Genomic DNA, 72,089 nt, shown 5'->3' with positions numbered 1-72,089 from the left:
CCCACCACTGACGTCAAACTAATAGGTCTATAATTGCTAGGTTTACTCTTAGACCCCTTCTTAAACAATGGAACAACATGCGCAGTACGCCAATCCTCCGGCACTATTCCCGTTTCTAATGACATTTGAAATATTTCTGCCATAGCCCCTGCTATTTCTACACTAACTTCCCTCAATGTCCTAGGGAATATCCTGTCCGGACCTGGAGACTTATCCACTTTTATATTTCTCAAAAGTGTCAGTACTTCCTCTTCTTTGATCCTCATAGTTTCCATAGCTACTCTACTTGTTTCCCTTACCTCACATAATTCAATATCCTTCTCCTTGGTGAATACCGAAGAAAAGAAACTGTTCAATATCTCCCCCATCTCTTTTGGCTCTGCAGATAGTTGGCCACTCTGACTCTCTAATGGACCAATTTTATCCCTCGTTATCCTTTTGCTATTAATATAGCGGTAGAAACCCTTCGGATTTACTTTTACCTTACTTGCCAAAGCAACCTCATATCTTCTTTTAGCTTTTCTAATTTCTTTCTTAAGATTCTTTTTACATTCTTGATACTCCTCAAGCACCCCATTTACTCCATGCTGCCTATAACTATTGTAGATATCCCTCTTTTTCCGAACCAAGTGTCCAATTTCCCTTGAAAACCATGGCTCTTTACAATTTTTACGATTTCCTTTCAAGATTTCCTTCAACATTCAACATTATCCAACATTTTTGTGTACCTTCGATTTTCCAGCATCTGCAGTTCCTTCTTGAACACAATGAAATTCTTAATTGCTGTAGTACATCACAATATGTGAACACAAAACAGAACAGGAGATAAAAGTTCATACCATAGACCATACGTATACACAATAAATAAACAGATAACATGTGATAGGCTGTTATTGTTCAGCCCTCCACCACCTCCAGTTCAAATTCCATTTAGAATATTTATGGAGGACCAGGAAACCAGAAGCAAGAGTTACTCCAAGGAGTCACTCCAGCTCCAGGGTCAAGGAGTGATTCTGCGTTGGTTTTCAGCGGTCGCGGCGAAGAGGCGACAGGACAGCAATGGCGGCCAGATCTCACTCAATTCAAAGCGAGGGAGAAAGTTCCCAGCGCCGACCAGTTGCCGTGACAGTGCGCATATGCAGGGCGGCGATAATGTGCTGGCCGTGGTTGTGCGCATGTGCAAGGGGGCGGATGTGCCGGCCTCAGCAGTGTGCACGTGCAAGGCGGCCTGCCGTGCCGGCGCATGAGGAGCGAGCGGAGAGCGGAGAACCGGCGGCCTGGACAAAGGTAGGGATGGCGGGCGGAGACGGAGATTGAAACAGAGGGAGAGAGAGGGGGAGGGAGGAGGTTGACAAGCTGACATTCTGGCAGGCAGGTTTGTTAGGGCTACCCGTGTGGGTTTAAACTAAATGGGGGGGGGGGGGGGGGTTGACAAGTTGAAGGTGAAAAATTACAAAAGATTCTCGAATCAATGGGAAGGAAAGTTTGAGAATGGACAACAGAGTAAGGTCAGGGCCAATTGCGAGCGGTACGAGGGGGAAGTGAATACGGAGGTCGAAGTACTGTATATGAATGCGCAAAGTATAAGGAATAAAATGGACGAGCTCGACGCTCAGTTACAAACTGGAAAATATGATGTTGTGTGAATTACTGAGACATGGCTGCATAAGGAAATATCGAAAAGACAGACAGGTGGGCAGAGGGGGTGTGATTGCCCTGTTGATGAGGAATGAAATTCAGTCCCTTGCAAGTGGTGACATTGAAAGGAGATGTGGAGTCAATATGGATAGAACTAAGGAATTGTAAGGGTTAAAATACCCTAATGGGACTAATCTACAGCCCCCCAAACAGTAGCATGGACATAGGTCGCAGGTTGAATCAGGAGTTTAAATTGGCATTTAGAAATGTTATGGGAGGTTTAAACATGCAGGTAGACTTGGAAAATCAGGTTGGTACTGGACCCCCAAGAAAGGGACTTTGTAGAGTGCCTACGTGATGGATTATTTGAACAGCTTGTATTGGAGCCTATCATGGAGAAGGCAATTCTAGATTTAGTGTTAAATAATGAACCGGATTTGATAAAGGACCTCGAGGTTATGAGTCATTAGGAGGCAGTGACCATAACATGGTCAGGTTTAATCTACAATTGGAGAGGGAGAAGAGTAGATCGGAAGTGTCAGTGTTGCAGTTGAATAAAGGGGACTATGGGGCCATGAGGGTGGAGCTGGCCAAAGTTGAATGGAAAGATACACTAGCAGGGATGACAGTTGAACAAAAATGGCAGGTGTTTCTAGGAATAACACAGAATGTGCATGATCGGTTCATTCCTAGGCAGAAGAAAGATTCCAAGTGGAGAAAGGGATGACCATGGCTGACAAGGGACGTCAGGGACAGTATAAAAATTAAAGCGAAGAAGTACAACGTAGCAAAGATGAGCGGGAAGCAGGAGGATTGTGTAATGTTTCAAGAACAACAGAAGATAACCAAAAAGAAAATACGGGGAGAAAATATGAGGTATGAAGGGAAGCTGACCAAGAATATAAAGCAGGGTAGTAAATGCTTATTTAGGTATGTGAAGAGGAAGAAAAACAGTTAAGACCAAAGTTGGACGCTTGAAGACCGAAAAATGTGATTTTATTATGGGGAACAAGTAAACGGCAGATGGGTTGAACAGGCACTTTGGGTCTGTCTACACTAAGGAGCACACAAACAATCTTCGCGATATAGTAGTGGCCAGAGGATCTGGGGTGACAGAGGAACTGAACGAAATCCACATTAGGCAGGAAATGGTGTTGGATAGACTGATGGGACTGAAGACTGATGAATCCACAGGGCCTGCTGGTTTGCATCCCAGGGTACATAAGGAAGTGGCTGCAGAAGTCGTGGATGCATTGGTGATAAATTTCCAATGGTCTATTGTCTCAGGATCAATTCATGTGGATTGGAGGGTAGCTAATGTTATCCCACTTTTTAAGAAAGGCGGGAGAGAGAAAACAGAGAATGATTGACCAGTTAGCCTGACATCGGTGGTGGGGAAGATGCAGGAGTCAATTATAAAAGATAAAATAGCCGCACATTTGGATAGCAGTAAAAGGATGGGTCCGAGTCAGCATGGATTTACGAAGGGGAAGTCATGCTTGACTAATCACACCAAAGGTAGATACAAAATGCTGGAATAGCACAGCTGAAGAGGCAGCATCTCTGGAGAGAAGGAATGGGTGGCGTTTCGGGTCGAGACGCTTCAGACGTACTCTGAAGAATGGACTCGGCACGAAACGCCACCCATTCCTTCTCTCCAGAGATGCTGCCTGTTTTGTGCGTGGGAGCTTGGGTACCTTCCGCAAAAACCGAGCCGGTAATAAATAAACCGCCTGGCCCCGCTGCCGGGGTAGATCACCCTGGTGGGGGTGTCAAAGTCCGGGGGTCGGAGGGGTGGTGGTGGTAAATCACCCTGGTGTGGGTGTTGGGGTCCGATGGCGGTGCATCGCTGTCAGTGACTGTGGGACGCTCCCGCGGGTGCAAACGTAGGAGAGAAAGAAGGGGGAGAGAAGGGGAGAGAGAGAAGGGAGAGAGAGCGAGGGGGAGTGAGAGAAGGGGTAGAGAGCAGGAGGGAGAGAGAGGAGGGAGAGAGAGAGAGAGGGGGAGAGAGAAGGGGGAGATGGGAGAGTGGGGTTCATTTTCCCACACAAGCCATAGGTGACTGGGCAGTGTAGATCAGTGCATGCTCCTTTAACATAGTGACCTCACCACCACTAACCACTCCCCATTATCTTCTGTATAACTGTAGCCTCCCCACCTCTCTCTCGCTCTCTAGCTCCAGTGACAGACCACGGGCAGCTAGGGCACAGTGTGTGTTTTATACCAGTGTCTATAATAAAAGATGTAGTGAAGACATCACGTGTCTGCAACTCATTACATGTTTTTTTTTACTCTCCCTCAGTTCCAATATCCCTTTTATTTGCCATGGCTAACTCGTGTCGTAAACCTGACACGTTGGTGTTTGACTCCGACATCGCGCACCGTTGGGCGGTCTTCAAACGCGATTTCGAGCATTACATCGCGATCGCCCATGCCAATGCCACCCCGGAGGTGCGGGCACATCTGCTACTTAACCTGGCTGGCCCGGAGGCCATGGGACGTTCGGAATCGTTCGAGTACGGCGCAGGTGAAGATGCTGAGGACCCGGTATGTCTTTTGGCTAAATTCACCGCGCTCTGTGACAGTCCTACTAATTGCATCATTGAGCGGTTTAAATTCTTCACCAGACGCCAAAACCCCGGGGAGCACATCGACTCTTTCATTGCCTCGTTGCGTCACCTGGCTCGGCGTTGCCGCCTTGACACGGTGACCCCCGACCAAATGATCAGGGATGTCCTGGTTCACGGTCTACAGGACGAGAAGCTACGGGCTGAGCTCTTAAGGAAGCCCGACCTGACTTTAAATGAGGCTTTGCATTCCTCTCGCATGGCTGCTGCTGTTGCATCTGTATCTACTCCTGCTGCTCAGGACATTCACTATGCCAGTACTGCTGGGCGCAGGCGGTACGATGGCCCGCCACGCCAGCGTAACGCTCCCGCACCCGCGAGGGACGGCCCGCGTCGTTGCCCCAACTGCAACTTCGCTAGTCATCAGTTTAATGTTTGCCCCGCGCTGGGGAAAACTTGCAATTTCTGCCGAAAGCTCAATCACTTTTCTGCAGCCTGTCGTTCCATTGGCAGGCCGGTCCCTGCTCCACAGAGGAGCCTAAACAACCTTGCTGAGACTGATAGCGCTCTTGGTTCCCAGCACCATTCCGACGAACTCCCTGATTCAGATAACGTCTCCTCCCATGATGAATCGTCTATTTTCTCGCTCTTGGGTGCACCTGCTTTGATAAGGGATCCCTCTGTACGTGTTACCGTGAATGGGTCGACCTTTACTGCGAAGGTCGACACGGGAGCGTTCACAAATGTTATGTCAAGGAGCCTCTTCGAGCAGATAAGATCTGGTGAGAAGGTTACTCCCGACGACTCCCGCCTTCATGCCTATGGGGGAGGAGTGCTCACACCAGTCGGAAACACAACCCTTATCTGCACAGTTCTGGAGACCTCCCGGCCCCTCAGTTTCCTCATGCTAGACTCTGAGAATGTTACTCTGTTGGGCGCTCGTGCGTGCCAGGACCTCGGTTTGGTTTCCTTCCACCGCGGTATCCACCTGGTGCAGGCCCCCATGGACCCCATGATCGAGTACCACGATCGTTTTGATGATGTGTTGGGGAAGTTACCCGGCAACTACAAGATCGCTGTGGACCCGGAGATCGATCCGGAGGTCCGCCCGGCTCACCGCGTATCCTTTGCCATGAAGGACAGGGTGGAGTCGACTCTGCGCCATATGGTGGCCACGGGTGGGTCTCAACCATGGTTGTTGCAGCAAAGAAGGACAAGAGCGAGATTCGAATCGGCATCAACCCCAAGGACCTAAACCTTACCATCAAGCGCCCGCACTACCCCATGCGAACGGTGGAGGACGTCGCTGCAAAGGTTGGCCCCGCCACTGTATTCTCTGTCCTAGATGCCAAAAGTTCCTTCTGGCAGATTCCGCTGGATGAACGTTCCTCCTTCCTGACCACCTTCAGCACACCTTTCGGCAGGTTCCGTTTCCTCCGCATGCCTTTCGGGATCAATTCTGCCAGCGAGGTTTTCCAGCGCACCATGGAGCAGCTGTTTGCCGGTCTGCCGTGTGCTATCATTGTCGACGACATCCTGGTGTACGGGAGGGACGTCGCTCAGCACGACCTCCACCTCCGTCGAATCCTGGATAGGGCTCGTGAGGTCAACCTCAAACTGAACCCCAAGAAGTGCCGTTTCCGCGTCCCGGAGGTCACGTACCTGGGACACGTTTTCACGGCTGAGGGTCTGAAGCCAGACCCACAGAAGACATCTGCGGTCTCTGAGATGTCCGCACCCGCCGACGTGCCCAGCCTGCAGCGCTTTCTGGGCATGGTGAACTACCTGGGAAAATTCATTCCCGACCTCAGCGAGCTGAGTGCGCCCTTGAGGGAACTGACCAAGAAGGACACCGCCTGGGTTTGGTTCCCGCACCATCAGTTGGCTTTCGAAGCCCTGAAGTCCCAGTGGGTTCGCGCCCCCACTCTCAAATGTTTCGACCTCAAGCGCCCCATCGTCCTCACCTGCGATGCCTCGAAGTTCGGCCTCGGTGCCGCCTGCCTGCAGCTCTACGACAAGCTGCAGCTGCCTGTCTCCTACGCTTCCCGCACCATGACCCCTGCTGAGCAGCGTTACGCTCAGATCTAGAAGGAGCTCCTTGCCGTGGTGTTTGCCTGCTCGAAGTTCAAGGACCACATCCTGGGCAACACCTTCACTATTGAGACTGACCACCAGCCGCTGGTGACGATCCTGAATAAGCCGATACACGTTGCCTCATCTCGCCTGCAGCGTATGATGCTGCAGCTCCAGCGCTTCACCTTTCGAATTGTGTACCGCAAGGGCAAGGACATGTTCGTGGCCGACACGTTGTCCCGCGCACCGCTGGCGTCCACTGCCCAACACCCGTACGAGTCGTCTGACCTGATGATATTGAACGTTAACATTGTGCCTTCCCAGCTGATGCAGTCCCTGATTCAGCACACTGCCAAGGATCCTGCCCTGCAACAGCTTGCGGACGTCATCCGCCGTGCCTGGCCCGACCGCCGCTCATCCCTGCCTGATGGTGCTGCGCCATACTTCCTCGTCCGGGATGAACTTGTACTACACGACGGCGTGGTGGTGAAGGGCCACAAGGTCGTGGTGCTTGCTGCGCTGCGGGACCACTATTTCCAGTCTGCCCACAGTGGCCATCCAGGGGCCGAAGCCACTCTGTCCCAGGCCCAAAGTCAGTTTTATTTGCCCGGCATGGCGCAGGACATCCGGATGCAACTGCCTCGCTCCCCACCAGCAACGCCAGCCGCTCCTGCAGCAGCCTGCCCCCGCCCTGCCGTGGATGTCGGTTGCCACTGACATTTTTGAGTGGCGTGGCAAATATTTCCTGGTCCTTAGGTACACAAAATTGCTGGGGAAACTCAGCGCGTGCAGCAGCATCTATGGAGCGAAGGAAATAGGCGACGTTTCGGGCCTAAACCCTTCTTCGGCCCGAAACGTCGCCTATTTCTTTCGCTCCATAGATGCTGCTGCACCCGCTGAGTTTCCCCAGCAATTTTGTGTACCTTCGATATTCCAGCATCTGCAGTTCCCTTATGAACACATTTCCTGGTCCTTGTGGACTCCTACTCCAGCTGGTTCGAGGTGGATCAGCTGCCCACCCTCACGTCTGCTGCTGTCATCGGGAAGTTGCGCCGTCACTTTGCGTCCTTTGGCTCCCCAGTTACTTTGCAGTCTGACAACGGCGGCCAGTTCTCCAGTGCGGAGTTCAGCGCCTTCGCTGCATCCTGGAACTTTCGCCACATCACCAGCAGCCCCGAGTACCCGCAGAGCAACGGCCTCGCTGAGCGCGCCGTCCGCAGTGCAAAGTAGTTGCTGGAGCATTGCAGACTTTCGCGGTCGGACTTTTACCTGGCCCTCCTCAACCTCCGCAATATTTCCCGTGACCCTGCCCTGGGCTCGCCTGCTCAGCGGCTCATGTCCCGCACCACGCGCCCTCCGATCCCTGTCTCCCAGCGATCTCTGCAGCCCGCGGTCCTCTGCCCTGCCACCGTCCAGGAGCGATTTGCCCAGAAACAGGCCATTCAAAAGCGCTCCCACGACAAGTCCTGTCGTCCCCTTCCGCGTCTCTTCCAGGATCAGGTGGTCCGGATGAGGACCCCCTCCGGCCACTACCGGCTAGCCGTGGTCGTCGGCTGTGCGCACTCTCCTCGGTCCTACCTCATTGACTACGAGGGCACCATCTACCGCCGGTCCCGCCAACATTTGCTCCAGGTCAACGAGCCCGCTCCACCCCCTGCTGCCCCTTTTGCCCCTCCGGTTCCTTCCTCTCTGCCCTCCACTCCTCGCATGCCCTGGACCCTGCCGTCTCAGCTCTGTGTGCCCCGTTCTCCCCCCGGCTCCTCCCAGTCCGCCTCCGCCTTCCTCGCCCGCGCCCGTGCCCGTTTCTCCCGCTTCACCTCCCCGCTCTCCTCGTCCTCCCTCTCCCGCAAATTCCCCCGCCTGTTCCCCTGTCGCCGCCCCGGCTCTCGTCCCTGCTCTTCCTGCTGAGGGGGGGGTGGGTGGGCTGCGCACCCGCTCCGGGCGGTTGGTCAAGCCCCCTGTACGTTACGGGGAGTTTGCGTGAATGTGTTAACCGTTTCCTGCCGGTGTACGCGCGGAGGGTGTTTCTAGCGTATGAGTCGTGGTCCCACTGTCACTGCCATAATACTTTGTTTTCCGAGGGGAAAGATGTAGATCAGTGCATGCCCCTTTAACATAGTGACCTCACCACCACTAACCACTCCCCATTATCTTCTGTATAACTGTAGCCTCCCCACCTCTCTCTCGCTCTCTAGCTCCAGTGACAGACCACGGACAGCTAGGGCACAGTGTGTGTTTTATACCAGTGTCTATAATAAAACATGTAGTGAAGACATCACGTGTCTGGAACTCATTACAGGCAGTGTGAACCCAAGCACCGTTGAAAGCGGCCGAAGGTGTCCATTCCTCGGGACAGCCCCCATTCTCACACGGCCACCCTCCGCGGGCTGCGGGTCAGGTGGCGGGACAATGTTCATGCCTTCACAGTGATGTGATGGACGCGGGGGTCTGGACCAATCGCTGACAAGTCCCGCCGCCCAGCAATGTCATGTCCGTAGGTACACAAAAATGCTGGGGTAACTCAGCGGGTGCAGTAGCATCAATGGCGCGAAAGAAATAGGCAAATTTCGTGCCGAAACCCTTGTTCAGACTGATGGGGGGCGGGGGGGCTGGGAGAAGAAAGGAAAAAGGAGGAGGAGGAGCCCAAAGGGATGGGAGGAGACAGCCCGAGGGCTGAGGAAGGGGTGGAGGCAGCAAGAGCTAACAAAATTGGGTGAATTCGATGTTCATGCCCCCAGAATGCAGACTCCCCAAGCGGAATATGCGGTGCTGTCCATCCAATTTCCGGTGTTGCTCGCTCTGGCCATGGAGGAGACCCAGGACAGATAGGTCGGATACGGAATGGGAGGGGGAGTTGAAGTGCTGAGCCACCGGGAGGTCAGGTTGGTTATTGCGGACCGAGCGGAGGTGTTGGCGAAACGATCACCAAGCCACCGCTTGGTTTCACCGATGTAGATCAGCTGACATCTAGAGCAGCGGATGCAATAGATGCGGTTGGACGAGATGCAGGTAAACCTCCGTCGCACCTGGAACGACTGCTTGGGTCCTTGAATTGAGTCGAGTGGGGAGGTAAACGGAGAAGTGTTGCATCTCTTACTTTTCTGTTGAGCGGCAGTCGGTCCTTTGGCATGTAGGCGCCGCCGCCTTTCGGGTAGGTGGCGTTTCGACAGTGCGGCCATTCGGTAAGTTTGCTTTTAGGCGACGCAGCCTTTCGGTTCGTTGGGTTTTAGACGTCCCACCCTTGCGGTTAGTTTGCATTTAGGTGTCCCATTCTTTCGGTTAGTAGGCGTTTCGGCCTCGTTTTTATTCGGTTCTTTGGCTTCGGCTTCTTTGCTTCGGCCTCTTGTCCGTCGGCGCCACGTCCGGCTACCCACCAGCGTACACGCAGCAGTGAGCGTCCCTCCCCCTGCCTGTCCTGTGGTAAGGGCTTCACTTGCCTTGACCGCCTGCTGGAACACCGGCGAGTCCACACCGGCCAGTGTCACTTCACCCTCTTCATTCTCGACCCGAAGCATCTCTCCAGTTCCGCCTATCTCACTGAGATACTCCAGCACTTCGTGTTAGAGTCAAAGAGTGATACAGTATGAAATCAGGCACTGCGGCCCAACTTGTCCCAGCTACACTAGACCCACCTGCCCGCGTTTGGTGTATATCGCTCCTAGCCTGCCCTATCCATGTATCTGTCTAATCGTTTCTTAAACGTTGGGATTTAACACCCACCACCCTTTGTGTGAAAATTGTACCCTCATATTCCGATTAAATCTTTTCCCATTCACCTTCAACCCATGTCCTGTGGTCCTCGACTACCCATCTCTGTGCAAGAGATGCTGTGCATCACTTCTGAAGAAGCGTCTCAATGGGTGAAACGTCACCCTTCCTTCTCTCCAGAGATACTGCCTGTCCCGCGGAGTTACTCCCGCAGTTTGTGTCCAGTTATCACTTGCCAGGCTTTGCCCAGCCCCCATCTTTCATTTCCAGCTTCCTCCCCCCACGCTCTCCAATCAGTCTGAAGAAGGGTCCTGACTCAAAACGTCCTTTGTCCATTCTCTCTAAAGCAGTGGAGGAACTCAGTGGGTCAGGCCGCATCTGCAGTGGTAAGGAAATCTAAGGCGACCACTCCCACCTCCCCTTTCCAACTATCTCCACCCCCACACCAACCAGTTTGAAGAAGGGTCCTGCCCTCGAATGTTTCCTATCCATGCTCTCCAGAGTTTCAAATTACTCCAGGAGATTGTGTCTGTTGTAAACCAGCATCCGCAGTTCCTTGTATCTAGACTAGGTGTGCATTTCACCCTACACTTGCGCTCGGTCCGCAAAGGATTGCTGGATCTCCCAGTTGCCGACTATTTTAATTCCCCTTCCCACTCCCACACTAGTCTTTCTGTCCTGGGCCTCCTGCATTGCCAGAGTGAGGTGACACGCAAACTGGGGGGCCAGCACCTCAAAGCTTTCAGCCCAATGACATGAACATAGATTTCTCCAAATTAAGGAGACATCCCCCTCCCCTCCCACGTGGGCCATTTCTTTGTCATTTCCCTCTCTTCTCGCTGGTGAAAGGCGACAGGATTAATCCGGAGCCACCGCTTCCCGTCCCCCGGCCGTTCCCCCTCAACTCCGAGCGATGGGATGTCGCTCTCCTCCCTTGGACGTCCGCAAGACTCCGGCTGCGGGAAACAAACACTTTTGCTCGTCAACCCGCTGGAGCCAAGTCGTATTCCAATGAAATAAATGTATTTTTTTCTGGAAGAAATTAATTTAGAGGGAAATTAAAGGAAAATGAAAAGCGGTGATTTCGCAGATTTGTTTCAAAATTATATTGCATGATCTCATGGAGCGATGGCGGCAGATAACTGCCCACCAGCTATACGAAAATATACTATCTACTACATGGGTACCAATTATTTCATTTGTCATAACATACTATTCACTTATGTTAATCTTAGTCAACAACAGATGGTTAATACAAGTCAAACACAACACAAGGGAATCTTGACATTATTCCAGCTCATCTTTTAGGGGGCCCACATCACCATCCTCATTCCGAGCCAATCATAAGCCTCCCATTTATTGCAACAAATTTGCACTACGAGCGGTAGGGGACGCGGGAGATCCTCTGTAACTCCTCACGCAAGCTTCATTGTTTTGCTCTGCTATTTCATGTTTACATTTACCATCCACCTTTCACACATTCCCAGACAAAATGTAATATGTCTAAACTTACTTTTCCGATTCCCACAACCTCTTCTGCACCTGGTCAAGCGAGAGCTGCCAATTGTCAGATCCAATACACCCTTTTGTTACCTTGTTCAATTCAAATCAAAATTAAATATGGAAGGGTATTAATTTTTCTTCCAGCTCTCATCCATCACACACGCACGCACACCGTCCATCACACACACACCCTCCATCACACACACACACTCCATCACACGCACACACCCTCCATCACACACCCTCCATTTCACAGTCACACCCACACACCATCACACACACACACGCACACGCACGCGCGTGCGCGCGCGCACACACACACACACACACACACACACACACACACACACACACACACACACACACACACACACACACACACACACACACACACACACACACACACACACACACACACAAACACACCCTTTATCTCTCACACAACCCTTCCATCACACACACACACTCCATCTCTCTCACACACACACAGGGGAGTGGGGTGGAAACGGGAGATAGTGGGTGTAGAGAGGGACGGGGCGGGGTAGTGAGGTAGGGGTAAGGGGAGGGAGATAGAGGAGGAGGGAGTGGGGGCAGAGAGAGAGACATCAAAGAGAGGGGAGGCAGAGATGGGGGTAGAGAAAGACAAGCAGAGAGAGAGGCAGTGAGAGATTCAGAAAAATAGAGGCAGAGAGAGCGAGGCAGAAAGAGAGGCAGAGAGAGAGGCAGTGAGAGATTCAGAAAGATAGAGGCAGAGAGAGCGAGGCAGAACGAGAGGCAGAGAGAGATGCAGACAGAGAGGCAGAGGGTGGGAGATTAGCAGAGAGAGGGGCAGAGAGAGAGAGAGGGCAGAGAGAGGGGGCAGAGAGGCGAGCAGGCAGAGAGGGTGGATATCAACGATCGCACGTTAGCACGTGCTACCGACCCATTCTAACCTCTGCTGCCGCCGATCAGATATTTGCAGATCTCTCATGGCGAGCGCGCATGATATGGTAATTACAGTTAGCACTAGCTTAGTTGGGAAGGGTGTAGCGCTAGCTTCCTTCCGTGGTGGGTGGTAGCACTTAGGGGGGTAAAGGGACTGGAGAATAGGCTTAAGTTATGTTTCTGCATACAAGAAAACATGTGTGGGGGGGGGGGGTTGTCCCCCTACTATCAAACCATGGGGGGAACGCGTCCGCCGCCTCCGCCCCCCCGGGATTACCACCTGGTAGAGTGGGAGAGGTCATAAGGCCACAAGTTGTAGGAGCAGACTTAGGCCATTCGGCCCATCGAGTCAACTCTACCATAGAATCATGGCTGATCTATCTCTCCCTCCCAACCCCATTCTCCTGCCTTCTCCCCATAGCCCCTGACACCCGCACTAATCAACAATCTATCTATCACTGCCTTAAAAATATCCACAGCCGTCTGTGGCAAAGACTCCCACAGTTTCACCGCCCTGGCTAAATAAATTCCTCCGCATCTCCTTCCCAAAGGAACGTTCCTTAATTCTGAGGCTGTGACCTCTGGTCCTAGACTCTCCCACTAGTGGAAACATCCTCTCCACATCCTCTCTATCCAGGCCTTTCACTATTTGGTAAACTTTCAATGAGGTCCCCCGTCATTCTTCTGAACTCCAGCTAGTACTGGCCTAGTGCTGACAAACGCTCATCGTATGTTAACCCACTCATTCCTGGGATCGTACTAAAAAAACCTCCTCTGGACCATCTCCAGAGCCAGCACTCCGTCTCTCTCTCTCTCGCTGTGTCTCTCTTTCTCTCTCTGTGTCTCCCTCTGTGTGTGTCTCTCTCTCCCAGCACATTCTCAAATTCAAAGACAGGGTTTCAAGAGAAATAAGTAATGTGAAGGTAGACAAAAATGCTGGAGAAACTCAGCGGGTGGAGCAGCATCTATGGGGCAAAGGAATGGGTGACGTTCCGGGTTGAGACCCTTCTTCCGACTCATGTGAATGTCATCTATTTGATATTCGCTGTGCGAGGGGAAGAAAGGGGGAGGGGGTGCGCCCTCCCCGGGGGGCGGGGGGGGGGGGAGGGCATCAACGACTGTGAATGATGTTCCCGTTCATCTCGATGAGCCACAGCGAGCCAAGGTCAGCGGTGATGTGTCTGAATTTTCTGCCCAATATATGAATCGACTTCTTCCCACTGCCCTCCGGCCGATGAGCGCTGATACCCAGCCTGTGCGGAGCAGACGCCGGGACTACACCCTCTCTCCCCGGCCCCTACACACCCTCTCCCCGGCCCCTACACACCCTCTCCCCGTCTCTGTAATCCCGTTCACCTCCGACGCCTACCGTGCAACTCCTTCCCTCCCTCCCGCGGCGCTCCCTTAGGGAGGTGAAGGTGGTAGAGAGGGAGACGGGGTGAGAAGGAGAGAGGTAGAGAGGGAGAAGATAGTGTCGGCATTTTTTCTTCAAAATTAGAAAGCTGAAACTTTAATATTTTGGAGCTGTTGTTTAAAGGTTAATAACTGGAGAAATATTGGTTGAAATGCGACGGGAAATATGTATCCGGTCGGGAGAGAAAATGTGAGTAGCGTGTGTGGCCAACACAAGCCTGGCTCACGCAGACATGTAGAATGTTGATAACAAAGAAATAAGAGCGAAGTCCCACTGTACGAGGTAATTCAAGAGCTCTCTCTAGATTTTAAAACATCATTCTCGTGGTAAGCACGTAGAATGTACGTAGCGGGTACGTCGGAGCTCGGGACGTCTCTTAGCGGTTCGTAACGCGAACGGCAGGTACTCCGGAAACGCGGTAACTCGTGAAGATTCGTGAACATGTGGAAAAAACGTCACGAGGTTACCGGATTATCCGAGTACCTACAAGCCGCTAGGAGACATCCACGAACTCCTACGGACCCGCTACGGACATTCACTTAGTTCGAATCAGAGGAAAATTCTGGAGAACTATTGAATTTCCTCGTACAATGGCGGAGACAAGGGCTCAAGGAAATCACGTTCATGTCGCGGCCCTGTTTCGGGGAATCGCGGGCAAATAGGACGCGTTGACGAGGCATCTCGGTTAGCAGAGACGAATTGAGCCAAAGTGACAGATTCAGTGATGTATGATTCTATAACTTCTACGAGTAGTGGTTCAAATGACCTTTGCAAGCTGTTATAGAATATGTCAATATGTGCGTAGTGCAGATTCTGAGCCGTTGGATGTGAATATTGGGAGAACAAACACTGATGGGAGCAAATGTGTGTTGAACTATCGGTGTGGATCAGAGGGTCACGGACGTACAAGTGCACGAATTGCACTCACTGGGAATTTAACCGCGTGCATCAGCTCAGCTCTGAATTTACTCTGGGTCACCACGTAAATACACGTGTTGGTGCAGGTACTGAGCAGCTGCAGGAACGCCGACGTGACGTTTGTGATGTAGTAATAACCGGTGGGGGTGTAGTCAACTCGCACCTTCGCAATAGATGTAAAGATGTAAAATATGGCCTGTGTTGCCCACAGCAATATGAAAGTGCCCGTGATACTGAAGAGTAAAACAACGGATTTCCTGCGGTTCTCCATCTCCGGATCCTTGTCATTCTCTCCGTTGCTGCGGCCCCGGAGACCCCTGCGGACTCTGCTGGCCGCTACAATCCGCCTGACCGTCAGCACATTGAGCAGAAGAATCAGAAAGAACGGGATACAAGGGGTTAGAACGCGGTGTGTGACACGATATGCGACCCATGCAGACGACGTATAGTAGATGGGTTTGGTGGAGCAATCCCAGGGAAGATTATCAATTTCGTTCGCTGATTCCAACCTAAACCACTGAGGGACATTCTCCAAGCAGCCCAGCACACTCACTGCCCCGATAATCACAGCCGCCGTTCTCTCAGTGCAATATCTTGTTTTCAGCTTCTCACAACAAATGGCCACAAACCGATCGAAGGTGAAGGCCACCGTCAGCCAGACAGAGACCGCGGTGGATGCAAAGACCAGGACTGCGGTAGTGGCGCACACGGGGGTAATGTTCAGCAACGAATATGGGAAGTGAATTTGAATAGTCTGACGCAGAAACGGATCGGTGATGCCGACCAGGAGATCAGACGCTGCCATGGCCACCATGTAGAGAGTGATGCATTTGGAGAGACCGCATTTACCTCGATAGAGAATCACAATCGCCAACAAGTTTGCTGTGAAGGAGAGAGGAGATATTAATGACAAAAGACCCGCACAAATGTATCTGAGGAACATTGTCTGATTGGAAGGTTTTCAAACTTGGATGCGTTGAACAAATGACCTTTAGCGCCGACAGAGTTCAGAGACGACCGTCTTTGGACCACGGTGTCGACGCAACTCATCAAACACCAATGTATATTACGTTCACAGCTTTTAATTCTCCCCAAATTCTTATCAACTTTCCCTCAGATTATAGCACCCATTAACACTGTCCCATGCACAGTAGTTACAGAAACCATTAATGGGCAGGTCAAAGGCATGTGGGAGGAAACATGATCACAGCCAAGATTTACGTGGAGTCGGAGGACGAACGATGAAACATTGCTCATAAAGTACGGGAGGGTAGAGATTGAACCTGCGTCTCCGGAACTGTGTGACACCGGCAGTCAGGCACGGAAATCGCTATCAAAAATGGGGGGACGGTAACATCGCAAGCTGACCTGGTTGGTGACCGACAACGTACTCCAGCAACAGCAGCTTCTTCTGCCCCGAAAGATGGGGCTTGAATCGGCACGTTCGCGGGGCCTTTCATCGGCCGGCGGGGGCTTCGTCATCGGGAGCCTCGATCGCCTGGATGCAGCAGGATGATTTTAAGCCGCGACGGGCGGTGAAAGGCCCCACCATCGGTCCAATTCAGCCCTGAGAAAGCGTCTGATAAATTCCGGATCACGTAACATGGGAGGAATAGTCCCCCATCTCTCAAAGCACTGAGGGGACGTCCTCTCGCCCACCCACCCCCATGATTTTCGCCCATGTCGGCAGTACTGATTGTGGCACGGTGGCGAGCATGTACATATACTGTACATCTGCGGATATCAATTCGAATTTACAGATCGTCCGAAGGAGCCGATATCAAAATACATAACATTAACTGATATAAAATTACGTGACAGTATCTGTTTACATTTGAATTAACATCTGAGTTTACATCATAGTAAAGTCGTGACACTTTCATAGTCAGATCCCAGCTCGTGACATTCATTTGCTTTATCTCATGAGCTGTAGCATTACAGGTCTAAAGCGGGATTACGCTTCACGCAGCGACGACTGCAGAAAATATATCGATTATATATTCAGTTAAGCAGGTTTGTCCGGTTGGGAACACATGTAATTTTACGGTGAGGCGTTACACACCAGGGCATCTGAAATATCCTCATTCTTCAGGGAACGGGGGTTCCCCTCCTCCACCATAGATGAAGCTCGCACCAGGGTCTCTACCATACCCCGCAACACTGCTCTCTCTCCCCATCGCCCCACTCGCAAAAAGGGCAGAATCCCGCTAGTCCTCACCTTTCACCCCACCAGCCGTCACATACAACAAGTAATCCTCCGTCAGTTTCACCACCTCCAACGCGACCCCACCATTCGCCACGTCTTCCCATCTCCCCCCATGTCTACCTTCCGCAAAGACCGCTCCCTCCGTAACTCCCTTGTCAATTCTTCCCTTCCCTCCCGTGCCACCCCCTCCCCGGGCACTTTCCCTTGCAACCGCAAGAGATGCAACACTTGTCCCTTTACCTCCCCCCTCGACTCCATTCAAGGACCCAAGCAGTCGTTCCAGGTGCGACAGAGGTTTACCTGCATTTCCTCCAACCTCATCTACTGCATGCGCTGCTCTAGATGTCAACAGATCTATATCGGGATCTATATTGAGACCAAGCGGAGGTTGGGCGATCGTTTCGCCGAACACCTCCGCTCGGTCCGCAATAACCAACCTGACCTCCCGGCGGCTCAGCACTTCAATACCCCCTCCCACTCCGTATCCGACACCTCTGGCCTGGGTCTCTTCCATGGCCAGAGCGAGAAACACCGGAAATTAGAGGAACAGCACCTCATATTCCGCTTGGGGAGTCTGCATCCGAGTGGCATGAACATTGAATTCTCCCAATTGTGTTAGCCCTTGCTGTCTCTTCCCCTTCCTCAGCCATCCTGCTGTCTCCGCCCATCCCCCAGCCTTCGGGCTCCTCCTCCTTTTTCATTTCTTCTCCCCGCCCCCACCCCCCATCAGTTTGAAGAAGGGTTTTGGCCCGAAACGTTGCCTATTTCCTTCGTTGCCTATTTCCTATAGATGCTGCTGCACCCGCTGAGTTCATCCAGCTTTTTTGTGTACCATGTAATTTTACTAACTCGTTTCAGACTTTCCACGGAAGGAACCCTAGTTGCCATTCTCTCAGCTCCTGACCAACATATCAGGGTGTGATACCTGCTCGCTGGTCATGGCTCTGTCCGACGCAATCAGTACAGACAGCGATCCAGGCTAGGATAAACAACGGGCATGATGTACACATTGCGGCGGTTGCATTCAGAAAATGGATGTTAACCGAATTAAACAAGTGAATTATTGAAACAGAATCAATGTTTGTCTAACGTCGGCAGCGCCGAAGTACACGGAATGGCTCACAGCTAATACACGTACATGCAAATCAGAGACAAACCAAATTACCGAAAACAGCGACAGCCGCTATTACAGGGTAATATATATCTTTAATTCGATAGATCAACGGATACCCCATAGCTGGAAGACACAATTAACTCCTGTGACTCCGTCAGTCCGTCATCGCTGTAGCTCTGTGGCGATGCCTTCTGGTGGGCACCGAGATATATAGAGCGATATTTCCCCAGCGACATGACCTCATACCTGCTGATTGTCATTAGTGACACTCACGGAACAAACACCTTGCGTCACAGACATTGACTGCACCATGGTAGATGACAAGCGAATAATTTAAAGATCGAGTAAAAATAGCACAAAGCGAGTCGCTGAAAAAAGAGTCTGGAGAACGGTCACTGTCCGAAACGTCACCTATAGACGTTCTCCAAAAATGTTGCCTGACCCTCTGTTACACCAGCACTTTGTGTATTTTTCACTGAAAACAAGAATTTGTCCTTTGCAATGAAAGAATGGTACATGACACTGTTATATCATTTAATTTTGGTGTGAATTCGATGGACATCTCCAGTGAACACATCTACCACTCCAGTGTTGTCCCCCCCCCCCCATAAATCATCATTCATACCATGACATCACTGATATTGCAAGACAGATACTGAAATATTAATAGAATCATAGAAAATAGGTGCAGGAGGAGGCCATTCGGCCCTTCGTGCCTGCATCGCCATTCATTGTGATATTGGCTGATCGCCCCCTATCAATAACCCGTGCTGCCTTCTCCCCCTATCCCGTGATTCCAATAGCCCCTACAGCTCTATCTCTCTCTTAAACCCATCCAGTGATTTGGCCTCCACTGCCCACTGTGGCAGGGAATTCCACAAATTCACAACTCACTTGGTGAAAACGTTTTTTCTCACTTCAGTCTAAAATGGCCTCCCCTTTATCCTAAGACTGTGACCCCTGGTTCTGTATTCGCTCAACATTGGGAATACTTTTCCTGCATCTAGCTTGACCAGTCCTTTTGTAATTTTATATGTTTCTGAAATAAACTAGACTAAGTGGGACCCGTTGGGTCCCAGCATCACACGGGAGGGCCGGTCACCCAATGCAATATTCTCCCTCTCCAACAATTCCAATATTACTGGCCGGGGGGGTGGGGAGGCACTTTATGTTGCGCTAGTATGAGTGCTGTGGGCCGAAGGCACTGGTTTCCAGAGGGCTAGCATGGCGTTTGTAGGCCGAATGGATTTTTGGGCTGGCAGCTCAGTCACTGAGGGCTGGCAGCTCAGTCACTGAGGCCTGGCAGTACAATCACTCGGACATGGCAGGCTGGCGGCTGAGAAACTGCCAGAAATTCTGCCCAAAACAGGTGACAGACTGTAAGAGAGAAGGGGGAAGAAGGTGGACTGAATGGATTATTGGGCTGAATGGATTATTGGGTGGGAGAGGGGGAGAGGAGAGGAGGGGAGAGGAGAGGGGGAGAAGAGAGGGGATATGATAGGGGGAGGAGGGGGGGAGGAGGGGGGAAGGAGAGGAGGGTAGGAGAGGAGGGGGCGGAGAGGAGAGGGGGAGAGGAGAGGGGGAGAGGAGAGGGGGAGAGGAGAGGGGGGGAGGAGAGGGGGGGAGGAGAGGAGGAGAGGGGGAGAGGAGAGGGAGGGGGAGAAGAGAGGGAGGGGGAGAGGAGAGGGAGGGAGGCGAGGAGAGGGAGGGGGGGAGAGGGAGGGGGAGAGGAGACGGAGGGAGAGGAGCGGGGGAGAGGAGATGGGGAGGAGAGGAGAGGGGGAGAGGAGAGGGGGTAGGAGAGGGGGGAGAGGAGAGGGGGAGAGGAGAGGTGGGGGAGAGGAGAGTGGGGAGAGGAGAGGGGGGAGAGGAGAGGGGGAGAGAAGAAGGGGGGAGATGAGAGGGGGGAGAGGAGAGGGTGGAGAGGAGAGGGGGAGAGGAGAGGGGGGGGAGAGGAGGGGGGGGAGGAGAGGGGGAGGGAAGAGGAGAGGGGGGGAGGAGAGGCGGGGAGGAGAGGGGGGTATAGGAGAGGGGGGAGATGAGAGGAGGAGAGGGGGGAGGGGGGAGCGGAGAGGGAGGGGAGAGGAGAGGGAGGGGGAGAGGAGAGTGAGGGGGGGGGGAGTGAGAGTGCCTTTTTACTTCAAACCAAACCCAAACAACCGTTTGCAGGCAGTGGTTTTTTACCTCTAACCATATTTTCATTTTCAAACCAAATTAAGAGTACTCACAGTGCTGTAGACATTTGTCAGTGTCATTCAAAGCTCTGATTGAGGCACACCACTTGCAGAGACGGATTGAGGCACACCACTTCCTGGTTTTATAGTCCCTCCCCCCTCCCTCCAGCAGGGGCAGTAGAGAGAATGGGGAATGTTGTAAAAACATTAATATTTCTGTCAATTTTCATCGACGGGAAAAATCCTCGGCACACGTGCGGCGGAGGGGGGCTCTGCGCGAGGTGGCCAAACATGACGGCCGTAGGTGGCGGCGTACTCTCGGAAACCGCAGCACAGAAAGCCAAAACCGGTCAAGAACAGAGTTTTAGTAATATAGATATACAAAACAGTGCAACGCCATCTCCATAAATAAAACAAAGTAAGAAAATCAGCAATCCAAATAAAAAAATAAGTAGATAGGGGGAAAATAAAGAAGTGAATAAATAAATAAAATTGGAATAAACCGTGTGGTTCACTTACCAACTTAAAAAAAGAAAAAAACATTACATTGATTAGCAATCTGGAGATAATTCAATATTCATACAAACTTACCATCTAGTTCTATATAACGCAATCTTCCCATATCTAGCTCGGCATTTATCTAATTGATGTCATGGCTCAAATAAACGGACCATTTTTCCCAGATCTCAAATGATTTATCCTTGAATTTCAAGGAATATGTCAATTTCTCCATATTAAAGATGACTCGCACAATTTCTAACCACTGTTCCTGTTTTGGACTTTTTTCATTAAGCCACTGCCTGGTAATGGCCTTCTTACTTGCTGCAAACTTAAATCAAATATATATCTTCTATTTTTACAATATCTTTAATACGCCCCAGATACATCACAGGGCAGGTATTTGGGATTTTATAACCCAAGATATTTTTTACAGCTGCATTAACATTTTCCCAGTATGGCCTTATCTTTAGACATTGCCAGAAAATATGCGAGTGGTCTGCCTCCGTACTCCCACACAGCCTCCAACAGTGTTGTTGGACAGCAAGTTGTCTGCTTTTTATTTTGGGTGTTATAAAAAAGCCAGATAGATTCTTCCAGCAAAATTCTCTCCATACTAGTGAGCTTGTGGATGAACATTGTGTTTTCATACATTTGAGACCATTCTTCTTTTGTTATTTGAATCCTTAATTCTGCTTCCCATTTTGATTTTATGTAGAGCGTTGATTCTCCCACGCTTCCCACCAAAGCTTGGTAGAAAGCAGAGTTGGCCCGAGACCCCTTCTGTTTGTAGGCATCCACAATCACCTTGATCACATTATTTGAAGTGTTATCCAGTTCTGGCCTTATATCTTTTGTAAAGTAGTCTCTTAATTGCAAGTATCTAAAAAAATCTTTGTTTTCGAGACCATACTTTGACTTTAAATATTGGAAGCTCATAAACTCGCAATTTTCTGAAACTGTATACATTGCCGTTATGCCTTTTTGTGCCCATTCTTTGTATTTTGAATCATACACCTCTGGCTTCAACTTTGAGTCATATGCGAACCACTTCAATCAAAAGTATCAAAGGTATTTTATCAAAGGTATTTTATTCGTCACATTCACATACACCTAGGTGTAGTGAAGTGAAATGCTTCTTGCCATTTTGTAGCACATAAAGAAGGAATACAGACATAACATTAATAAGAGTTTTAAACATAAAAACATCCCCCCACAATGGTTCCCATTATGGGGGAAGGCACAAAGTCCAGTCCCCAACCCCAATTCACCCATAGTCGGGCCGATTGAGGCCGCCACAGTTGCCACTACGGAGGCCCGATGTTCCAGGCCGTTCTCGTGAACCCCTCTTTTTAATTTGTATTTTTCCACTATAACATTCCATATTTCTAACGTAAATGCTACTATTGGGTCCATAGCATGTCTCAAAGCCCCTCTCAGATATTTGTCTCCCGCCAAAATCTGGATCTGGTAACCTGTATCTCTCTTTCCATTTCTTTGAATCGAGATTCATAATCAGGTCTACACCAACAAGCCAGAGGTCTGAGTTGAGTTGCATAAAAGTATTTCCTCAGATTTGGTAACGCCATTCCACCCTTGCTTTACGGCAGTTGACGTGTTGTTAGTTTTATTCTTGGATGTTTGCTATCCCAAATGAATCTAGACATCATTTTATCCCTGGCTATCAATTTATCTCGGGGGACATTAATTGGCAGAGATTGGAATAAATATACTAGTTTAGGTAGGATATTCATTTTTACCATTTGTATTCTGGCACTGAAGTCTGGAGGAAGGGTCGACCACCTTTCAGCATCCTATATAACCATATAACCATATAACAATTACAGCACGGAAACAGGCCATCTCGGCCCTACAAGTCCGTGCCGAACAACTTTTTTCCCTTAGTCCCACCTGCCTGCACTCATACCATAACCCTCCATTCCCTTCTCATCCATATGCCTATCCAATTTATTTTTAAATGATACCAACGAACCTGCCGCCACCACTTCCACTGGAAGCTCATTCCACACCGCTACCACTCTCTGAGTAAAGAAGTTCCCCCTCATGCTACCCCTAAACTTCTGTCCCTTAATTCTGAAGTCATGTCCTCTTGTTTGAATCTTCCCTATTCTCAAAGGGAAAAGCTTGATCACGTCAACTCTGTCAATCCCTCTCATCATTTTAAAGACCTCTATCAAGTCCCCCCTTAACCTTCTGCGCTCCAGAGAATAAAGACCTAATTTATTCAACCTATCTCTGTAACTTAGTTGTTGAAACCCAGGCAACATTCTAGTAAATCTCCTCTGTACTCTCTCTATTTTGTTGACATCCTTCCTATAATTGGGCGACCAAAATTGTACACCATACTCCAGATTTGGTCTCACCAATGCCTTGTACAAATTTAACATTACATCCCAGCTTCTTTCCTCCTTTTTGATGTTTTCTTCAATTTTGTTATAATTTGTTTCAAACAAGTTGGATAGTGTTTTGGGTATAGTTACACCAAGATACTGCATCGTTTCAGATTATATGCATCTCTGATTTGTTGGGATGGAGAATAAGTGAATGAAATAATTTGTGTTTTTGTTATATTCAGTTTATATCCATATGTTTCAAATAGGTTCATTAGATTTGGGAGACATATATCTGGTCGTTCAAGAACAATAATGATATCGTCAGCGAAAAGACCAATTATATGTTCTTTCCCCCCTATTTTGACCCCCTGCGGGTCTTCTCTCTGGTTATTGCTTGTGCTAAGGGTTCAATATACAAAACGAAGAGAGTAGTAGAAAAACAGCATCCTTGCCTTGTGCCCCTCTCTAACTGAATCCTTTTTGATATGTTTCCATTTACCTTAATCCTAGCTGTAGGCTCCGGATATATACACCGAATTGCATCTTCATTTAAACCAAATCTCTTCAGTACTTCATATAAAAATACCCAACTAACACTATCAAAGGCATTTTCTGCATCTTAACTGACCAGGACCATATTTGTATCCATTTTCTGAGCATTATCCACAATGTGGAAGGGTCTTCTAATATTATCCTGCGTTTGACGCCCCCGAATAAATCCAGTTTGGTCTTCATTAATCAGATCTGGTACAAAAGTCTCGAGTCTTTTGCAAATGATTGAGGTAAATAGTTTGTTGTCTACATTTAAAATTGAGATTGGCCTGAAATGTTCACGTTGCTATTTGTCTTTGCCTTCCTTGGGTAAAATGGTAATAAATTGCTTCCTTCCATGATGGGGGAGCCCTGCCCTCTTTAATGGTCCAGTTAAAGCAAGACAGGAGCAGAGGTGTTAGCTCTTTCTTAAAGGCCTTGTACCATCGCTGCCTAATGATTTACTAGCCTTAAGTCTAATGATTGCAGCTTCCAGCTCCTTAACCGTAAATTGTGACATAATGATATTATTTTGTGTCTCACCAATGGATGGCAGATCAAGTGAGTTAAGAAAACCTCTCATTGTCCTTTCGTCAGCTGATGGTGGCTTAGAACAGAGTTTCTAATATTATTCTTCAAATATTCTTTCTATCTCATCTGGCTCATGTGATAATTGATTGGTTTTAGGATCTCGTATTTTATGAATTGTATTAGAGGCCTGCTGTTTACGCGGGCGTCTGGCCAGGAGTCTAGTTTTTGGACCTGCTTCATAATAGGTCTGCTTTACGAATCTTGCCCTTTTTTCCTATCTCCCCGAGGATTTCATCTATCTCCCCCCTTATTTCCTTAATCTGTTTTAGTACCAACTGATCCTGTATGTTTTTATGTTTTTTCTCCGATTCTTTCAGTTTTTCTACTTTATGTTCATACGTAGCTAGCCAGGCCTTTTTTTGTGATGATGTCAGGGCGATCAGCTTTCCACGTATAACTGCCTTCATAGCATCCCACAGTATTACATGATCCACATCCCCGTTATCATTCTCTTCTATGTACCTTTTTATCTCTTCCCTTATTTGTTCCACATTTGCCTTATTATTCAAAATACCCACATTGAGCCTCCAAACAGTATTTCTTTTTCTACTATTCAGGTGTACTATCAAGCTGATCGCACTGTGATCAGATACATCTGCCACCCCGATTTTACTCTCTGTGATCCTGTAACTTTCACCCGTATTCATTAAAAAGTAGTAAATCCTGGAGTAGACTGAATGAGGTGCTGAATAGCGTACCTTTCTAAAGGGTGAAGTTCTCGCCAAACATCAATTAGGCCCATTTCCTGTACTGGTGTGTTAATAAACTTGGTCAGATTCATCTTGGGGTTTTTTAGGCTTGTTGTATCCAACTTATGATTCATGACCACATTGAAGTCCCCTCCATATATCAAAATACCTTCAGTCACTAAAGCAATAATGTCAAACAGAGTTTTGAAAACACATTTGCTACTCTCTGTGGGGGGCATATACATTGATCCGTGTCACAACTTTGTTTTCCAGCTTTCCTTTAACCAATACATTCCTTCCCTCTTTGTCCCTGACTTCTTTATGGCATTCAAAATGGACTGCATTTGTAATAAGGATAGCCACTCCCCTCTTTTGGCTAGATTTATAGAAACTATAAAATGCATTTCTAAAGCCAAAGTGTTTTAGTTTCTCATGTTCTTGTTGAGGCAGGTGGGTTTCTTGTAAAAATAGTACCTGAGCCTTTTCTTTTTCCAATTTAGCCAGGAACTTGCTCCTTTTAACTGGATTATTCATCCCATTTACATTGAGTGACACCAATTTGATAGTATTACGTGACATTTAATTTACCTAATCCGGTCTTCCATTCATAAATCTCTGGATAACTTGAAACTGTGCAGGTCTGAACATCTGGAAAACATGTGCCAAATAAAAAAATAAAATGAAAGAGAAAACAGTTGACTTCCAAGTAAGGGGGATTCCTTTCCACCCCGAGTCCCCGTTGGCAGGTATTGGGGAAAGCCTCCTCCCAGAGGGCCCCTCACTAGAGGCGAAACACTACATTTCACGCATCCTAGTATCGTCCAACGTCATCCGATAGCACTTATGTTCTAGTCCAAAAGAGGACACAATAAAAGCTAGTTGGATGGGGTCTGCTCAGACTCCTGTAGTCGCTCTCTTGCAGTCTCACACCCGCCTTCGCTCCTCTTTCCAACTCTCTGTCATGTCAAAGCCTGGAGAAGACACTACATTTCTGGGTCCGCAGGCTCCTCAGCGCTGTAATCAGGTGTATCCACGGAGTAGCCTCGCCTCCTCAATTCCTGTGCTGCATCTTGTGCACGATGATATGTGCCTGTTCCTGAGTCCCAGTGAATACGCATCTTGCCCAGCGGGGTCTGGAAGCGGACACCTCTCTCCTTCACGGCCCTCTTTATTCCCTTATATGCCTTGCGCTTCTGGACAACCTCAGTTGCATAGTCGTGGTCAAATGATAGACGTCGCCCGTCAATCATTTTCTTATTTCACCAGGCCTTTTTCAATACAATTTCTTTGGTATTAAACTCCAGGAAATTGACCACTATAGACCTAGGTGGTGCGTTACCTTCCGGTTTGCGAGCCAAAGCTCTGTGCGCGCGCTGGATCCGTACGCTGGTGTCCGTTGTTATTACGAGTTCAGTTTTTAAAAGTTGCTCCACAAATTCAGACATAGATTTGCCTTCTTTCTCTTCAGGACGCCGTAGATGCGAATGTTATTTCGTCTAGACCGTCCTTCCAAATCAGTCGGTTTTTCTTTTTTCTTTTTTTTTAAATTTGTTTATTTTATTAGAAGTACAGTGGAACCTAATTTTAGGTGCCAACTATGTCATACCGTAATCCATTCTATGTACAACCTCTAATACAACCTCTAGTTTTATGTTATGAGAAGGAAGGAAGCAATACAAGAAAAAGAAAACAATAGAAAGGGGAAAAAGTGGAAAAATAGATGGTAGAGAGTAGAAAAACGTGAAGTGTGTATATAAAAAATAAAAAAAATAAAAAATAAGTAAAAAAAGAAAAAGTGGAAAGTAGAAATAGAAGAGAAGGCCCCTTAAAAGAGAATTTTTCAAATCTGTATTCGGAGATGTAGATCTATCCACGTCATGAACTGAAATCAGCAATCCTTATGGTACCGCCGCATCACATGATTCCAAAAAGTCGATGAAAGGAGACCAACTCCTTAAGAATTGGTCATATTTATCTATTAGTCGGAGTCTCATTTCTTCAAGGCGTGCTATGTCCATCATAACCATATAATAACAATTACAGCACGGAAACAGGCCATCTCGACCCCTCTAGTCCGTGCCGAACACATAATCTCCCCTAATCCCATATACCTGCGCTCAGACCATAACCCTCCATTCCTTTCCCATCCATATAACTATCCAATTTATTTTTAAATGATAAAAACGAACCTGCCTCCACCACCTTCACTGGAAGCTCATTCCACACAGCTACCACTCTCTGAGTAAAGAAGTTCCCCCTCATGTTACCCCTAAACTTCAGTCCCTTAATTCTCAAGTCATGTCCCCTTGTTTGAATCTTCCCTACTCTCAGTGGGAAAAGCTTTTCCACGTCAACTCTGTCTATCCCTCTCATCATTTTAAAAACCTCTATCAAGTCCCCCCTTAACCTTCTACGCTCCAAAGAATAAAGCCCTAACTTGTTCAACCTTTCTCTGTAACTTAGTTGCTGAAACCCAGGCAACATTCTAGTAAATCTCCTCTGTACTCTCTCTATTTTGTTGACATCCTTCCTATAATTAGGCGACCAAAATTGTACACCATACTCCAGAATTGGCCTCACCAATGCCTTGTACAATTTTAACATTACATCCCAACTTCTATACTCAATGCTCTGATTTATAAAGGCCAGCACACCAAAAGCTTTCTTTACCACCCTATCTACATGAGATTCCACTTTCATGGAACTGTGCACAATTATTCCCAGATCCCTCTGTTCACCTACATTCTTCAATTCCCTACCATTTACCATGTACGTCCTATTTTGATTTGTCCTGCCAAGATGTAGCACCTCACACTTATCAGCATTAAACTCCATCTGCCATCTTTCAGCCCACTCTTCCAACTGGCATAAATCTCTCTGTAGACTTTGAAACTCTTCTTCATTACCCGCAACCCCACCTATCTTAGTATCATCTGCATACTTACTAATCCAATTTACCACACCATCGTCCAGATCATTGATGTACATGACAAACAACAGTGGACCCAACACAGATCCCTGTGGCACCCCACTCGTCACTGGCCTCCAACCTGACAAACAACCATCCACCATTACTCTCTGGCATCTCCCATTCAGCCACTGTTGAATCCATCTTGCTACTCCACCATTAATACCCAACCATTGAACCTTCTTAACCAACCTTCCATGAGGAACCTTGTCAAAGGCCTTACTGAAGTCCATATACACAACATCCACTGCTTTACCCTCATCAATTTCCCGAGTAACATCTTCAAAAAATTCAAGAAGATTAGTTAAACATGACCTTCCAGGCACAAATCCATGTTGACTGTTCCTAATCAGACCCTGTTTATCCAGATGCTTATATATATTATCTCTAAGTATTCTTTCCATTAATTTGCCCACCACTGACGTCAAACTAATAGGTCTATAATTGCTAGGATTACTCTTAGACCCCTTTTTAAACAATGGAACAACATGCGCAGTACGCCAATCCTCCGGCACTATTCCCGTTTCTAATGACATTTGAAATATTTCTGCCATAGCCCCTGCTATTTCTACACTAACTTCCCTCAATGTCCTAGGGAATATCCTGTCCGGACCTGGAGACTTATCCACTTTTATATTTCTCAAAAGTGTCAGTACTTCCACTTCTTTGATCCTCATAGTTTCCATAGCTACTCTACTTGTTTCCCTTACCTCACATAATTCAATATCCTTCTCCTTGGTGAATACCGAAGAAAAGAAACTGTTCAATATCTCCCCCATCTCTTTTGGCTCTGCAGATAGTTGGCCACTCTGACTCTCTAATGGACCAATTTTATCCCTCGTTATCCTTTTGCTATTAATATAGCGGTAGAAACCCTTCGGATTTACTTTTACCTACTTGCCAAAGCAACCTCATATCTTCTTTTAGCTTTTCTAATTTCTTTCTTAAGATTCTTTTTACATTCTTTATACTCCTCAAGCACCTCATTTACTCCATGCTGCCTATAACTATTGTAGATATCCCTCTTTTTCCGAACCAAGTGTCCAATTTCCCTTGAAAACCATGGCTCTTTACAATTTTTACGATTTCCTTTCAACCGAACAGGGACATAAAGATTCTGTACTCTTAAAATTTCACCTTTAAATGTACTCCATTTCTCTTCCACATCTTTCCCATAAAACAAACTGTCCCAATTTACTCCTTTTAAATCCTTTCGCATCTCCTCAAAGTTAGCCTTTCTCCAATCAAAAATCTCAACCCTAGGTCCAGTTTTGTCCCTCTCCATAATTATATTGAAACTAATGGTATTGTGATCACTGGACCCGAACTGTTCCCCAACGCATACCTCTGCCACCTGACCCATCTCATTTCCTAACAGGAGGTCCAGTACCGCCCCTTCTCTAGTCGGTACTTCTATGTATTGTTGCAAAAAACTATCATGCACACATTTTACAAACTCCAACCCATCCAGCCCATTTACAGAATGTGTTTCCCAGTCTATGTGTGGAAAATTGAAATCTCCCACAATCACTACCTTGTGCTTACTACTAATATCTGCAATCTCCTTACATATTTGCTCTCCAATTCTCGCTCCCCATTTGGCGGTCTATAATACACCCCTATAAGTGTTGCTACCCCTTTCCCATTTCTCAGTTCCACCCAAATAGCCTCCCTAGACGAGCCCTCTAATCTATCCTGCCAAAGCACTGCTGTAATATCTTCCCTGATAAGCAATGCAACACCTCCACCTCTTGCCCCTCCAATTCTATCACACCTGAAGCAACGAAATCCTGGAATATTTAGTTTCCAATCACAGCCCTCCTGCAACCATGTTTCACTGATCGCCACAACATCATACTTCCAGGTGTCAATCCAGGCTCTAAGTTCATCCACTTTTCTTACAATGCTCCTAGCATTAAAATATACACATTTAAGAAACCCACCCTCTCTTATTCTCTGATTATTTTCTTTTTCTTCTCTCTCCGCTACATTTTGGGTCAGAGTGCTACCATTCTCTGCCCCCTGCTTCACACACTGACTGCTAGCTTTCCCAATTTGAGTCCCTCCCCCCAACCATACTAGTTTAAAGTCTCCCCAGTAGCCTTTGCAAATCTCCCCGCCAGGATATTGGTCCCCCTTGAGTTCAAGTGCAACCCGTCCTTTCTGTACAGGTCGCACCTTCCCCAAAAGAGGTCCCAATGATCCAGAGACTTGAATCCATACCCACTGCACCAGTCCCTCATCCACGCATTTATCCTCCACCTCGCTCCATTCCTACTCTCACTGTCGCGTGGCACAGGCAGTAATCCTGAGATTGTTACCTTTCCAGTCCTTCTCCTTAACTCTCTACCTAACTCCCTAAATTCTTCTTTCAGGACCTCTTCTCTTTTTTTACCTATGTCGTTGGTACCTATATGCACCACAACCTCAGGCTCCTCTCCCTCCCATTTCAGGATTTCTTGGACACGTTCAGACACATCCCTGACCCTGGCACCAGGGAGGCAAACTACCATCCGGGACTCCTGTCTGCGTCCACAGAATCGCCTATCCGACCCCCTGACTATAGAGTCCCCTATTACAATTGCCCTCCCCTTCTTTTCCTTACCCTTCTGAGCAACCGGACCGCTCTTTGTGCCAGAGGCCCGGCCGCTGTCGCTGCCCCCAGGTAGGCTGTCTCCCCCACCCTTACTCAAACATGAGTACTTATTTTCAAGGTGTACAGCCACCGGGGTACTCACCAGTCCCTGCCTCTGCCCATTGCCCTTCCTAACTGTGACCCAGTTTTCTGTCTCCCGTGGTCTTGGAGTGACCACCTCCCTGTAACTCCTTTCTATGACCTCCTCGCTCTCCCTGAGCAGACAGAGGTCATCGAGTTGCTGCTCCAGGTTCCTAACGCGGTCCCTTAGGAGCCCCATCTCGACGCACCTGGCGCAGATGTGGACGTCTGGAGAGCACTCAGACTCCATGACCTCCCACATCTGACATCCAGAACAGTAAACTGCCCTGGCCCTCATTCTCCCCCTTATCCAAATACAATAAAGCCTTACCCGGGATACAAGCCAATCAGCTGCTTCCTCTGGTCCTCTTCCACCAATCAGAGGCTTCCACTAGAATCCTTCTCTGGAAGTGAGATGGAACGTTACAGATTTGGGTAACTCACAGCTCCAGGTAACTCCTCCTCTCACCAACGGCTCCCCGGGCCTCTGTAGAAGCAAACCCCGCGCTGTATTTATACTTACAGCTCCAGGTAACTCCTCCTCTCACCAACGGCTCCCCGGGCCTCTGTAGAAGCAAACCCCGCGCTGTATTTATACTTACAGCTCCAGGTAACTCCTCCTCTCACCAACGGCTCCCCGGGCCTCTGTAGAAGCAAACCCCGCGCTGTATTTATACTTACAGCTGCAGGTAAGTCCTCCTCTCACCAACGGCTCCCCGGGCCTCTGTAGAAGCAAACCCCGCGCTGTATTTATACTTACAGCTGCAGGTAAGTCCTCCTCTCACCAACGGCTCCCCGGGCCTCTGTAGAAGCAAACCCCGCGCTGTATTTATACTTACAGCTGCAGGTAAGACCTCCTCTCACCAACGGCTCCCCGGGCCTCTGTAGAAGCAAACCCCGCGCTGTATTTATACTTACAGCTGCAGGTAAGTCCTCCTCTCACCAACGGCTCCCCGGGCCTCTGTAGAAGCAAACCCCGCGCTGTATTTATACTTACAGCTGCAGGTAAGTGCTCCTCTCACCAACGGCTCCCCGGGCCTCTGTAGAAGCAAACCCCGCGCTGTATTTATACTTACAGCTGCAGGTAAGTCCTCCTCTCACCAACGGCTCCCCGGGCCTCTGTAGAAGCAAACCCCGCGCTGTATTTATACTTACAGCTGCAGGTAAGTCCTCCTCTCACCAACGGCTCCCCGGGCCTCTGTAGAAGCAAACCCCGCGCTGTATTTATACTTACAGCTGCAGGTAAGTCCTCCTCTCACCAACGGCTCCCCGGGCCTCTGTAGAAGCAAACCCCGCGCTGTATTTATACTTACAGCTGCAAGTAAGTCCTCCTTTCACCAACGGCTCCCCGGGCCTCTGTAGAAGCAAACCCCGCGCTGTATTTATACTTACAGCTGCAGGTAAGTCCTCCTCTCACCAACGGCTCCCCGGGCCTCTGTAGAAGCAAACCCCGCGCTGTATTTATACTTACAGCTGCAGGTAAGTCCTCCTCTCACCAACGGCTCCCCGGGCCTCTGTAGAAGCAAACCCCGCGCTGTATTTATACTTACAGCTGCAGGTAAGTCCTCCTCTCACCAACGGCTCCCCGGGCCTCTGTAGAAGCAAACCCCGCGCTGTATTTATACTTACAGCTGCAGGTAAGTCCTCCTCTCACCAACGGCTCCCCGGGCCTTTGTGTTGGACGCTTGAAGACCGAAACATGTGAATTTATTATGGGGAACAATGAAATGGCAGATGGGTTGAACAGGCACTTTGGATCTGTCTACACTAAGGAGCACACAAATAATCTTCGCGATATAGTAGTGGCCAGAGGATCTGGGGTGACAGAGGAACTGAAGGAAATCCACATTAGGCAGGAAATGGTGTTGGATAGACTGATGGGACTGAAGACTGATGAATCCCCAGGGCCTGATGGTCTGCATCCCAGGGTACTTAAGGAAGTGACTGTAGAAGTCGTGGATGCATTGGTGATAATTTTCCAATGGTCTATCGTCTCAGGATCAGTTCCTGTGGATTGGAGGGTAGCTAATGTTATCCCACTTTTTTAAGGCGGGAGAGAGAAAACAGGGATTTATTGACCAGTTAGCCTGACATCGGTGGTGGGGAAGTTGCAGGAGTCAATTATAAAAGATAAAATAGCCGCACATTTGGATAGCAGTAAAAGGATGGGTCCGAGTCAGCATGGATTTACGAAGGGGAAATCATGCTTGACTAATCACACCAAAGATAGATACAAAATGCTGGAGTAGCACAGCTGAAGAGGCAGCATCTCTAGAGCGAAGGAATGGGTGGCGTTTCGGGTCGAGAGGCTTCAGACGTACTCTGAAGAATGGTCTCGGCACGAAACGTCACCCATTCCTTCTCTCCAGAGATGCTGCCTGTTTTGTACGTGGGAGCTTGGGTACGTTCCGCAAAAACCGAGCCGGTAATAAATAAACCGTCTGGCCCCGCTGCAGGGGTACATCACCCTGGTGGGGGTGTCAAAGTCTGGGGGTCGGAGGGGGGGGTGGCACCCTGGTGTGGAGGTTTGGGTTCGATGGCGGTGCATCGCGGTCAGTGACTGTGGGACGCTCCCGCGGGTGGAGAAAGAGGAGAGAAAGAAGGGAGAGAGGGGGGGGGGGGGTGGGTGGTAAATCACCCTGGTGTGGGGGTTGGGGTCCGATGGCGGTACATCGCTGTCAGTGACTGTGGGACGCTCCCGCGGGTGCAAACGCAGGAGAGAAAGAAGGGGGAGAGAAGGGGGGGGGAGAGAGAAGGGAGAGAGAGCGAGGGGGAGAGAGAGAAGGGGGAGCGAGAAGGAGGGACAGAGAGGAGGGAGGGAGAGAGGGGGGGGGGGAGAGAAGGGGGCGATGGGAGAGTGGGGTTCATTTTCCCACACAAGCCATAGCTAACTGTGCAGTATGAACCCAAGCACCAAGTTGAAAGCGGCCGAAGGTGTCCATTCCTCGGGACAGCCCCCATTCTCACACGGCCACCCTCCGCGGCCTGCGGGTCAGGTGGACCGGAGGTTTGGTACAATGTTCATGCCTTCACAGTGATGTGATGGACGCGGGGGTCTGGACCAATCGCTGACAAGTCCCGCCCCCCCAGCTATGTCATGTCCGTAGGTACACAAAAATGCTGGGGAAACTCAGCGGGTGCAGTAGCATCTATGGAGTGAAAGAAATAGGCAAATTTCGTGCCGAAACCCTTGTTCAGACTGATGGGGGGGGGGGGGGGGGGGGGGGGGGGGAGAAGAATGGAAAAAGGAGGAGGAGGAGCCCAAAGGAATGGGAGGAGACAGCCCGAGGGCTGAGGAAGGGGAGGAGGCAGCAAGAGCTAACAAAATTGTGAGAATTCGATGTTCATGCTCCCAGAATGCAGACTCCCCAAGCGGAATATGAGGTGCTGTCCGTCCAATTTCCGGCATTGCTCGCTCTGGCCATGGAGGAGACTCAGGACAGAGAGGTCGGATACGGAATGGGAGTGGGAGTTGAAGTGCTGAGCCACCGGGAGGTCAGGTTGGTTATCGCGGACCGAGCGGAGGTGTTCGGCGAAACGATCACCAAGCCTCCGCTTGGTTTCACCGATGTAGATCAGCTGACATCTAGATCGGCGGATGCAATAGATGCGGTTGGAGGAGATGCAGGTGAACCTCCGTCGCACCTGGAACGACTGCTTGGGTCCTTGAATTGAGTCGAGTGGGGAGGTAAAGGGACAAGTGTTGCATCTCTTACTTTTCTGTTGAGCGGCAGTCGGTCCTTTGGCATGTAGGCGCCGCCGCCTTTCGGGTAGGAGGCGTTTCGACAGTGCGGCCATTCGGTAAGTTTGCTTTTAGGCGACGCAGCCTTTCGGTTCGTTGGGTTTTAGGCGTCCCACCCTTGCGGTTAGTTTGCATTTAGGAGTCCCATTCTTTCAGTTAGTAGGCGTTTCGGCCTCGTTTTTATTCGGTTCTTTGGCTTCGGCTTCTTTGCTTCGGCCTCTTGTCCGTCGGCGCCATGTCCGGCTGCCCACCGGCGTAGCCGCAGCAGTGAACGTCCCTCCCCCTGCCTGTCCTGTGGTAAGGGCTTCACTTGCCTTGACCACCTGCTGGAACACCGGCGAGTCCACACCGGCCAGTGTCACTTCACCCTCTTCATTCTCGACCCGAAACATCATCCAGTCCTTCTCTCCAGGTCCGCCTATCTCACTGAGATACTCCAGCACTTCGTATTAGAGTCAAAGAGTGATACAGTATGAAATCAGGCCCTGCGGCCCAACTTGTCCCAGCTACACTAGACCCACCTGCCCGCGTTTGGTGTATATCCCTCCTAGCCTGCCCTATCCATGTATCTGTCTAACAGTTTCTTAAACGTTGGGATTTAACACCCACCACCCTTTGCATGAAAAATGTACCCTCAGACTCCGATTAAATCTTTTCCCATTCACCTTCAACCCATGTCCTGTGGTCCTCGGCTACCCTTCTCTGGGCAAGAGATGCTGTGCATCACTTCTGAAGAAGCGTCTCAATGGGTGAAACGTCACCCTTTCCTTCTCTCCAGAGATACTGCCTGTCCCGCGGAGTTACTCCCGCAGTTTGTGTCCAGTTATCACTTGCCAGGCTTTGCCCAGCCCCCATCTTTCTTTCCCAGCTTCCTCCCCCCACGCTCTCCAATCAATCTGAAGAAGGGTCCTGACTCAAAACGTCCTCTGTCCATTCTCTCTAAAGCAGTGGAGGAACTCAATGATAATAATAATAATAACTTTATTTATAGAGCACTTTAAAACAACCGCAGTTGCAACAAAGTGCTCTACATGACTGATCATGGACAAGAAATTATTACATGACAATAAAAAAAACCTTAAACGAAGGACTAAAAACAATAAAAATTAAAAAACATTAAAAGCACTAAAAACAGGAGCAAAGTCTCAAGCAGTGTCGAAAGCCAAGGAATAAAAATGTGTTTTAACACTGGTTTTGAAGATGGACAGTGAGGGGGCCTGTCTGATGTGCAACGGCAAGGTGTTCCAAAGTGCCGGAGCAGCAACAGAGAAGGCTCTATCCCCTCTGAGCTTCCGCTTAGACCTCGGTACCTCCAGGAGCAGCTGATCAGCTGACCTGAGGCACCGGGCAGGAGCGTATGGGTGGAGCAGTTCAGAGAGGTAAGGCGGGGCGAGCCCATTTAGAGATTTAAAAACAAATAAAATAATTTTAAAATGAACTCGAAAGTGCACCGGGATCCAGTGGATGGAGGCCAGAATTGGCGTTATGTGCTCCCTCTTTCGAGTTCCAGTCAAAAGGCGAGCGGCAGCATTTTGAACCAACTGGAGACGAGCCAGTGAAGATCGTGCAACTCCAAAGTAGAGTGCGTTACAGTAATCCAGCCTAGATGTAATAAAGGCATGGATTACTGTTTCAAAATGCTGCCGCTCGAGAATAGGCTTCACCTTTGCCAGCTTCCTTAGGTGAACGAAGCTGGACTTAACCACCGCGCCTATTTGATTATCTAATTTAAAATCACTGTCCATCCTAAAACCCAGGTTCAAAACTGTTGGCTTCACGTACCGTGCCAGTGGACCCAAGTCAACAAGGGGAGGTTCACGGCAGCCATTGGGGCCAAACAATATCACCTCTGTCTTCTTTTCATTAAGTCCTAGAAAGTTTAGGGCCATCCAGGACTTAATGTCCTCAAGACATGACAGAAGTGATTTTACAGAAAAGGCGTCTTCCTTCCACAGCGGCATATATAATTGGCTATCATCGGCATAACAGTGAAAAGAGACGCCATGCCTTCTAAAAATAGAACCCAGAGGAAGTAGGTATAGTGAAAAAAGCAGGGGCCATAAAATTGAGCCCTGTGGAACCCCATATGACAGAGGAGTGGAGGAGGATTCAAAACCAGCAATGCTTACACACGTGGTTCTGTCTGCCAGGTAGGACCTGAACCATCCCAGGGCACTGCCACAGATGCCCACCAGGTGCTGTAATCGGGATATTAAGATGCCATGGTCCACTGTATCAAAGGCGGCAGATAGGTCCAGCAGCACAAGAACCACATAATTACCAGAGTCATTTGCCAGGAGGATGTCGTTAAAAACCCTTAGCAAACCTGACTCTGTGCTATGCATAGTTTTGAACCCAGACTGGAAAACCTACCGAATATTATGCTCGTCCAAGAAGAGTTTTAGCTGAGCATAAACAACTTTCTCCATGATTTTAGAGATAAAAGGCAACTTGGAGATCGGTCTAAAATTGGCCAGGACAGTTTGATCCAGGCCAGGTAGTGGTTGCACTTCTGCATGTTTAAAACTTACGGGGACAACCCCAGAACACAAGCTGCTGTTTATAATGGCAAGAACCGACTGCCCTATACTGGGGAAACCTCTTTAAAAAGATGAGGAGGGACAGCATCACAAGGGGAACCCGATGGCTTAATATGGCTAACCACATTCTCTAAACACGACAATGTCACAGGCACAAATTTATCCAATACCACCAGGCATGGGGCCGAAACAGAGGGGTCAGAGGCAGGAGCTGAAATGAGAGCCCTTATGGAAACAACCTTATTAATAAAAATGTGCAGGAAGTCATTGCACATTTCAGACGATGCTTCCAGACAGACAGGCTGCGGGGCATTTAGAACAGAGTCAATGATTTTAAATAGCACACGTGGGTCGTGACGCTTAGACACAATTATATTAGACAGGTATTTTCTTTTGGCCTCCTTAACAGTGTTCTGGTAATGACGCCAACAGTCCTTTAGAATTTGAAATGAAACCTGCAGCCTGTCCTTCTTCCACTTTCGTTCAGCTCTGCGACACTCCGGTCGAGCTGTACGAGTTACGTCACTGAACCAGGGCTCGGGTTTAGCTCTAGGCTGCAAAGTTTTTAATGGAGCCACAGAGTCCAGTATAGTTCTGCAGGAGGAGTGAAACCAAGAACTAATCTCCTCCGTATCAAGAGAAGTGGACGCAGAGGGGGCGCAGAGCTGATCGAAGGCAGCAGAGAACTGGCCAGCAGCAGAAGGGTTAAAAGTCCGACAGCGCCGAGCAGACGCTACAGGTTTAACTGCAGCACAGGAGAAACCAACATCAAATAATACAGGCATGTGATCAGAAACCACATTATCACATATCTCCAAATTTAACACAGACAGGCCATCGAGGAGGAGGAGCCATCTTGGTGAACGGCTGCTAGCCAGCAGCCGTCCGTTTTAAATCCGTTTTTTTTATAGTTTTTACTGAGTCCTGTTTTTTGTTTGTAGTGGATATGGTCTTTTTAATGTGGGGGGTAGGTGTAAACCTAATTTCTAGGTCCCTACCTGGTCGGTGTGGCAGCTTCTTCTCCGGGCTGCCCGTCGATCCGTCCTCGTGGCCTACCTGCGGGCTTGGAGCGCCGTTTCCTGGCGGGAACCGCCCAGCACCTCGGCCTCGGCGGCGGCACAGCATTGGAGCGCTGGAGCGGAGCGGAGCGGGCGATGCCTTGCCTGGGTCGCCGCGCTGGAGCGACGCGCTGGAGCTCTGGCGAGCTGGACCGCCGAGAGCAACAACTCCGGGCTGCGGGCTGCGGAGCGGAGAGGCGGCGCCGACTTCAACAACGGGAGCCTGGGAGCTCCAAACCGGCGCGGCCTTGTCGGCTTCGGCAGCCGCGGGCTCCAACCAGGATGCGGCCGTTCCAAGTGGCCCAGCCGCCGAAAGGACTCTCCCGACGCCGGGGCAAGACCACCCGGTGAGAACGGCCAGGGACATCGGGCCTCCGTAGAGGCAATTGCGGTGGCCTCAATAGGCCTGACTTTGGGGTGAACATGGGGTGGGGACTGGACATTGTGCCTTCCCCCATAGTGCTATCCACTGTGGGGGGATGATTTTTTTTTTGTCTAACTGTAGTCTTGTAGGTCTGTGTCCAAGATGGCTGCCGTGAAGGGAGAGTGGACGCTGGCACGAATTGGTTGCCGCTGCTCTCTCTTCACACTGTGTTTTTGATTTTCTGTTTTTGGATTGAATTCTGTTTTTAATTTGTGTCTCTGTGATGTCTTTATTATTTGTTATATTCCGATTATATGTTATTCCGATTAAATGTCTATTATTGTTATGTCTGTATTCTTTCTTTATGTGCTGCACGGAGAGGACGCTGGCGCTGTTTGTTCGCCGCTTCTCCGTTTGCTATTGTCTGTTACTATTGTAAAGCGACTTTGAGTCTTAGAAAAGCGCTATAAAAATAAAATTTATTATTATTATTATTATGTGAGAGAACAAGGTCTAGTGTATGTCCATGTTCGTGTGTGGGACCAGACACACACTGCACAAAATTAAAAGAGTCAATAAGACTTAAAAAGTCCTTCACCAACGGCTTATCAGGACAGCACACATGTATATTAAAGTCCCCAACCATACGGACACGATCATAGTTGGGCAAAATTCCAGCCAGAAAATCAGAGAAGTCATTCACAAAGTCCTTATGATATTTGGGGGGTCGGTAGATAACAACGCAAAGCACCGGGTCGGAGCGACCCACCTCAAATCTAGCTTCAAAGCTGGAGAACGAGGATAATATAGTGCACTGCTTGCATTTAAAATTATTTTTATGAATAGCTGCTGTTCCTCCTCCACGGCCCGACATCCGCGGCGAGTTGAAATAAGTACAGCCAGACGGTAAAAGTTCAATAAGAGCGCTGCACTCACCAGGACCGATCCAAGTCTCTGTCACACAGAGGAAATCAAGGCCACGGGAGCAGAAGAGATCCCTCAGGATAAACGTTTTGTTTGCCAGCGATCTGGCGTTCACCAAGCCAACCGTGGAAGGGGATGGACTCTGTAGGTCGGCGGATCGGGGAGCACGGGGCAGTGTCCGCAGGTTCCGGATATTCACCCCGCGGTGGCGGGGCCGAGGAGAGCAGTGGGAGCAGGGGGAGCGAGGCCGGTCCCGCCGCAGCCTCCGATCGTAAGAAGGGAGGGGGGGGGGGAGAAAGGATCAACCCGGAGGAACCGGCACACCTGGTGACCGCCCCCGTCCCCTCCGAGGCGGCGTGTCCGGCCGGTTCTCCGGGCCGCAGCAGGCGGGCAGCGCTCTGTATCTTCCGGGGGGAGATGGTCCGGTGGCAGCTGAAAAGCACCAGGCTGGAGACCCCGGAGGAGCCGGCACACCTGGTGATCGCCCCCGTCCCCTCCGAGGCGGCGTGTCCGGCCAGTTCTCCGGGCCGCAGCAGGCGGGCAGCGCTCTATATCTTCCGGGAGGAGATGGTCCAGTGGCAGCTGAAAAACACCAGGCTGGAGACTCCGGAGGCGAAGCCCACGAAGAAGTCACTGACAAGGGAGCTGCTGACGCCCAAGGCCCCGGAGGAAATGCCCGCGTCCGGGCGCACCCAATTTAAACCTCACCAGTCGACCGCTGCGTTTTCCACGGCGCCGGCGACGCTTCCTTCGGGGCAAGGCCCAGTCCAGGTGAGTCGTGATTCCAGATAGGAACGGGGGAAGGGTGTTATATTCGCGATAAGCAATCGCACCGACATTATGTTGAAGATCTAGGAGAGATTGACAATCATACACCAGCAGAGACTTTAACTGTATAGTACCAAGGAAAAACACCAAACACAGTGAGAGCAACAGACGGGCAGCCACACACACCAGCGCCATCTTATTGCAACTTGCAATGGGTCAGGCCGCATCTGCAGTGGTAAGGAAATCTAAGGCGACCACTCCCACCTCCCCTTTCCAACTTTCTCCACCGACACACCAACCAGTTTGAAGAGGGTCCTGACCTCGAATGTTGCCTGTCCATGCTCTCCAGAGGTGCAAATTACTCCAGGAGATTGTGTCTGTTGTAAACCAGCATCTGCAGTTCCTTGTATCTAGACTAGGTGTGCATTTCACCCTACACTTGCGCTCGGTCCGCCAAGGCCTGCTGGATCTCCCGGTTGCCGACTATTTTAATTCCCCTTCCCACTCCCACACTAGTCTTTCTGTCCAGGGCCTCCTGCATTGCCAGAGTGAGGTGACACGCAAACTGGAGGGACAGCACCTCAAATCTTTCAGCCCAATGACATGAACATAGATTTCTCCAAATTAAGGAGACATCCCCCTCCCCCCCTCGTGGGCCATCTCTTTGTCATTTCTCGGTCTTCTCGCTGGTGAAAGGCGTCAGGATTAATCCGGAGTTACCGCTTCCCGTCCCCCGGCCGTTGCCTCTCAACTCCGAGCGATGGGATCTCGCTCTCCTCCGTTGGACGTCCGCAAGACTCCGGCTGCGGTAAACAAACACTTTTGCTCGTCAACCCGCTGGAGCCAAGTCGTATTCCAATGAAATAATTGTCTTTTTTTCTGGAAGAAATTAATTCCATTAATTTATTAATGGAATCTGAGTCTGGGGAGCTGGGGGTGAGCCATGTCTCTGTGAAACAGAAAACAGAGCATTCCCTCAGCTCCCTTTGATAAAGCAGTCTTGCCCTTAAGTCCTCCACTTTGTTTTCAAGGGACTGTACATTAGCCAGTAGGATAGTAGGGAGAGGGGGCCGAAGTCCCCTGCGCTTCATTCTGACCTGAAGTCCTGCCCGGTGGCCACGTTTCCGGACACAATGGAGGCTTCCCCTTTGTTTCCAGGTACTGTACTTGCTGTACCTGCTGTTTCTGCGGACCTGCGCTGGAACGGGGATTCCCTCACAGACGGCAGCTCCAGCTCCGTAACGAACGGGGATTCCACACCTTCATCCAGATCATTGATGTACATGACAAACAACAAAGGACCCAACACCGATCCCTGAGGCACCCCACTAGTCACCTGCATCCAACCCGACAAACAACCATCCACCATTACCCTCTGGCTTCTCCCATTCAGCCACTGTTGAATCCATATTGCTACTCCTGCATTTATACCCAAACCATCCAGCCCATTTACCGAATGTGTTTCCCAGTCTATGTGTGGAAAGTTGAAAGATATCCTACCTAAACTACTATATTTATTCCAATCTCTGCCAATTAATGTCCCCCGAGATAAATTGATAGCCAGGGATAAAATGATCTCTAGATTCATTTGGAATAGCAAAAAACCAAGAATAAAACTAACAACACTTCAACTGCCGTAAAGCAAGGGTGGAATGGCGTTACCAAATCTGACGAAATACTTTTATGCAGCTCAACTCAGACCTCTGGCTTGTTGGTGTAGACCTGATTATGAATCTCGATTGAAAGAAATGGAAAGGGAGATACAGGGTTACCAGATCCAGATTTTGGCGGGAGACAAATATCTGAGAGGGGCTTTGAGACATGCTTTGGACCCAATAGTAGCATTTACGTTAGAAATATGGAATGTTATAGTGGAAAAATACAAATTAAAAAGAGGGGTTCACGCATTGAAGTGGTTCGCATATGACTCAAAGTTGAAGCCAGGGGTGTATGATTCAAAATTCAAAGAATGGGCACAAAAAGACATAACGGCAATGTATACAGTTTCAGAAAATGGCGAGTTTATGAGCCTCCAAAATTTAAAGTCAAAGTACGGTCTCGAAAACAAAGATTGTTTTGGATACTTGCAATTAGAGACTACTTTACAAAAGAGATAAGGCCAGAACTGGATAACACTTCAAATAATGTGATCAAGGTGATTGTGGATGCCTACAAACAGAAGGGGTCTCGGGTCATCTCTGCTTTCTACCAAGCTTTGGTGGGATGCGTGGGAGAATCAACGCTCTACATAAAAACAAATTGGGAAGCAGAATTAAAGATTCAAATAACGAAAGAAGAATGTTATCAAATGTGTGAAACACAATGTTCATCCACAAGCTCACTAGTATGGAGAGAATTTTGCTGGAAGAATCTATCTCGCTTTTTTATAACACCAAAAATAAAAAGCAGACAACTTGCTGTCCAATAACACTGTTGGAGGCTGTGTGGGAGTACGGAGGCAGACCACTCGCATATTTTTCTGGCAATGTGTAAAGATAAGGCCATACTAGGAAAATGTTAATGCAGCTGTAAAACATATCTAGGGTTATTAAATCCCAAACACCTGCCCTGTGTTGTATCTGGGGCTTATTAAAGATATTGTAAAAATAGAAGATATATATTTGACTAAAGTTTGCAGCAAGTAAGAAGGCCATTACCAGGCAGTGGCTTAATGAAAAAAAGTCCAAAACAGGAACAGTGGTTAGAAATTGTGCGAGACATATTTAATATGGAGAAATTGACATATTCCTTGAAATTCAAGGATAATTCATTTGAGAAGATCTGGGGAAAATGGACCGTTTATTTGAGCCATGACACCAATTAGATAAATGCCGAGCTAGATATGGGAAGATTGCGTTATATAGAACTAGATGGTATGTTTGTATGAATATTGAATTATCTCCAGATTACTAATCAATGTAATGCTTTTTCTTTTTTTTAAGTTGGTAAGTGAACCACACGGTGTTATTACAATTTTATTTATTCATTTACTTCTTTATTTTCCCCCTATCTACTTATTTGTTTATTTGGATTGCATTTTTTCTTACTTTGTTTATTTATGGTGATGGCGTTGCACTGTTTTGTATATATCTCTTAAAAATCAATAAAAATTTAAGTGAAAAAAAAGGAACACAACAGGAGTCACAACAAGAGACACAACAAGCAACAACTTACTAAATCTCATCTTTAACATTTAAATTGTTCTTATATTTTAAGAGTCATTCACATTTTAAACGTTAATACATCCTTTTTGCACTTTTGATGCCTGTGTGTTCTTCATCACGATGGGAACCTAGTAGGCAGATGGTTGCACTGTGGGAGAGACACTAAGAGTGCATGGGGGAGGTTGTGGGGATATGCACTGAATGTGTGGGTGTGAGGGGAATGGCCAGGAGTAGAGTGCGGCGGGGGGGGGGGGGGGTGGGTGAATGTAGGTGGGGTGACTGAGTGAACTGCCAGCGTACCAGGCGTGAGTGACTGCAGTGCCAGCCCACCAGCTGTAAGTGACTGAACTGCCAGCCCAATAATCCATTCAGTCCACCTTCTTCCCCCTTCTCTCTCACAGTCTGTCACCTGTTTTGGGCAGAATTTCTGGCAGTTTCTCAGCCGCCAGCCTGCCATGTCCGAGTGATTGTACTGCCAGGCCTCAGTGACTGAGCTGCCAGCCCTCAGTGACTGAGCTGCCAGCCCAAAATCCATTCGGCACACAAACGCCATACTAGCCCTCTGGAAACCAGTACCTTCGGCCCACAACACTCATACTAGCGTAACAGAAAGTGCCCCCCCCCCCGGCCAGCAATATTGGAATTGGTGGAGAGGGGGAATATTGCATTGGGTGACCAGCCCTCCCGTGTGATGCTGGGACCCAACGGGTCCCACTTAGTCTAGTTTATTTTAGAAACATATAAAATTACAAAATGACTGGCCAAGCTAGATGCTGGAAAAGTATTCCCAATGTTGAGCGAGTACAGAACCAGGGGTCACAGTCTTAGAATAAAGGGGAGGCCATTTAAGACTGAAGTGAGAAAAAACGTTTTCACCAAGTGAGTTGTGAATTTGTGGAATTCCCTGCCACAGTGGGCAGTGGAGGCCAAATCACTGGATGGGTTTAAGAGAGGGATAGAGCTGTAGGGGCTAATGGAATCACGGGGTATGGGGAGAAGGCAGCACGGGTTATTGATTGGGGGCGATCAGCCAAGATCACAATGAATGGCGATGCAGGCACGAAGGGCCGAATGGCCTCCTCCTGCACATATTTTCTATGTTTCTATGAATATTTCAGTATCTGTCTTGCAATATCAGTGATGTCATGGTATGAATGATGATTTATTTTGGGGGGGGGGGAAACTGGAGTGGTAGATGTGTTCACTGGAGATGTCCATCGAAATCACACCAACATTAAATGATATAACACAGTGTCATGTACCATTCTTTCATTGCAAAGCACAAATTCATGTTTTCAGTGAAAAATACACAAAGTGCTGGTGTAACAGAGGGTCAGGCAACATTTTTGGAGAACGTCTATAGGTGACGTTTCGGTAAGTGACCGTTCTCCAGACACTTTTTTCAGAGACTCGCTTTGTGCTATTTTTACTCGGTCTGTAAATTATTCGCTTGTCATCTACCATGGTGCAGTCAATGTCTGTGACGCAATCAGCAGGTATGAGGTCATGTCGCTGGGGAAATATCGCTCTATATATCTCGGTGCCCACCAGAAGGCATCGCCACAGAGCTACAGCGATGACGGACTGACGGAGCCACAGGAGTTAATAGTGTCTTCCAGCTATGGGGTATCCGTTGATCTATCGAATTGAAGATATATATTACCCTGTAATAGCGACTGTCGCTGTTTTCTGTAATTTGGTTTGTCTCTGATTTTCATGTACGTGTATTAGCTGTGAGACATTCCGTGTACTTCGGCGCTGCCGACGTTAAACAAACATTGTTTCTGTTTCAATAATTCACTTCCGGTTAGACATCCATTTTCTTACCGCCGCAATGCCCGTTGTTTATCCTGGCCTGGATCGCTGTATGTACTGATTGCGCCGGACAGAGCCATGACCAGCGAGCAGGTATCAGATAATCATACCCTGATATGTTGGTCAGGAGCCGAGAGAATGGCAACTAGGGTTCCTTCCGTGGAGTGCCTGAAACGAGTTTGTAAAATTACATGGTACACAAAAAAGCTGGAGAAACTCAGCGGGTGCAGCAGCATCTATAGGAAATAGGCAACGAAGGAAATAGGCAACGTTTCGGTCCAAAACCCTTCTTCAGACTGATGGGGGTGGGGGCGGGGAGAAGAAAAGAAAAAGGAGGAGGAGCCCGAAGGCTGGGGGATGGGAGGAGACAGCAGGAGGGCTGAGGAAGGGGAAGAGACAGCAAGGGCTAACACAATTGGGAGAATTCAATGTTCATGCCACTCGGATGCAGACTCCCCAAGCGGAATATGAGGTGCTGTTCCTCTAATTTCCGGTGTTTCTCGCTCTGGCCATGGATGAGACCCAGGCCAGAGGTGTCGGATATGGAGTTGGAGGGGGAGTTGAAGTGCTGAGCCAACGGGAGGTCAGCTTGGTTATTGCGGACCGAGCGGAGGTGTTCGGCGAAACGATCGCCCAACCTCCGCTTGGTCTCACCGATATAGATCTGCTGACATCTAGAGTAGCGGATGCAATAGATCTTTACTCAGAGAGTGGTAGCGGTGTGGAATGAGCTTCCAGTGGAAGTGGTGGCGGCAGGTTCGTTGGTATCATTTAAGAATAAATTGGATAGGCATATGGATGAGAAGGGAATGGAGGGTTATGGTATGAGTGCAGGCAGGTGGGACTAAGGGAAAAAAAATTGTTCGGCGCGGACTTGTAGGGCCGAGATGGCCTGTTTCCGTGCTGTAATTGTTATATGGTTATATGGTTATATGGTTAATATATGCGGCTGGAGGAGATGCAGGTAAACCTCTGTCGCACCTGGAACGACTGCTTGGGTCCTTGAATGGAGTCGAGGGGGGAGGTAAAGGGACAAGTGTTGCATCTCTTGCGGTTGCAAGGGAAAGTGCCCGGGGAGGGGGAGGCACGGGAGGGAAGGGAAGAATTGACAAGGGAGTTACGGAGGGAGCGTTCTTCGCGGAAGGCAGACATGGGGGGAGATGGGAAGACGTGGCGAGTGGTGGGGTCGCGTTGGAGGTGGCGAAACTGACGGAGGATTATTTGTTGTATGTGACGGCTGGTGGGGTGAAAGGTGAGGACTAGCGGGATTCTGCCCTTGTTGCGAGTGGGGCGATGGGGGAGATAGAGCAGTGTTGTGGGGTATGGTAGAGACCCTGGTGCGAGCCTCATCTATGGTGGAGGAGGGGAATCCCCGTTCCCTGAAGAATGAGGACATTTCAGATGCCCTGGTGTGGAACGCCTCACCGTAAAATTACATGTGTTCCCAATCGGACAAACCTGCTTAACTGAATATATAATCGATATCTTTTCTGCAGTCGTCGCTGCGTGAAGCGTAATATCGCTTTAGACCTGCAATGCTACAGCTCATGAGATAAAGCAAATGAATGTCACGAGCTGGGATCTGACTATGGAAGTGTCACGACTTTACTATGATGTAAACTCAGATGTTAATTCAAATGTAAACAGATGCTGTCACGTAATTTTATATCAGGTAATGTTATGTATTTTGATATCGGCTCCTTCGGACGATCTGTAAATTCGAATTGATATCCGCAGATGTACAGTATATGTACATGCTCGCCACCGTGCCACAATCAGTACTGCCGACATGGGCGAAAATCCTGGGGGTGGGTGAGCGAGAGGACGTCCCCACAGTGCTTTGAGAGATTGGGGACAATCCCTCCCATGTTTCGTGATCCGGAATTTATCAGACGCTTTCTCAGGGCTGAATTGGACCGTTGGTGGGGCCTTTCATCGCCCGTCGCGGCATAAAAGCATCCTGCTGCATCCAGGCGATCGAGGTTCCCGATGACGAAGCCTCCGCCGGCCGATGAAAGGCCCCACGAACGTGCCGATTCAAGCCCCACCATTCGGGGCGGAAGAAGCTGCTGTTGCTGGAGTTCGTTGTCGGTCACCAACCAGGTCAGCTTGCGATGTTACCGTCCACCCATTTTTGATAGCGATTTCCGTGCCTGACTGCCGGTGTCACACAGTTCCGGAGACGCAGGTTCAATCTCTGCCCTCCCGTGCTTTATGAGCAATGTTTCATCGTTCGTCCTCCGACTCCACGCAAATATTGGCTGTGCTTATGTTTCCTCCCGCATGCCATTGACCTGCCCATTAATTGTTTATGTAACTACTGTGTATGGGACAGTGTTAATGGGTGCTATAATCTGAGGGAAAGTTGATAAGAATTTGGGGAGAATTAAAAGCTGTGAACGTAATATACATTGGTGTTTGATGAGTTGCGTCGACACCGTGGTCCAAAGACTGTCGTCTCTGAACTCTGTCGGGGCTAAATGTCATTTGACCAACGCATCCAAGTTTGAAAACCTTCCAATCAGACAATGTTCCTCAGATACATTTGTGCGGGTCTTTTGTCATTAATATCTCTTCTCTCCTTCACAGTAAACTTGTTGGCGATTGTGATTCTCTATCGAGGTAAAAGCGGTCTCTCCAAATGCATCACACTCTACCTGGTGGCCATGGCAGCGTCTGATCTCCTGGTCGGCATCACCGATCCGTTTCTGCGTCAGACTATTCTAATTCACTTCCCATATTCGTTGTTGAACATTACCCCCGTGTGCGCCACTACCGCAGTCCTGGTCTTTGCATCCACCGCGGTCTCTGCCTGGCTGACGGTGGCCTTCACCTTCGATCGGTTTGTGGCCATTTGTTGTGAGAAGCTGAAAACAAGATATTGCACTGAGAGAATGGCGGCTATGATTATCGGGGCAGTGAGTGTGCTGGGCTGTTTGGAGAATGTCCCTCAGTGGTTTAAGTACGAATCAGCGAACGAAATTGATAATCTTTCCTGGGATTGCTACACAAAACCCATCTACTATACGTCGGCTGCATGGGTCGCATATCGTCTCACACACCGCGTTCTAACCCATTGTTTCCCGTTCTTTCTGATTCTTCTGCTCAATGTGCTGACGGTCAGGCGGATTGTAGCGGCCAGCACAGTCCGCAGGGGTCTCCGGGGCCGCAGCAACGGAGAGAATGACAAGGATCCGGAGATGGAGAACCGCAGGAAATCCGTTGTTTTACTCTTTAGTATCACGGGCACTTTCATATTGCTGTGGGCAACACAGGCCATATTTTACATCTTTACATCTATTGCGAAGGTGCGAGTTGACTACACCCCCAGCTGAGCTGATGAACGCGGTTAAATTCCCAGTGAGTGCAATTCGTGCACTTGTACGTCCGTGACCCTCTGATCCACACCGATAGTTCTATATACATTTTCTCCCATCAGTGTTTGTTCTCCCAATATTCACATCCAACTGCTCAGAATCTCCACTACGCACATATTCACATAGAACAGATTGCAATGGTCATTTGAACCACTACTCGTAGAAGTTATAGAATCACTGAATCTGTCACTTTGACTCAATTCGTCTCTGCTAACCGAGATGCCTCGTCAACGTGTCCTATTTGCCCGCGATTCCCCGAAACAGGGCCGCGACATGAACGTGATTTCCTTGAGCCCTTGTCTCCGCCACTGTACGAGTTATCTGGGACTTCGCTCTTATTTCTTTGTTATCAACATTTTACATGTCTGTGTGAGCCAGGATTGTGTTGGCCACACACGCTACTCACATTTTCTCCCCGACCGGATACATATTTCCCGTCGCATTTCAACCAATATTTCACCAGTTATTAACCTTTAAACAACAGCTCCAAAATATTAAAGTTTCAGCGTTCTAATTTTGAAGAAAAAATGCCGACACTATCTTCTCCCTCTCTACCTCTCTCCTTCTCACCCCGTCTCCCTCTCTACCACCTTCACCTCCCTAAGGGAGCGCCGCGGGAGGGAGGGAAGGAGCTGCACGGTAGGCGTCGGAGGTGAACGGGATTACAGAGACGGGGAGAGGGTGTGTAGGGGCCGGGGAGAGGGTGTGTAGGGGCCGGGGAGAGAGGGTGTAGTCCCGGCGTCTGCTCAACACAGGCTGGGTATCAGCGCTCATCGGCCGGATGGCAGTGGGAAGAAGACGATTCATATATTGGGCAGAAAATACCGACACATCACCGCTGACCTTGGCTCGCTGTGGCTCATCGAGATGAACGGGAACATCATTCACTGTCGTTGATGCCTCCCCCACCCCCCCCGCACCCCCCCCGGCGTGCGCGCCCCGCCCCCCCCCCTCACCCCCCCCCGCCCACCACCCCACCCCCGTCCTCCGGGGAGGGAGCGCCCCCTCACCCTCTCCTCCCCTCGCACAGCGAATATCAAATAAATTACATTCACATGAGTTGGAAGAAGGGTCTCAACCCGGAACGTCACCCATTCCTTTGCCCCATAGTTGCTGCTCCACCCGCTGAGTTTCTCCAGCATTTTTGTCTACCTTCACATTACTTCTTTCTCTTGAAAACCTGTCTTTGAATCTGAGAATGTGCTGGGAGAGAGAGAGACACACAGAGGGAGACACAGAGAGAGAAAGAGAGACACAGCGAGAGAGAGAGACGGAGTGCTGCTCTGAAGATGGTCCAGAGGAGGTTTATGAGTACGATCCCAGGAATGAGTGGGTTAACATACGATGAGCGTTTGTCAGCACTGGGCCAGTACTAGCTGGAGTTTAGAAGAATGACGGGGGACCTCATTGAAAGTTTACCAACTAGTGAAATGCCTGGATAGAGAGGATGTGGAGAGGATGTGCAGAGGATGTTTCCACTAGTGGGAGAGTCTAGGACCAGAGGTCACAGCCTCAGAATTAAGGGACGTTCCTTTGGGAAGGACATGCGGAGGAATTTATTTCGCCAAGGCGGTGAAACTGTGGGATTCTTTGCCGCAGACGGCTGTGGATATTTTTAAGGCAGTAATAGATATATTGTTGATTAGTGCGGGTGTCAGGGGCTATGGGGAGAAGGCAGGAGAATGGGTTTGGGAGGGAGAGATAGATCAGCCATGATTCAATGGTAGAGTTGACTCGAAGGGCCGAATAGCCTAAATCTGCTCCTATCATTTGTGGCCTTATGACCACTCCCACTCTACCAGGTTGTAATCCAGGGGGGGGGGACGTGTTCCCCCCATGGTTTGATAGTAGGGGGACAACCCCCCCCCCCCATGTTTTCTTGTATGCAGAAACATAACTTAAGCCTATTCTCATGTCCCTTCACCCCCTAAGTGCTACCACCCACCACGGAAGGAAGCTAGCGCTACACCCTTCCCAACTAAGCTAGTGCTAACAGTAATTACCATATCATGCGCGCTCGCCATGAGAGATCTGCAGATATCTGATCGGCGACAGCAGAGGTTAGAATGGGTCGGAAGCACGTGCTAACGTGCGATCGTTGATCTCCAACCTCTCTGCCTGCTCGTCTCTCTCTCTCTCTCTCTGCCTCTCTCTCTGCTAATCTCCCACCCTCTGCCTCTCTCTCTGCCCCTCTCTCTGCATCTCTCTCTGCCTCTCTTTCTGCCTCGCTCTCTCTGCCTCTATCTTTCTGAATCTCTCACTGCCTCTCTCTCTGCTTGTCTTTCTCTACCCCCATCTCTGCCTCCCCTCTCTTTGATGTCTCTGTCTCTGCCCCCACTCCTCCTCCTCTATATCCCTCCCCTTACACCTACCTCTCTACCCCGCCCCGTCCCTCTCTACACCCACTATCTACCGTTTCCACCCCACTCCCCTGTGCGTGTGTGAGAGAGATGGTGTGTGTGTGTGATGGAAGGGTTGTATGAGAGATAAAGGGTGTGTTTGTGTGTGATGGAGGGTGTGTGTGAGATGCAGTGTGTGTGTGTGTGTGTGTGTGTGTGTGTGTGTGTGTGTGTGTGTGTGTGTGTGTGTGTGTGTGTGTGTGTGTGTGTGTGTGTGTGTGTGTGTGTGTGTGTGTGTGTGTGTGTGTGTGTGTGTGTGTGTGTGTGTGTGTGTGTGTGTGTGTACGCGTGCATGTGCGTGTGTGTGTGTGATGGTGTGTGGGTGTGACTGTGAAATGGAGGGTGTGTGTGATGGAGGATGTGTGTGTGATGGAGGGTGTGCGTATGTGTGTGATGGATGAGAGCTGGAAGAAAAATTAATACCTTCCATATTTAATTTTGATTTGAATTGAACAAGGTAACAAAAGGGTGTATTGGATGTGACAATTGTCAGCTCTCGCTTGACCAGGTGCAGAAGAGGTTGTGGGAATCGGAAAAGTATGTTTAGACATATTACATTTTGTCTGGGAATGTGTGAAAAGTGGATGGTAAATGTAAACATGACATAGCAGAGCAAAATAATGAAGCTTGTGTGAGGCGTTACAGAGGATCTCCCGCGTCCCCTACCGCTCGTAGTGCAGATTTGTTGCAGTAAATGGGAGGCTTATGATTGGCTCGGAATGAGGATGGTGATGTGGGCCCCCTAAAAGATGAACTAGAATAATGTCAAGATTCCCTTGTGTTGTGTTTGACTTGTATTAACCATTTGTTGTTGTATGAAATGAACATAAGTGAATAGTATGTTATGACAAATGAAATAATTGGTACCCATGTAGTAGATAGTATATTTCCGTATAGCTGTACCTAACAAAAACTGTTGTTTACTACACAGTATAACTGTCGGCTAATTTTGCTGTGAAATCAGAGAACTGGTGGGCAGTTATCTGCCGCCATCCCTCCATGAGATCATGCAATATAATTTTGAAACAAATCTGCGAAATCACCGCTTTTCATTTTCCTTTAATTTCCCTCTAAATTAATTTCCTCCAGAAAAAAAAACATTTATTTCATTGGAATACGACTTGGCTCCAGCGGATTGACGAGCAAAAGTGTTTGTTTACCGCAGCCGGAGTCTTGCGGACGTCCAAGGGAGGAGAGCGAGATACCATCGCTCGGAGTTGAGGGGGAACGGCCGGGGGACGGGAAGCGGTGACTCCGGATTAATCCTGACGCCTTTCACCAGCGTGAAGACAGAGAAATGCCAAAGTGATGGCCTACGAGGGGGGAGGGGGATGTCTCCTTAATTTGGAGCAATGTATGTTCATGTCATTGGGCTAAAAGCTTTGAGGTGCTTTCCCTCCAGTTTGCGTGTCAGCTCACTCTGGCAATGCAGGAGGCCCAGGACAGAAAGTCTAGTGTGGGAGTGGGAAGGGGAATTAAAATAGTCGGCAACCGGGAGATCCATGAGTATAGAAGTTGGGATGTAAAATTGTACAAGGCATTGGTGAGGCCAATTCTGGAGTATTTCGGCATTTCGGTTGGACCTCAAGGGGTCCAAATGACAATAAATTGAATTGTATTGTATTGTATTGTGAGTATGGTGTACAATTTTGGTCGCCTAATTATAGGAAGGATGTCAACAAAATAGAGAGAGTACAGAGGAGATTTACTAGAATGTTGCCTGGGTTTCAGCAACTAAGTTACAGAGAAAGGTTGAACAAGTTAGGGCTTTATTCTTTGGAGCGCAGAAGGTTAAGGGGGGGACTTGATAAAGGTATTTAAAATGATGAGAGGGATAGACAGAGTTGACGAGGATAATCTTTTCCCACTGAGAGTAGGGAGGATTCAAACAAGGGGACATGACTTGAGAATTAAGGGACAAAAGTTTAGGGGTAACATGATGGAGAACTTCTTTACTCAGAAAGTGGTGGCTGTGTGGATTGAGCTTCCAGTGAAGGTGGTGGAGGCAGGTTCGTTTTTATCATTTAAAAATAAATTGAATAGTTATATGGACGGGAAAGGAATGGAGGGTTATGGTCTGAGCGCAAGTATATGGGACAAGGGGAGAATACGTGTTCGGCACGGACTAGAAGGGTCGAGATGGCCTGTTTCTGTGCTGTAATTGTTATATGGTTATTATATGGTTATCCAGCAATCCTTTGCGGACCGAGCGCAAGTGTAGGGTGAAATGCACGCCTAGTCTAGATACAAGGAACTGTAGATGCTGGTTTACAACAGACACAATCTCCTGGAGTAATTTGAACCTCTGGAGAGCATGGACAGGCAACATTCGAGGTCAGGACCTTTCTTGAAACTGGTTGGTTTGGGGGGGGGGGTGGAGAAAGTTGGAAATGGGAGGTGGGAGTGGTCGCCTTAGGTATCCTTACCACTGCAGATGCGGCCTGACCCATTGAGTTCCTCCACTGCTTTAGAGAGAATGGACAGAGGACGTTTGGAGTCAGGACCCTTCTTCAGACTGATTGGAGAGCGTGGGGGATGAAGCTGGAAAAGAGAGATGGGGGCTGGGCAAAGCCTGGCAAGTGATAACTGGACACAAACTGCGGGAGTAACTCCGCGGGACAGGCAGTATCTCTGGAGAGAATGAAAGGGTGACGTTTCTCCCATTGAGACGCTTCTTCAAAAGTGATGCACATCATCTCTTGCCCAGAGAAGGGTAGTCGAGGACCACAGGACATGGGTTGAAGGTGAATGGGTAAATATTTAATCGGAATCTGAGGGTACATTTTTCACATAAAGGGTGGTGGGTGTTAAATCCCAACGTTTAAGAAACAGTTAGACAGATACATGGATAGGGCAGGCTAGGAGGGATATACACCAAACGCGGGCAGGTGGGTCTAGTGTAGCTGGGACAAGTTGGGCCGCAGGGCCTGATTTCATACTGTATCACTCTTTGACTGTAACACGAAGTGCTGGAGTATCTCAGTGAGATAGGCGGAACTGGAGAGAAGGACTGGATGATGTTTCGCGTCGAGAATGAAGAGGGTGAAGTGACACTGGCCGGTGTGGACTCGCCGGTGTTCCAGCAGGTGGTCAAGGCAAGTGAAGCCCTTACCATAGGACAGGCAGGGGGAGGGACGCTCACTGCTGCGGCTACGCTGGTGGGTAGCCGGACGTGGGGCCGACGGACAAGAGGCCGAAGCAAAGAAGCCGAAGCCAAAGAACCGAATAAAAAAGAGGCCGAAACGCCTACTAACCGAAAGAATGGGACTCCTAAATGCAAACTAACCGCAAGGGTGGGAGGCCTAAAACCCAACGAAACGAAAGGCTGCGACGCCTAAAAGCAAACTTACCGAATGGCCGCACTGTCGAAACGCCACCTACCCCAAAGGCGGCGGCGCCTACATGCCAAAGGACCGACTGCCGCTCAACAGAAAAGTAAGAGATGCATGAACATCGAATTCTCCCAATGTTGTTAGCTCGTGCTGCCTCCTCCCCTTCCTCAGCCCTCGGGCTGTCTCCTCCCATCCCTTTGGGCTCCTCCTCATCCGTTTTCCTTTTTTCTCCCCCCAACCCCCCCCCCCCCCCCCCGCCCCCATCAGTCTGAACAAGGGTTTCGGCACGAAATGTGCTTGTTTCTTTCGCTCCATTGATGCTACTGCACCTGCTGGGTTTCCCCAGCATTTTTGTGTACCTACGGACATGACATTGCTCGGGGGCGGGACTTGTCAGCGATTGGTCCAGACCCCCGCGTCCATCACATCACTGTGAAGGCATGAACATTGTCCCGCCACCTGACCCGCAGCCCGCGGAGGGTGGCCGTGTGAGAATGGGGGCTGTCCCGAGGAATGGACACCTTCGGCCGCTTTCAGCTTGGTGCTTGGGTTCATACTGCCCAGTCAGCTATGGCTTGTGTGGGAAAATGAACCCCACTCTCCCATCTCCCGCTTCCCTCTCCCCCTCCCTCTCTCCCTCCTCTCTCTCCCTCCTTCTCTCTCCCCCTTCTCTCTCTCACCCTCGCTCTCACTCCCTTCTCTCTCTCCCCTTCTCTCCCCCTTCTTTCTCTCCTACGTTTGCACCCGCGGGAGCGTCCCACAGTCACTGACAGCGATGCACCGCCATTGGACCCCAACCCCCACACCAGGGGGATTTACCACCCCCCCCCCCCCCCCCCCCTCCGACCCCCGGACTTTGACACCACCACCAGGGTGATCTACCTCGGCAGCGGGACCAGACGGTTTATTTATTACCGGCTCGGTTTTTGCAGAACGTACCCAAGCTCCCACGCACAAAACAGGCAGCATCTCTGGAGAGAAGGAATGGGTGACGTTTCGTGCCGAGACCATTCTTCAGAGTACGTCTGAAGCGTCTCGACCCGAAACGTCACCCATTCCTTCTCTCTAGAGATGCTGCCTCTTCAGCTGTGCTACTCCAGCATTTTGTATCTATCTTTGGTGTGATTAGTCAAGCATGATTTCCCCTTCGTAAATCCATGCTGACTCGGACCCATCCTTTTACTGCTATCCAAATGTGCGGCTATTTTATCTTTTATAATTGACTCCTGCATCTTCCCCACCACCGATGTCAGGCTAACTGGTCAATAATTCCCTGTTTTCTCTCTCCCGCCTTTCTTAAAAAGTGGGATAACTTTAGCTACCCTCCAATCCACAGGAACTGATCCTGAAACGATAGACCATTGGAAAATTATCACCAATGCATCCACGACTTCTACACCCACTTCCTTAAGTACCATGGGATGCAGACCATCAGGCCCTGGGGATTCAACAGTCTTCAGTCCCACCAGTCTATCCAACACCATTTCCTGCCTAATGTGGATTTCCTTCAGTTCCTCTGTCACCCCAGATCCTCTGGCCACTACTATATCGCGAAGATTGTTTGTGTGCTCCTTAGTGTAGACAGATCCAAAGCACATGTTCAACCCATCTGCCATTTCCTTGTTCCCCATAATAAATTCACATTTTTCGGTCTTCAAGCGTCCAACTTTGGTCTTAACAAATTTTCTTCCTCTTCACATACCTAAATAAGCTTTTACTATCCTGCTTTATATTCTTGGCCAGCTTACCTTCATACCTCATATTTTCTCCCCGTATTTTCTTTTTGGTTATCTTCTGTTGTTCATGTAACATTACCCAATCCTCTTGCTTCCCGCTCATCTTTGCTACGTTGTACTTCTTCGCTTTAATTTTTATACTGTCCCTGACGTCCCTTGTCAGCCGTGGTCATTCCTTTCTCCCCTTGGAAGCTTTCTTCTGCCTAGGAATGAATTGATCCTGCACATTCTGTATTATTCCTAGAAACACCTGCCATTTTTGTTCCACTGTCATCCCTGCTAGTGTATCTTTCCAGTCAACTTTGGCCAGCTCCACCCTCATGGCCCCATAGTCCCCTTTATTCAACTGCAACACTGACACTTCCGATCTGCTCTTCTCTCTCTCCAATTGTAGATTAAACCTGACCATGTTATGGTCATTGCCTCCTAATGACTCATTAACCTCGAGGTCCTTTATCAAATCCGCATAATTATTTAACACTAAATCCAGAATTGCCTTCTCCATGATAGGATCCAATACAAGCTGTTCAAAGAATCCATCACGAAGGCACTCTACAAAGTCCCTTTATTGGGGGTCCAGTACCAACCTGATTTTCCAAGTGTACCTACATGTTTAAATCTCCCATAACAACCACAGCATTGATTTTTCTACATGCCAATTTAAACTCCTGACTCAACCTGCGCCCTATGTCCATGCTACTGTTTGGGGGCCTGTAGATTAGTCCCATTAGGGTATTTTAACCCTTACAATTCCTTAGTTCTAGCCATATTGACTCCACATCTCCTTTCAATGTCACCACTTGCAAGGGACTGAAATTCATTCCTCACCAACAGGGCAATCCCACCCCCTCTGCCCACCGGTCTGTCTTTTCGATAGGAGGTATACCTTTGAATATTCAGTTCCCAGCCCTGGCCCTTATGCAGCAATGTCTCAGTAATTCCCACAACATCATACATTCCAGTTTGTAACTGAGCGTCAAGCTCGTCCATTTTATTCCTTATACTTCGCGCATTCATATACAGTACTTTGATCTCAGTATTCACTTCCCCCTCGCACCGCTCGCAATTGGCCCTGACCTTACTCTGTTGTCCATTCTCAAACTTTCCTTCCCATTGAGTCGAGAATCTTTTGTAATTTTTCCACTTCAACTTGTCAACCATTTAGTTTAAACCCACACGGGTAGCCCTAACAAACCTGCCTGCCAGAATGTCAGCTTATCAACCTCCCTCCCCCCCCCCCCCCCCTCTCTCCCTCTGTTTTAATCTCCGTCTCCGCCCGCCATCCCTATCTTTGTCCAGGCCGCCGGTTCTCCGCTCTCCGCTCGCTCCTCATCCGCCGGCACGGCAGGCCGCCTTGCACGTGCACACTGCCAAGGCCGGCACATCCGCCCCCTTGCACATGCGCACAACCACGGCCAGCACATTATCGGCCGCCCTGCATATGCGCACTGTCACGGCAACTGGTCGGCGCTGGGAACTTTCTCCCTCGCTTTGAATTGAGTGAGATCTGGCCGCCATTGCTGTCCGGTCGCCTCTTCGCCGCGACCGCTGAAAACCAACGCAGAATCACTCCCTGACCCTGGAGCTGGAGTAACTCCCTGGAGTAACTCTTGCTTCTGGTTTCCTGGTCCTCCATAAATATTCTAAATGGAATTTAAACTGGAGGTGGTGGAGGGCTGAACAATAACAGCCTATTACATGTTATCTGTTTATTTATTGTGTATACATATGGTCTATGGTATGAACTTTGATCTCCTGTTCTGTTTTGTGTTCACATATTCTGATGTACTACAGCAATTAAGAATTTCATTGTGTTCAAGAAGGAACTGCAGCTGCTGGAAAATCGAAGGTACACAAAAATGCTGGAGAAACTCAGCGGGTGCAGCAGCATCTATGGAGCGAAGGAAATAGGTAACGTTTCGGGCCAAAACCCTTCTTCAGACTTTCATTGTTCTATCTGGGCTCTTGACTTGGACTTAAGCAAAAAAGGGTTCTTGGGGAAAAAAGAGGTACCTTAAATTTAGTTGCATCTGGTTGGGTAACTATGCTAGGGTGACGACTATTCCGTGCTTTAATTGTGCGGGGTAACTCCATGGAGTAGCCCGCAACACTGGATAGGAGAAATTGGATGCCGTTTCGGGTAGAGACCCTTCTTTAGACTCCGTCTGGTTTTAGTGTTTTTAATGTAATTTAAAGATACCGCGTGGAAACTGTCTCTTCGGCCCACCGAGCCCATGCCGCCCACCGATGACCTGTACACTAGTTCTATCCCAAACATTAGCGACGTAAGTCAAGAGTCAAGAGTGTTTTATTCTCTCACGTCCCAGTTAGAACAATGACATACTTACTTACAGCAGCACAACAGAATATGTAAACATAGTACACTGTAAACAATGTTACAAACGAGAAAACAAAACAGTGTATATTTATATATGAATATATAAAAAGGGTTCTTGGGGAAAAAAGAAGTACCTTAAATTTAGTTGCATCTGGTTGGGTAACGATGCTAGGGTGACGCCTATTCCATGCTTTAATTGTGCGGGGGAACTCCATGGAGCAGCCAGCAACACTGGATAGAAGAAATTGGAGCCTATATATTAAATACCTATATATTAAATACCTATATATTAACACTGTGTGTGTGTGTGTGTGTGTGTGTGTGTGTGTGTGTGTGTGTGTGTGTGTGTGTGTGTGTGTGTGTGTGTGTGTGTGTGTGTGTGTGTGTGTGTGCGCGTGCGTGCGTGCGTGCGTGTGTGTGTGTGTGTGTGTGTGTGTGTGTGTGTGTGTGTGTGTGTGTGTGTGTGTGTGTGTGTGTGTGTGTGTGTGTGTGTGTGTGTGTGTGTGTGTGTGTTTGTCAGATTCCATTTTCAGACATTTTTTCAGATTAGATTTTTGGCCTTTGATTCCTTGGTCCGCCAAGACCGCACACTGAAACGTTTTTACATTTCGGTAGAGATTACACTTTTACAATCTCAAATCCACTCCTCATTAAATTTCATCGTGTTTATGTAAACATTTTTTAATAAAATCCTTCCCGTCCCCTAAAATTTCAAAATGTAATAAAAAACCAGCTCTCACCCATAGAATGGTGGTGAACGTTCCAATGCCAGCCCACACAGATGTCCAATCGGAATGGATCTCATTTACATATGCATTTGCACCAGCCCCAGCCCCAGCCCTCCCTCCACATTCTTCCCCCTCCCTCCCCCACCACATCTCCCTCCTCCCCTCCCTCACCCCTCTCCACCTCCCTCTCCTCACCCATCTCCCCATCCTTCTCCCACCCCATCCCTCTCTCCCCACCCCCTTCCTTCCCCACCCAAACCCCTTGCCTCTCCCACATCCCCTTAACTCTCCCCCCCACCCCCTTCCACCTCCCCACTCTTCCCCCTCCCTCCACACACTTCCCCCTCTCTCCCCTCCCCCAACTTCCTCCTCCCCTCCCTCCCCCCTCCCTCACACCTCTCTCCCCCTCCCCTCCCCACCCCTCTCTCCTCCCCCTCTATCTCCCTCTCCTCACCCCCCTCTCTCTCCTACCCCTCCTCCCACCCCCATCCCTCTCTCCCCACACTTCCCTCTCTCCCCCACCCCATTCCCTCTCTCCCCCGCCCCTTCCCCCTAACCCTCTGTCCCTCTTCCACCACTCCCCATACCCCTCTCCCCCTCCCTCCCGACTCTGCCACTTATCTCCCCTTACCCCACCCCTCTGCACCCCCTAACACTCCCCCACCCCTCTCACTCCCCCTCCCATCCTCCTCACTAACCCTCTCTCATCCATTCCTTCCCCAGACCCCTCTCTCCCTCTTCCACCACTCCCCCTACCCCCCTCCCGCTCCCCCTCTCCCACATCCACCACTCCCCCCAACACCTCTCCCCCTCCCTCCCCATTCTTCCACTTTTCTCCCCCCGCCCCCAAACCCCCGACCCTTCCCATCTCCCTCCCCCACCCCTCTCTCTCCCCCCTCCCTTCCCTCCCTCCCCACTCTTAACCCTCTCTCCGCTCTCTCCGTCCCTCCGCACTCGACCCCCTCTCACCCCCTACCACTCTACCCCTCCCTACACAATCGTCCACCTCTCCCTCCTCCCTCCCCTCCATCCTCCCCTCCTTCTCTCCCCCGCCCCACCCTATTTCCCACCCTAACCTCTTCCATCCCCTCGCCCTCCCCTCTCTCCTCCTCCCTTTCCCCCCTCTCTCCACTCTCCCTCTCCTCTCACCCCTCTCCCCTCTCCCTCCTCCCCTCCCACACCAACCCCCACCTCTCTACCTCCTTTCTCCCTCCACCTCTCCCCTACCCATCTCTGCCTCTTCACCACTCCTCCTACCCCACTCCACCTCTTCCCCACTCTTACCCTCCCCCCTCCCTCACCACTCTTACCCTCCCTCCCCCTACCCCTCTCCCGCTCCCTCCCCAAACTTTCCCCTCCACCTACCACTCTCCCATTACCTCCACACACTTTCCCCTCTACCCCCTCTCTCCCATTGCCCCTCTCCCTCCTCCTGCCCCTCCGTCCTCCACCCTCTCTCCCCTCCTCCACTCCTCTCTACCCACTCCTACACCCCTCTCTCACCGCCCCCCACCACCTCTCCTCCTCCCCTTCCCCCTCTCTACCCCTCTCCATCTCCCTCTCTCCTCACCCCCCTCCTTCTTCTCCTCCCACCCCTCTCTCCCCCTCCCCACCCCTCTTCACCCCCATCTCCCCCACACCCCTTTTCCCTCTCTCTTGCACCATTCCCCGCTCCCCCTCACTCCCCACTCTTCCCCTTTCCCTCCCCTCTCCCCACCTCTATCCCTCCCCCCTCCCTCTCACTCTCTCCTCCATTCCCCTACCCCTCTCTCCCCTTCCCCTCATCCCCTCCCTCCACCTCTGTCCCGCTCCTCTAACATTCCCTCCCCCTCTCCCACTCCCCTACCCCTTCCTGCAGTCCCCGCTCTCCTTCCACTCTACTCCCCCTCCCGATCCCCCTCGTTCCCCCTCCCCCGCTCACCTCTCCCTTCCCAATCTCTCCCTTTTCCTCCTCCCCCTCTTCTCCCCGGCCCTTCTCCCCCCCCCGTCTCCCCCCCCCCCCCCCCCCCCTCCCCCGCCTGTGTGTTTGGGCGGTGGTTAGTGTGAGTGTGATGACGCAGCTCCCCCTCCCCCGCAAACGCGCGTTGGGGAAACAGACCAAACGGGTCTACACTTGGTCTAATATAAATGTGTGTGTGTGTGTGAGTGTGTGTGTGTGTGTGTGTGTGTGTGTGTGTGTGTGTGTGTGTGTGTGTGTGTGTGTGTGTGTGTGTGTGTGTGTGTGTGTGTGTGTGTGTGTGTGTGTGCGTGTGTGTGTGTGTGTGTTGTGTGTGTGTGTGTGTGTGTGTGTGTGTGTGTGTCTGTGTGTGTGTGTGTTTGTGTAATACATATACCTACACACACACACACGCACAGACACACACACACACACAATTTCCCTCCTGCGATTAATAAAGTTCTCTCGTATAGTATCGTGTGTGTAGAAAAGTATAAACATAGAAAATAGGTGCAGGAGTAGGCCATTCGGCCCTTCGAGCCTGCACCACCATTCACTATGACCATGGCCTATCATCCTTCTCAGTATCCTGTACCTGCCTTCTCTCCATACCCCTGATCCCTTTAGCCACATGGGCCACATCTAGCTCCCTCTTAAATATAGCAAATGAACTGGCCTCAACTACCTTCTGTGGCAGAGAATTACACAGATTCACCACTCTCTGCGTGAAAAATGTTTTTCTGATGTCGGTCCTAAAAGACTTCCCGCTTATCCTGAAACAGTGAGCCCTTGCGCTGGACTTCCCCAACATCTAGCCTGTCCAACCCCTTAAGAATTTTGTAAATTTCTATAAGATCCCCCGGCGAGTACAAGCCGAGTCTATCCAGTCTGTCTTCATATGAACGTACTGCCATCCCAGGAATCAGTCTGGTGAACCTTCTCTGCACTCCCTCTATGGCAAGAATGTATTTTATCAGATTAGGAGAACAAAACTGTACGCAATACTCCAGGTGTGGTCTGAACAAGACCCTGTACAACTGCATTAGAACCTCCCTGCTCTTATACTCAAATCATTTTGCTATGAATGCTAACATACCATTCTCGTTCTACTCTGCCTGCTGCACCTGCATGCCTACTTTCAATGATTGGTGTACCATGACACCCAGGTCTTGTTGTATCTCCCCATTTCCTAATCGGCCACCATTCAGATAATAGTCTATTTTCCGGTGTTTGCCCCCAAAGTGGATAACCGCACATTTATTCACATTATACTGCATCTGCCATGCATTTGCCTACTCACCCAGCCTATCCAAGTCACCTTGCTTCCTGTCTGCCAGCCAGTTCTCTATCCACATCAATACTGAACCCCCAACACCGTGTGCTTTAAGTTTGCATACTAATCTCTTATGTGGGACCTTTTTCGAAAGCCTTCTGAAAGTCCAGATATAACACATCCGCTGGTTCTCCCTTATCCACTCTACCAGTTACATCCTCGAATAATTCTATAAGATTCGTCGGACATGATTTACCTTTCATAAATCCATGCTGACTTTGTCCAATTATTTCACCACTTGCCACATGTGCTGCTATCCCATCTTTAATAACTGACTCTAGCATTTACCCCACTACCGATATTAGACTAACTGGTCTGTAATTCCCCGTTTTCTCTCTCTCCCTTTTTAAAAAGTGGGATTGCATTATCTACCCTCTAATCCTCAGGAACGACTCCAGAACCTAAAGAGTTTTGAATAATTATCACTGTTGCATCCACTATTTCCGGGGATACTTCGTTAAATACTCTGGGATGCAGCCTATCTGGCCCTGGGGATTTATCGGTCATTAATCCATTCAATTTGCCTAACGCCACTTCCCGGCTAACCTGGATTTCACTCAGTTCCTCCATCTCATTTGTCCCCCGGTCCCCTGCTATTTCCGGCAGATTATTTATGTCTTCTTCAGTGAAGACAGAACCAAAGTAGTTCCTGAATTGGTCTGCCATGTCCTTGTTCCCCATGATCAATTCACCTGTTTCCGACTGCAAGGGACCTATATTGGTTTTAAATAATATTTTTCTCTTCACATATCTATAAAATCTTTTGCAGGCAGTTTTTATGTTTCCTGCCAGTTTTCGTTCATAATCTATTTTACCTTTCCTAATTAAGCCCTTTGTCCTCCTCTGCTGGACTGAATTTATCCCAGTCCTCTGGTAAGCTGCTTTTTCAGGCTAATTTGTATGCTTCATCTTTTGTTTTGATACTATCCCCGATTTCCCTTGTTATCGACTGATGCCCTACCTTCCCCGATTTAATCTTTTGCCAAACTGGGATGAACAATTATTGTAGTTCATCCATGCAGTCTTTAAATGCCTTCTATTGCATATCCACCGTCAACCCTTTAAGAATCAAATGCCAGTCTATCTTGGCCAATTCACGTCTCATACCCTCAAAGTTACCTTTCTTTAAGTGTAGAACCCTTGTTTCTGAATTAACAATGTTTCTCTCCATTCTAATGAAGTAATCAACCAAAGAAACATAGAAACATAGAAAATAGGTGCAGGAGGAGGCCATCTGGCCCTTCGAGCCAGCACCGCCATTCATTGTGATCATAGCTGATCGTCCCCTATCAATAACCTGTGTCTGCCTTCTCCCCATATCCCTCGACTAATCTAGCCTCTAGAGCTCCATTTAACGCTCTCTTAAATCCATCCAGTGATTTGGCCTCCACTGCCCTCTGTGGCAGGGAATTCCATAAATACACAACTCTCTGGGTGAAAACTTTTTTTCTCACCTCAGTCTTAAATGACCTCCCCTTTATTCTGAGACTGTGGCTCCTGTTTCTGGGCTCGCCCAACATTGGGAACATTTTTCCTGCATCTAGCTTGTCTAGTCCTTTTATAATTGTATATGTTTCTACAATACAATACAATACAATACAATTTTATTTGTCATTTGAACCTCATAGAGGTTCAAATGAAATGTTGTTTCTGCAGTCATACACACAAGAAAAAGGCCCAAGGCACAACACAATTTACATAGACATCCATCACAGCGCATCACCTCCTCGCTGTAATGGAAGGCAAAAACGTATCTCTCCCCTGCACCCCCCCCCCCCCCCCCGATGTCAGAGTCAAAGCCCCCGGCGGGCGATGGTAATTGTCCCGCGGCCATTAACGCCGCGCCTGGTGATGCAAGGTCGCGCTCCGGGTCTTGTTGTTGGAGCCCCCGGCGGGCGCTAGCAAAGTCCCGCAGCCATTAATATGTATGGTAAACTGCTGCGGCCCCAACACCGAGCTTTGCGGCATTCCACTCGCCACTGCCTGCCATTCTGAAAAGGACCCGTTCACTTTTACTCTTTGCTTCCGGTCTGCCAACCAATTTTCTATCCATGTCAACACGCTACCCCCTACATATTTTGGTCACTCTTGCCGAAGGGGCCACGCACAACAAGACTGCTAACTAACCCTTCCTCATTACTCAATACCCTGTGTAGTATAGCCTGCTCCCTCGTTGCTTCCTCTACATGTTGGTTTAGAAATCTATTCCGCATAAATTCCAAGAAATCCTCTTCCTCAGCACCCCTGCCAATTTGATTCACCCAATCTATATGTAGATTGAAGTCACCCATTATAACTGTTTTACCATTGTTGCACACATTTCTAATTTCCTGTTTGATGCCACCCCCAACTCCACCACTACTGTTAGGTGGCCTGCACACAACTCCCACTAGCGTTTTCTGCCCGTTAGTGTTTTGCAGCTCTACCCATATCGATCCCACATCCTCCAAGCTAATGTCCTTCCTTTCTATTGCGTTAATCTCCTCCCTAACCAGCAACGCTAACCTACCTCCTTTTCCTTTCTGTCTATCCCTGCTGAATATTGAATGTATGTTCAGTATGTTCTGCTGCCAGCCTTGGTCACCCTGGAGCCATGTCTCCGTAATCCCAACTATATCATATTCGTTAATAACTATCTGCACATTCAAGTCATCCACCTTATTACGAATGCTCCTTGCATTGAGACACAAAGCCCTCAGGCTTGTATTACAACACTCTCACACCTTATACAATTATGTTGAAAAGTGGCCCTTTTTGATTTTTGCCCTGGATTTGTCTGCCTGACATTTTACTTTTCACCTTGCTACCTATTGCTTCTACGCTCATTTTACACCCCTCTATCTCTCTGTTCATGCTCCCATCCCCTGCCACATTAGTTTAAATCCTCCCCGACAGCACTAGCAAACACTCCCCAAGGACATTGGTTCAATTCCAGCCCAGGTTCAGACCGTACTGTTTGTACTGGTCCCACCTCCCACAGAACTGGTTCCAATGTCCTAGAAATTTGAATCCCTCCCCCTTGCACAATTTTTCAAGCCACGTATTCATATGTAATATCCTCCTATTTCTACTCTGACTAGCCCGTGGCACTGGTAGTAATCCAGAGATTATTTCCTTTGAGGTCCTACTTTTAAGTTTATTTTCTAGCTCCCTAAATTCACCTTGTAGGACCTCATCCTGTTTTTGTACCTATATCGTTCGTGTCAATGTGCCCCACGACAACTGGCTGTTCACTCTCTCCATCCAGAATGTTCTGCACTCGCTCTGAGACATCCCTGACCCTTGCACCAGGGAGGCAACACATCATCCTGGAGTCTCATTTGCGGCAGCAGAAACGCCTATCTATTCCCCTTACAATTGAATCCCCTATTACTATAGCCCTTCCACTCTTTTTCCTACCCTCCTGTGCCGCAGAGCTACCCACGCGATGAACTTGGCTGCTGCTGCATTCCCCTGATGAGCCATCTCTCCCAACTGCATCAAAAATGGTGTACCTGTTTCGGAGGGAGATGAACGCTGGGAGCTCCTGCAATACCTGCCTACTGTTCCGCTGGCTAGTGGCCACCCGTTCCCTTTCTGTCCGCTTAACTTTTACCGGTCGTGTGGCCAACTCACTGTACGTGCTATTCACAACTTTCTCAGCATCGTGGATGCTCCAGTATGAATCCAACCGCAGCTCCAATCGTTCAATGCGGTCTGCCAGGAGCTGCAGATGGACACACTTCCTGCACACATTGTCACCAGGGACACCGACAATATCCCTGATCACCCACATGGTGCAGGATGAGCAATCCACGGGGCCGATCTCAACTGATATGGCTTACCCCTAAATTAAATCAACTCACTCCCATTATACAAATCATAACCCTTTAAACTGTACCTTTACTAAAAAGCACTGTACCCTTAACTCACTGAACCCTTAACCCATTGTACCCTTAATTCACTGTACCCTTAACTCACTGATCCATGAACTCACTGTACCCTTAACTCACTGAACCCTTAGCTCACTGAACCCTTAACTCACTGAACCCTTAACTCACTGAACCCTTAACTCACTGTACCATTAACTTACTGCACCCTTAACTTACTGTACCCTTAACTCACTGAACCCTTAGCTCACTGAACCCTTAACTCACTGAACCCTTAACTAAAAAGTACGAAAAGAAAGCAGAAATACAAACCTGGGGTTACTCCAAATCAGCTGCTTTCTCTAGTCCGCCTCCACCAACCAGCAGCTTCCTCCAGACCACTTATTTTGAAGTGTGATGGAACGTTGCAGAGTGGGCCAACCACTCCTGGGCCTCTGTGAAACAAAGCCCCGCGCTCCGTTTTTAAACTCGCCGCCCGTGTGTTTAGACAGTTTAGTGTGGCTATAGCATAGACCACGCATATACACATAAATAAACAGATAAAGTGCAATAGGCTGTTATAGTTCAGAGTTAGTTTGACTTTGTGTTTAATAGCCTGATGGCTTTGGGGAGGAAGCAATTCCTGAACCTGGATGTACCATATTTCAGGCTCCTGTACCTTCTACCTGATGGCAGCAGAGAGATGAGTGCGGGGCCAGGATGGTGTGGGTCCTTGATGATGCTGCCAGCTTTTTTGATGCAGCGACTGCGATAGATCCCTCAGATGGTGGGGAGGTCAGAGCCGATTATGGACTGGGCAGTGGTCACAACTTTCTGCGCTCTTTTCCGCTCCTCGACGCTCAGGTTGCCGAACCATGCCACGATGCAACCAGTCAGTATGCTCTCTAATGTGCACCTGACTGGTTCGAGAGAGTCCTCTTTGACATACCGACTCTCCTAAATCTTCTCAGGAAGTAGAGGCGCTGATGTGCATTCTTTATAATTGCATCAGTGTGCTGGGACCAGGAAAGATCTTTGGAAATATGCACGCCCAGGAATTTGAAGTTCTTGACACTTTCCATCGTTTAAACCGTTGATATAAACGGGATGGTGAGTCCCTATCCTATCCCTTCCAAAGTCCACAATCAGTTGAATGGTTTTGCTGGTGTTGAGAGCCAGGTTATTGTGCTGGCACCATTTGGTCAATCGGTCGATCTCACTTCTATACTATGACTGATCCCCATCAGTGATACGTCCCACAACAGTGGCGAACATGATGACGGAGTTCGCACAATGTCCAGGTACACAGTCATGAGTACAGAGTGCGTACAGCAGGGGGCTGAGCACGCAGCCTTGAGGTGCTCCCGTGCTGAATGTTATCGAGGATGACACATTTCCACCAATACGGACAGACTGTGGTCTGTGGATGAGGAAGTCGAGGATCCAATTGCAGAGGGAGGCGCAGAGACCCAGATCTGAGAGCTTGGTAACCAGCTTGGAGGGGATGATGGTGTTCAACACCGAGCTGTAATCAATGAATAACAGCCTGACATATGAGTTTCTGTTGTCCAAGTGGTCCAGAGCGGAGTGGAGAGCCAGTGAGATTGCATGCACTGTTGATCTGCTGTGGCGATAAGCAAACTGCAGTGGGTCGAAGTTCTTGTTGAGGTAGGAGTTGATATGCGCCATATTCAACCTCTCAAAGCACTTCATCACCACAGACGTTCGGGCCACTGGTCGATAATCATTGAGGCACGTCACCTTGCTCTTCTTGGGCACCAGTATTATTGATGCCCTTTTAAAGCAGATGAGAACCTCAGATCTCATAAGTGAGAGGATGAAAATGTCCGTAAAAACTCCAGCCAGTTGATCCGCACAAGATTTTAGAACACGGCCGGGTATACCATCAGGTCCAGGCACTTTCCGAGGGTTCACCACCCTGAAGGATATTCTGACGTCGGCCTCTGTGACTGTGGCTGAAGTACCATCACGGCGAATGGGGGCTCGGGAAGGCACATCTGTGTTCTCACTATCAAAGCGTGCGTAAAATGCATTGAGCATGTCAGTTGGGGTGGGAAATTGCAACCTTCACGTGGTCCGCCCTGTTTTGACGAATGCAATCAACCTGGCGTGCACAATCAAATAAGATCAAATAGAACAAGTTGTCCTACAACTTTAGGCTATGCATTCCATACGCAAGTAGAAGAAGCAGCTTGTCAGGGAGTGATGCTTCGCTGACAATTGAACTGCTTCCTGATTTCGCCTTGTAGGAGGTGATGGCAGACCTGAATGCCCTGGATTTGGACTTCAGAAGAGTGCGGCTCTCGTGGTTCATCAAAGGCTTCTGATTAGGTCACACTCAGAAGGTTGTTGTTGGGACTCTGTGCTCCACATACATTTCTTTATGATGTCTGTAACGACTGTGGCATATTCATTCAGGTCCGTTGCCAAGTCCCAGAACATTGCCCAGTCTACAGACTCCAAACCGTCCTGGAGTTGTTCCTCTGCCCCCACCCCGACCAGCTCGGGTCAGTCCTCACCACTGGGGGTGCGCTCTTCAATTGCTGTCTGTAGGCAGGAAGCAGCAGCACCGCAGTATGGTCGGATTTACCAAAGTGAGGGCGAGGGATAGGGATAGGCAACGTTGATGGTCGTGTAGCAGTGGCCGACGGTGTTTGATCCTCTGGTGCTGCATGAGACATGTTGGTGGAAGTTAGGGAGCGATTACTGCTCTTTATCAGTTTATTTATTCATGTGTGTATATATTTATATTATGGTATATGGACACACTTATAATAATAATAATAATAATAATAATATATCTTTTATTGTCATTGCACGTCAGTGCAACGAGATTTAGTGTGCAGCTCCACTGATGTCCAGGAAAGGTAAATAAATACAATACATAAATAAACAAGCTGAATTGATTGACGTGACCATCTGAGGGAGACTGTCCAAAGGGGGTGGGTGGGGGGGGCACTCATTAGGCCCGGTTCAGAGCCGCTATAGCTCTTGGGATGAAACTGTTCCTGAGTCTGGAGGTTCGGGCGTAGAAGGCCTTGTAACGTCTGCCGGAGGGAAGTAGTTGAAACAGACCGTGGCAGGGGTGTGATGAGTCCTTATGGATGCTGAGGGCCTTCCTGAGGCACCGCGTGTGGTAGATGCCCTCCAAGGCTGGTAGCTCTGTCCCGATGATCATCTGCGCTCTGTTGACGACGCGCTGAAGAGCTCTCCTCTCCGCCTCCGTGCAGCTGAGATACCACACAGAGATGCCATACGTTAGTATGCTCTCTGTGGTGCAGCGGTAGAACGTTGTCAGCAGCTGTTGGGGCAGACCAGTCTTTTTTAATGTCCTCAGGAAGAACAGTCGTTGCTGTGCCTTCTTGACCAGCGCGGCGGTGTTTGTGGACCATGTGAGGTCTTCTGAAATGTGAGTGCCCAGAAACTTAAAGCTGGACACTCTCTCCACACGTTCCCCATAAATGGAGATTGGGTCGTATTCTCCATAATGGGACCTCCTGAAGTCAATGATCAGCTCCTTGGTCTTGGAGGTGTTTAGTGCCAAGTTGTTATTGGCGCACCAGTCCGCCAGGTTCTGCACCTCCGCTCTGTATTTTGTTTCAGCACCGTTGGTGATCAGCCCAATCACTGTTGTGTCGTCTGCAAACTTCACGATGGTGTTGGTGTCGAATGCAGGGACACAGTCGTGAGTGAAGAGGGAGTAGAGCATGGGGCTTAGTACACAACCCTGTGGTGTGCCGGTGCTCAGGGTGATGGTGGAGGACAGGTGCGGGCCCAGTCTCACTGCCTGCGGTCGCTCCGTGAGAAAGTTCAGGATCCAAGCGCATATCGGTGAGCTGAGGCCTAGCTGGTGGAGTTTGGTGGTGAGCTTGGTGGGGATGACCGTATTGAATGCAGAGCTATAGTCAATGAAGAGCATCCTCACATACGTGCCCTGTCTGTCCAGGTGAGTCAGGACAGTGTGAAGGGCCAGAGAGATGGCATCCTCTGTCGATCTATTTGCCCTGTATGCAAATTGATGGGAGTCCAGTGAGGCAGGGATGCTGGATTTAATATGGGAGAGGACCAGCCTTTCGAAGCACTTCATGGGGATTGGAGTCAGGGCAACCGGCCGGTAGTCGTTGAGGTTGGTGATTTTGGACTTTTTCGGCACCGGCACTATGGTGGCTGTTTTCAGGCACTTGGGGACCGTTGCCAGAGATAGAGAGAGATTGAAGATTCTCGTGAATACCTCCGCCAGCTGTCCAGCACAGTCCTTTAGTACCCTTCCCTGTACACCATCCGGGCCTGCAGCCTTGCGTGGATTGATCCTACGCAGAGCGCACTGTACCTCCTGAGTGCTCAGTGTTAAGGCCTGTCCCTCCGCTATGGCCGGGGTTATTTCACACCTGGTGGTGTTGCCAGTATCGAACCGGGCAAAGAAGGTGTTTAGTTCGTTGGCCAGTGTGATATCACCGTGGGGGCAGGCGGGGCTGCTCTTGTAGTCAGTGATGTCCCTGACACCCTGCCACATGCTTCTGGTGTCCGCGGTATTGAAGTGGTCTTCCACCCTTTGCCTGTGGATGACTTTGGCCTTTTTTATGCCTCTGTTCAGGTTCGCCCTGGCCGCACTGTAAGCAGAAGTGTCCCTGGATTTAAAGGCGTTGTTGCGTGCCCTTAGTAGATCCTGAACCTCCTTGTTCATCCAGGGTTTCCGGTTTGGGAACATCTTTATTTGCTTGTCCACTGTGACAGTCTCCACACAGCAGTTGATGTAGGAGAGCACAGTGGATGTGTACTCCTCCAAGTCTACCTCTGTGCCACTGGTAGCCTGTTGTGCAAACAGGTCCCAGTCGGTGCGATCAAAGCAGTCCTGGAGTTGTAGGGTTGCGTCCTCGGGCCATATTTTGACCGTTCTTATTGCAGGTTTGGTCTTGCGGATGAGGGGTCTGTATGCAGGCAGTAGAAACAGTGAGAGGTGATCGGATTGTCCCAGGGATGGGCAGGGGAGAGCTCTGTAGGCGTCCTTGATGTTGGTGTACACTTTATCCAACGTGTTTGAGCCCCTGGTAGGGCACTGCACATGCTGGTGGAATTTGCGGAGTGTGGCACGTAGGTCGACCTGGTTAAAGTCCCCTGCAACAATGAAGGCACCGTCGGGGTGAGCATCCTGCTGCTTACTACTCTGTTTTGTAGTAAATGCCTACCATGTTCTGTGTGCTGAAGCAAAGCAAGTATTTCATGGTCCTATACAGGGACACATGACAATAAATTCACTTGAACTTGAGATGGCCGCGCCGTTGTGTTTGGCTGCCCGTCGTCTCCCGCCTGAACAAAGACCCAGTGAAGGTAATCTCTACCGTTCGTATGGCCTGCAGTCAAAGCTGACGTACGAACGGCAAGCACTATTAAATATACAAGCCTCGGCCGTTGAGGTCTTCACCCGAGGCACCGCACCGAGCCCAGGACGAAGCCCTGGATGATGCTCCGCACCGAGCCCCGGACGATGCCCCGCACCGAGCCGAGCCGTTGTCGTCGAGCTCTTCATCCGTGACCCCGGACAAGACCCCGGACAGGGCCTCCGACAGAGCCCCGGACTGAGCCATGGACAAGACACTGGACTGGGCCTCCGACAGACCCCCGGATAAGGCTTCCCTTACCTTTCGCTCCTCGCGCGGCTTCCGATAGATGTATGGGCTCGGCCTTGTGGCGGCCACCGCACGCGCCGAGCCTGGAGGCGGAGTAAACGCGCGGGCACCCCGGTAAGGCTGAAGAACCCCGCCCGCGTCCGTTTAACATCTGCTTACCTTGCCCAGCACGGTGAGGATGGACCTGGTCGGCCCTACCGCTCCATCCACCGGCGGTCCCTCGAGCTCAGGTATGTTTGTCTCCGGTCGATCCTCCCGGTCCCCGGTCTGTCGGCAAGCGGGCTCCGAGCAAGGCCCTGTGTGAAGCGCAGCGGCGTGGTCTTCCTGAATCTCCGTCCGCTGGCGTGGGAGCCGCTACCGGCCCTCAACTCACCTGAAGTCCCTGCAAAAGTGGCCCTGATTAATGGGAGATCAGTGCTGAACAAAACCTTGGTCCTCAATGACTTCTTCACC

General features: G+C 49.4%; 1 long non-coding RNA gene across 1 annotated transcript; it reads right to left on the bottom strand.

Moving 5' to 3' along the window:
* Nucleotides 1-34,209: 34,209 nt before the first annotated feature.
* LOC116969169 lies at nt 34,210-53,898 on the bottom strand. Its single transcript, XR_004410658.1, has 3 exons — nt 53,792-53,898; nt 38,144-38,149; nt 34,210-34,220 (listed from the first exon to the last, which is right to left on the bottom strand). It is a non-coding gene; the product is annotated as an uncharacterized LOC116969169 (long non-coding RNA).
* Between the last annotated feature and the right edge of the window lie 18,191 nt (nt 53,899-72,089).

Source organism: Amblyraja radiata, unplaced genomic scaffold (assembly GCF_010909765.2).
Source record: "Amblyraja radiata isolate CabotCenter1 unplaced genomic scaffold, sAmbRad1.1.pri S117, whole genome shotgun sequence".
In the NCBI taxonomy this organism is placed as follows: domain Eukaryota; kingdom Metazoa; phylum Chordata; class Chondrichthyes; order Rajiformes; family Rajidae; genus Amblyraja; species Amblyraja radiata.
This window is presented reverse-complemented; position numbering and strand designations above follow the sequence as displayed.